Raw genomic sequence first — 72,089 nt, 5'->3', positions numbered from 1 at the left:
GCTCCCCGGGAGACTCCATGATGTTCCTGAGCAAGAAGCTAGCTGCTACCCACCATTTGGTGGGGCTTGTTTCGGGGATCTTTCCTCTCACATTCTTGGGCTGCTGCAATTTCAGAAGACGCAGCAGTGCTCCCAAGACCTGGGGAAGAATGCAGACAAGTCAGCAGCACAGCACTAAGAAGGGAGGCTGTGAGGAGTCTGAGACACACCAACCTGCCCTTCCTTCCCATCTATGGCTGAATCAGAGTGGGCCTGGGGGGTGTGACACATGCAGTCCCCCATGGAGTGGGTACATGTGCCTGTACTTCCTAGGAGAAGATATGGAAGCTTCGAGGGATTAGATAACTTGCTCATGAAACCAATATATCAAATGACTAGGATCACAACGGGGCTGGCAAGATCTCAGCTGGGCCTGGTTTGCCCACATCCCTAAGTCCAGTCCACATCACTCTCAATAACTCTAAACTTTGCCTTCACTCTTTATACTATATTTTTGTGATACCTTCTCGTACTTCCCCACCATTTACTCTTTGTAGTGAAGCATTTTGCACATTTTGACACACATACAACCCTGCCACCCTTACCACCATGGTCAATGTGTAGAGTCATTCTATCACCCTCTAATGTCTCCCCCTACCCTTTGAAGTAAGCCTCTATCCTCATTGCCCATTTCTTGCAACCTCTCATGAGTCTGATTTCCTTATAGTTTTGCCTTTGCATGAATGTCATATAAACAGGATGAGACCATTTGCCACCTTTGAGTCTGGCTTCTCATTATGCATTTGAGAGTCACCCAAGCTGTTGGAGGGTCAATAGTTCAATCTTTTCAACTATTGGGTAGTAGTCCTTTGTATGGCTGCACCACACATTCATCCATTCCTTAGCTGAGGGACATTTGGGTTGTTTCCAGTTTCGGGTGGTTACAAAGAAAGCTGCTGTAAACGTTTGCATAGAAGTATTTGTGTGAACATAGGTTTCCATTTCATTTGTGTAAATACCTAAGAATCAGATTACTGGCGCTTAGTGTAAGTGTTTAATTTTTCAAGAAATTGCCAAACTATTCTAGAAACTAACTTTACTGTGTTTTATTCTCACACTTAATTGCTGTGCACTCTTTTGCAGAACAAAGTAAATCAAAATAAAATTTTCACCACCCTAATAGGTGTTTAGTGGTGTGTCATCGTGGTTTTAGTGCATTTCCCTAGTAACAAATGATGTTGCATGTCTTTTTTTGTGACCTGTATTTTCGTTGGTGAAGTATCAGTTTGCATTTTTCCCTTTTTGTTTTACTGGGTTGTTTGCTTTATCATTAAATTTGAGACGTCTTTTTATATTACGTACATACAGGCATACAGGTGTTTTGGGTTTTTATTTTTTTGATCAGGTAGGTGTACGGCAAATATTTTCAACCAATATGTGGCTAGTCTTTTCATTCCTTTAATTTCTTTTGAAAAGTAGTTCTTAATTTTTGTGGAATCCAATTTGTCATTTTTTTTCCTACTACAGCTTATGCTTTTGATGTCATACCTAAGAAATCTTTCACCAACTCCAGTTCAAAAGATTTTCTGATTTTTTTTTCCTAGAGCTTGTGATTTTAGGTTTTACATATAAGTATATGACCCATTTTAAGTTAATTTTGGTATATATGGAGTACAAGTCATAGATCAAGATATTCTTTCTATCTATGCATGGCTAGTTGTTCCAGAACTCTTTGCCATTGACCTGTTTTACACCTTTATCGAAAATCTATGGACCATAATCATACAGATCTATTTCTGGACTATATATTGTGTTCCACTGATGTAAATCTATCATTTCTCCAATACCACACTGTGTTGACTACTGTTGCTTCATAGAATATCAGGAAATAAGATATTTCCTTTCAATAAGTGTTATCTTTTCAGCATTTTAAAAAAAACCACTTTTTTTGCTATTTGAGTGCTCTTGTATCTTGCCTTTTCACTTACATTTTAGAATCATCTTGATGATTTCCTAAACAATCAACCTACTGGTTGATGTTTATTAGAATTTTGTTGACCCTGGAGATGATTTTGGGGAAAACTGACCTCTTAAAATTATTTCTTATTTTATTACTAGTCTTTGCATGGAGGGATGGAACATAAGTAATATGATGAAAGAAAGACATGTTCTTAAAAAGGTGCAGCTAAACAGTAAGGAAGTTGTGAATACTTCTGTTTCCTAAGTTTATATGTAATGTAAATATCAACAAAACAATATAATTTTGTGTCACTGATTAGGAGAAAGAAACAGTATGAGTCGAACTGAAGAGAATAGCTCCTCTCTGATATTTAAGTCTTGCTAAAGTCCCCTCTAACTGCTGGTTTTCCTTCCTGTCAACTATGAATGAAGTATCATTTGTAAGTTTTTAGGCAATCCCAAAGGTTTTTAAAAAACTTCCTAAAAGAAACTTTAAAGTAAAACATTCTTTACCTTTAAAAACAAAATGTGAGGGTCTTATAGAAAAGATGTCTAAGTGCATTATTATTATTACAATTTAAAAATGTAGATAGACAAATTGAAAAAGGATTGTTTAATATAAATTCCTGACATTGAATATTTAATAGCTGGGTCTCAATGTTTTTCAGAAGCAATTCTAACAAATTACTGGAATTTTCTGAATGTCTTTGCAGTTTTTAATTGAAAATGGAAAACAACATAAATCTTTCTTCTACAGAAGTTGTGGCTTTGCTCAACATTGCTAACTTAGAATTTTGCCACTTTTACCTCTGGGCGTCAAGCCGCCTTTTCCGTGGTTCATGCCCCAAATTCAACTTCCAGAACGCTGATATTTGCCAACTCAATGTTTTAACCTTCCCCAGCCTATTGCTGCCTTCTTGGCAGAATGTCAACCCTGTCCAGGCAGGACGTCAGGCCAGTCCAGATTAAACTAGCTTGATCGAAGAAAGAAGCCAGTGCAAAACAGCAAGATCCTCGTTAATTTTAATTAACAGTTCCAAACAGAGTTGCACAACAAGGTCATTTTTCCCTAAATGAATTATTTGAGATAATATAAGAAGTAGACTTTTCCAAGCAGTATTTTTAAACCCCAGGACTTGGCAAAAACTGTCCCGGGGAGTATCTGTTTTTCTAAGTCATTCCCCTCTCCTAAGGTAGAGGTAAATATTCCTTGAAAACATGGAGGCCAAAGACCGCCTGTCCACCACACTTTCCACTTTCCTAAGATTCCAGTTACAGAATTCAAAACTTTTCAGAGACTGCTAAGCAATGATATTTCCTCAATGATTAGAAAAATGTGAACAGATCAGGAAATCATTGCTTTCTTTATTAATGCGAATATCTTTTGTCTTCCAGGGACCTCTGAGCTGAGTCCTCACTGGATGCCCACGGATGCTCTACTTGGTTGACTCCTGTGTATGAACAATTGGGCACATTTTTCATAAATTAAGACGTTTACTTTTTTTTTCATTTATTTTTTTCTTTTGTTTACTTGGTTGTGATAATTCTTCCCCAAAATACACACTACTGTTTCCATGAAAAGTCTTAGACTGAGAATGGTATATTTTAAGAAGTTGAGATCCACATTAGTTGAAATTCTACCTAAATATTCAAGTATACATTATCAGCGAAAATGTGAAAAATTCAAGTCGGACACATATATCCAAATATCATATTAGATTGACAGTTTTTCAAACTTCTCTGTAAACTGTCAGAACAAATTTATAAACCCTAATCATGTATCTGAATAAATATAAATATGCATGAATATCGTTGGCTTCCTTACAGCCTGATGATACCCTAGTGAAGAGATAAAAACTCTTAGCTTTAAAGTTTATCTAAGAAACTCAGTTAGATGCGGAGTTACTGTAACAATTCTTGTGAAAAATCAAAACACTGCCAAGAGCTGCTGAAGTCGCTGACCTAGCAGCCTGAGACTGAAAGAGGCTCGCACTAAAAGCTGCAGGGGTTGAACGAAACATATGGTATTGGATTACTATTAATCTGGAGAAACAGACCATCAGCAAATTGAGAAAAGAATCTCTCACCGCTATGATTCGTTGAGCCCTGGAGTTTCTATCCTCACTCTTCCTGATTTGTCTTCTGGTGTTTGCTCTATTGTCATGTTAAGATCTTGATTTTCATAATGAATCTTGATTTTCATAATGATTTTCATAATTTCATAAGATCTTGATTTCCATGCTAATACTTACACACAGACTCCATAACAAAGTAGCAAATTTCAAGCTGATTTGTATACGACAGCATGAGACTGTACATACACACACACACACACACACACACATATTTGTAGATGTCAATATAACTATAGAGCTATATTTATATGTAAAATTATATGTATAGCTGAATATATTATACACTATATAATACATTATATTTTAATATATAATATATAAATATATTTTAATATATAAATATATTTATAGATGATCAGGCAGGCAGTTCCCTTGTCTTTCAATGCATGTTTAAGTCATTTGCTCAAGGGGAAGGATAATGCCCAAGTGTGCTATAAGGAGGTGGTGCCCAGACTAGACACAGTTGGTGACTGTGACTGTTTCACTGTGCAAATTGCTTTGCTTTGCTGACACCTGAGCAGAACAAGTTGATTGTTACACCTCTGGCCTTCTGACTTCACTGGATGCAATTTTTTGTGGATGAGCTTTAGAGACACATGAATATATAAAGATGTGAGGAGAAAAGAACAGTGGTTGACCTGATTTTAGCATAAGGTGATTTAGAGAGAAGAAAGGCTACATTTTATCAACAACAAAATAACCTGATGGTTGATTAAAAAAACAACAATAAAATATATATTTATATATGTTGTTGTATGTATATATATGTATATATATGTATATGTATATATATGTATATATATACACACACACACATATATATATATAAAACATAAATTTCTAACCCACTCAAAGATCAATTCAATCAAAATGAGTTCAACAAGTAGCTTTTCAGAAATACTTTCATTTAGGGCCTCCCTGGTGGTCTAGGGGTTAAGTCTCAGTGCTACCACTGCTCAGGCCCTCCATGACAGCCCGAGTTCAATCCCCAGCCAGGGAACTGACCCACATGGCGCAGCAGACCTCCCCTGTCTCACCTGCTATTCCCCTTAACAGTGTATTTCAGTAGATCTGCCTGTTCTGTTCCCCACTCTGTCTCTGGTGAATTCCCTCACCCCCTGTACCTCTGACCTACACCCCAGTTTTCTATGCAAAAGTAAAGATCTGTATTAAAAAAAAAAGATATAGTTTCATTTACATGGTTGCAACTTGGTAATATATGTCCATTGTCTAAGCTATTATAATATCCAATATTTACATGTAATGACCCTTAGTGTATTATGCTGAAGCACAGAGATTTGGTGCTTGCATCCCCTATCAGATAGTGGGGGTAGGGAAAATCTGTCCCCTTTATATTTGCAGTGATTGGCTCAGTGCTCAGGCTATTTTGGAAAACATGACAGGAGTGGCTGGTGGGTAAGGTGAAAGCAGAATGAGCAGTGAGCTGTTGGAAGTGATTGAGACAGGATGTGTCACTGCTAGCTTGCTTCTCACAGGCTGCAAACTTTGTGAGATCTGGGTAATTAATGGCAAGGCCTGTGCTTCCAGTAAGGGTTCCATGCACACACTTATATAAAGTTCATGGCCTTAGTTATCTGTGGTCCTAATTCTCAATTTCGCTAATTTATGAATCTCAGAACCTATGGTGCAAATATCTTGTGACTGTAATTTCCCTTCTATTTATTTCTTCTGCCTTAAATGATGGTCTTTAAAAGTATGAAACTTCATACAAAAAAACTATCAGTTTTTTATTTGATTACTAACCACTACTATGCAAGCTTAGCTCTTGTTCTCTGTTGGAAGACAAACAGAAAAACTATCAAACTTATGAAAAATAATTGAGAGCGAGAATACACATGTAGGAGTCATTACAGAAAAAGCAAACAAAAAATGTGGAAGTATCATATGGATATGGAAAACTTATTTGTTTAATTAATACATTAAGTAAAATAGAATCAGTAAAAGCAAAATGATTAAAATAGATTTAATATAGTAAAAGATAAATGAAATATATTTGCTCATAATTGAGAGAGTAAGAGAAGAAAAATACAAGACAAAGTTGACGCTTCCAAGAGATTAATCTGTATAAAATGGGAATTCTATAAATAGAAAAATATAAAGGATGCATTAAGAGCAATGGTCAAAAGAAAGAAAACTCCATCACAGCAAAATGGATGATAACAGCCTCAAAAGTCAGGAGGTACACTGAAATACATTATAGGGCAATTTTATGAAAACAGAGCCACACCTAGATATATCCATATGCAATCCTTAAACGTCAAGATCACAGTCACATAAACATCAGGACAACAATAACAAATGTCGACACAGGTTCCCCAAGCTCTATGCAGAGGGCAGTGACAGACTTTTAATTTCTTTGCTACTGCATGTTAAAATATATAGGAATGGAAATTAAAGGTCAAAACCATGGAGAGACTCAAGTGACACTGCTTGGTTTAAAAACTTGGTTTTCTTTCTTTTTTAATTCTTTTTTAATTTTATATATTTTTACATCATTTTTCATTTTTGTACAATGTATGCATTTTCATCTTGATTATAGTCCCCATACAATTCCCACCCTCCTTTGTTTTGATCCTACTCCTTCCTCCCCCTGCTGTAGTATGTCTCTGGTTTATAGTTGGTTGTTGATTTTGATTTTTACTTTATTATAATTAGTCTTTTTCCTGGTCTCTTATTTAGGTTTTCTAAATTCCTGCTATGAGTGAGACCATTCAGTATTTTTCTTTTTCTTTCTGGCTTATTTCACTGAGCATGATCCCTTGCAGCTCCATCCATGTTGCTGCAAATTGCATGCGTTTATCTTTTTGATGGCTGAGTAATATTCCATTGTGTATATGTACCACATCTTCTTGATCCAGTCATCTATTTTTGGGCATTTGGGTTGTTTCCATAGATTAGCTACTGTAAATAATGCTGCTATAAACCCCATGCACAAAAACCAACTCAAAATGGATTAAAGAACTAGACATAAGACCTGAAACCATAAAGTATATAGAAGGAAATACAGGCAAAACACTACATGACATGCACCTCAAAGACATGTTTACAGACACATCACCCAAAGCAGTGATAGTGAAGGCAAAGATAAACAGCTGGGACTACATCAAATTAAAGAGCTTCTGTGCAGCGAAAGAGACAGTAACCAAAACAAAGAGAAACCCCACTGACTGGGAGAAAAACTTTGCACACAACACTAATGATAAAGGACTGATCACAAAAAACTTGGTTTTCTGAATGTTACTTATTTGAGCTCAGGCAAAGTCCTTATCCTCATGCTACTTCATTTAAATTAAAGATGCAATGCAGATAATAAATGCACTTTCTTTGGTTAATTGAATTAATGTATTTAAAGGATTTCAAAGAGACATAGTAAGCAAAACATATACTTTTCTCCTGCTTCCCCTTCTCCTCTTCCTTCTCTTCTCCTTTTTCCACTCTAGTCCCTCTCCCTCCTTCTTCTTTCTTCATTGTTACTATTTTTACTACAGAGACTTGAAAGAATTTTATACCCAGTCAAGTTATCAATATGTGGATGCAACTGAAAGGCGTTCTTTGATACATGGACTTCAAAGATGCTATCTAGGCAGCGTGAATAAATCATTTGAAAATCCAAGTTATGACAATTCAAATTATGTCGAAGACCAAAATTCTTGACAAGGGAAGTAGTGACGACAAAGGGCCACTTGTCTGAATTCTTTGTAAATCATTAATCTATTATGTTTAAAGAACCACATGAGTTACAAATCTTGGTTTCCTTTCAGAATAATGGCTTTTATTGCACGAGATATTGAAGGAGTGAAAATGTATAAAGAGTTAGTACATGAAACTAAGATTTAGAATTGGGAAGTATTTGAAAGCAGAGGCAGAAAGTATTTTATTCTCCATCATGATTATGTTACTCTTAATTCTTATGGTTACCTTAATGTGTGTAGTAGTTTTGAAAACTTTAAGGCATTACTTAAGGTAGAAGTATAGACTTTATTCTTTCCAAAGTAAAGATAATAAACAACAATGAAAACAAAAACTCCACTCTCCCCGCCACCCCGCATCTCTAATCAGGCAAAATAATAAGGAAACACAGAGCATGCAAGTCTTTTAAAAAGGACAAAGCAAGAATGCATATTGTGAGAAGCATGACCAAATATGAGTTGGGCTATTGCATTTGTGTTTTAGCTCAACTTTCCAATGAAAAAGTAAATCCAGTGATATGCTATTTATAATTTCCTTACCTAAAACATATCTACTAGGAAATATTGACAAATAAGTGCAAAGCAAATCCAAAGAAAATGATATTCTTATATATAAAGTTTAAAGCAAAAAACATTAAATACTATAAAGAGGATCATTTTAATCAAATATTTAAAAATTAGTAACAAAGACAGATTAGTCAAAAATCCTCATGCATGGAATAATATAGTATCACTAACAGAGTAGTTGAAGGCTTTTGGAAATTCAAAGTCATTTTAGCACAATTTAATCATTGTGAGTGATTTTAACTGCTGTTATTGACCAATTAAACAAGTAACTTATTAATAATTATTAGTTATAGAACATACGTACTTAATTTCAACCTCATTATAAATAACAACACACAAAAAGTAAAATGAGAAACTTTCTAGCTTTCAAGTGAGCAAATGAAAATATAATAACCTATGTTAACAAGCATTTGTTGAGATGAGCTCTCTTGGGTTGGTGGATGTGTAAATGGATATAATTTATGAGAAAAGCAGCTTGGCTATATCTTTCAAGGGTCTTAAAAAATACATATTTTTTCACAGCATTTTCCACTTTTGGAGACATACTGGTTGAAGATTTATATTTGCACGCTTTAATTGCAGGATACTTTAACTAGAAAAACAATATAAATAAAATACCCTTTCATAGAGGAATAGTTAAATTCTTTTTGCCATAGATTAAACCATTATACTTGAGATTGTGTACAGTAATATTTTTGAAGGATATTTATTGACAAGAAAAGGAAAAGTAATGGCATTTATTACGATTATATAAGAAAAAACTATTACACTTAGTTCAGTAAATAATGTGGTTGCATTTTTGGTAAAAAATAGAAATGTAGAGAGAAACATCTAAAATTAAATGTGGCTAATATTAATAGCATTTATGTTTCGGTGATATTACAGGTAATTTTTCTTGTTCCTTTTAGTATGTTTTCTAATTTTCATTATTTATAATGAAATAATATTACTTAGAAAAGATCAAGGAGGGAATTTCCAAACAAATATGGAAAATAGAATTCTTTGCAAAATACATTTTCAGAAATGTTTTAGCTTTTTGGTTATCAAAGAAAAAATGTCTACAAAATACATATTTCTCAATTGTTTTCCTTCCCCAAGACTCATAAAACACAAAAGACTTATGACTAAAACATTGGAACACCACAAGTTTCTCCAGCATATTAATAGATATTAATTTTTATATAGAACTCTACATTAGGAAACATTCACAATCACTATTTTATTTTATTTTCACAACAATTTTTGAACAAGGGGATGCCATTATCCCCAGTCTACAGATACAGGAAGACAAAGCTACTTTCCCGAGGACACACAGAAAATCTAAAAATGCCTGTAGCCCTCCACCTGGACCATTTATCCACATCTGAATGAGCAATCTATTAATCTACTCAGAGCTTCCACCCCTGAGTTTTCGTGAGTGAGGATTCTGGCATGAAATGCTATTGCTATTGTATAGACACACTTAAGAAAGATGGAGAAACATTTTATTTCTAGGAGTAAATATATATATAAAACTAAATTCATGATACAAAACTGTGGTTACTAAGAAAGACTGGTATTCATTTTATTTTCATTGGGCTATCAATTTGGCGGGGCACATAATATTTATGTGGTAAATTGACTCCTTTGTTTTTAATTTTTGTTTTTTTTACAGCAGTTTTAGATCCACAGCAAAGTGGAGAAGAAACTACCACACCCATTATCTTGACATCTCTCCACAAGCCGAGAGTTACATTGGGTGGTTTGTGCTTTAGTTACTGAGTTTAACATGAAATATATTAGAGACTTTGCTCTCACGCAGACAGGCATTAGCGGAAGTGCCACTGGGTATTGAGGACGAGTATATTCAGCATTTTGTCTGGGCCAGAAGTCAATCAGAATGCAATCATTCATTAAGACTCCTGCAAGCAATAGCCGCTGTGCTTTGCCAACATTCATCGAGTTAAGGGCCAGGAAATGTGAGTGCCAGGGCAGATCTCACAGAGACAGCACAAAAGTCAGCCCGTCTCAGCCCCCGCGGCCCTGGCCCTCTTCCTTGGGACCACACTCTCAGGAGAAAACCTGAGGCCTTTCGGAGCTTCATCAGCAGGTTCATTCCCAGCAGGAATACCCAACAAGAAACAAGGCAGGACCCTGATTTTTCTGTTTTGAATCTTCACAAGTCCACGTGGAATACAGGGCCCATGTCCGCTGGCTCCAGAAATCACAGCAGCAAGAATAAAGAGGAGCAGCTATTACTCCCTGTCAGGTTTTTTTAGGAAGACAATTAAAATCTTAGCTCCACCTCTTGCTGGCTGTGCATCCTGCAAGCCTTTACTTTTTCTGAAGTTCAGTATCCTCTGGAAGCTTCTTGCCCATAGGGTTGCTTAAAGGAATAGATAAAATAGTGCCAAGAACCTGGAAAATCTGCACATTAAATATGAGCTAGCACGATGAGGACAAAATACCACTGAGATTATTATTTAACACTTGGCTGTGGATCGTTTCATTTTCTTCTTCTTTTTTTATTGAGGTAACTTGTTGACAGTCACAGTATATGAATGAGAGGTATAGGACCACAGGAGGAAATCAGGAGTGAAACTGGGAGTAACTGGTCATGTTCAAGAACATGTAATCATCCCAAGAACTCCTCAGAGGATCTCTGCAACTCCCTTGTGTCTCATTATAAAATAAGAACGTGTATGCCTCTCACCCGAGCCTCAAAAGATGTCTGAAGCCTTGTTGTCAGCATGGAGACATCCAGAATAATTACTGCAAACAAACATTTTTTCCCATGCAAGGTGCTTTAACAGTGGAGGAAAGGACTAGAAACATTTTTGACTTTTCCTAGACTCACTCGGTGGTTCCCATTGCGTGCAGGTGAGCAAGCACCCGTGTGTATTATGAGAGGATGAATTCAAACCTCAGTGGTTATTTAATTTTCCCCTGAATTAAATGCAAATATGATGTCATTTCCGAGAAATGAAATTGACATAGGTATAATGGTCCTGTGAATCGATTATCAAGACAGTAGCATCCTTTGCATCTATTTTCACCATGGTGCACCCTGTTTAGCAAATGGCCTGACATCCCCCTGGGAACAGCCATGCAGCAATGAGCATCAGTTGGGCTCACAGACTGTTTCTACCACTGATGATGAGGAAAGCCCACAGCACAATTCACAGTTGGAGTTTCCTCTTTCACTCAGAGGCCTGTGGCATGCAAGCCTGTAATTCTGCTATGCATGACGCCATGGACGAGGAATTGGATCCCAGCTTCAAGGGTTACTGTACGGCACATGGCCACCACGTTGCTGGGCAACAGAGTTTGTTTTCCCACTGCTGGGATTCCCACTTCTACTTCCATGGACGCATGTCACGTAGTTGATCAGTGTGGTGCGTTCTAATTCTGTTTCAGGAGGGTGACCGCTGGCAGTCCAGGATGGGTAAGTTGGGGGATTTTGGTTATATAACATCTATCTCTTTGTATTAAGATTGAGGAATACTAGAAACTTCTATTATAAACACGAGGTTTACTGAGCTGTTGTCACACTCTTATTGCCACCACCTGTTCAAAAACCTCCAGCCGCTGGCCTCTGCTCACTCTTCCGTGGGTGTACTAGATTTTAATCTCTGAGGAGTCGGTGTAAAAGTAGCTGAGAGAGGATAAAGGAATGACGTGGGAGCCAGCAAGGATGGTGTTTACTGGAAACCTATTTCAAACTAGTGGGACACAGGAAGTTGCTTATTGACTCAATGTGAGTGTGACAAAGTTCTGTAGGACATTGGTCATCTCAGCCCAAAATATTTAAATCCAGAACTACGTTTTTGCACTGCCTTTGGGGGAACTGGAGCTATTTCCATGTGATGGGATTAGTGGAGGTTGTGGTTGGAAAAAAAATTAGAGTGTTATACTTACTTAGGAAAAGCAGTGTCATAAATAGAAAAATTTACAATGGTCTTTTCCTGCTGCTTTGAAAATACTAAAGATGTTTTGTTTTTCTAGACTTGGGCAGCAATGAGACCGGAGACTTCTTTTTACTCAACTTCCAGTGTCTTAAAGACTTGTTAGGAGTACATTGTAGTATGCACAGAGTAATAAAATTTTGGTTGGCTTATAAAATGGATTATAAAATGAAGAGTATATCCAATTTAAAAAATTACTGAGGACAGCTTGAGTCCAGTTAAAGGAATCAATGTACAGCAGAACTTGCCCTTGTCCTGTGAAACACAGTCTCAGTGGTGAGCTGAAAAATGTTTAAAACCCAGCGCTGGGGTAGCTGGCGTTTCCTTCTTTGCAGTGTTTCCTGATTCCCTCACTGGTTTAAGTCACTAACTTCATGCCACCGAACTCAGAATTGGGAAGAGATGTGCCTGGTTGGCTCTCTGTACCAGCTGCCTCTTATGCACCACAGCTATTAGATGTCAATAGAGATTGGGGGAAGAAAATATTCATAGCAAAAATAAATGGGGAACACTGGGCTTAATTAAACACAGTTGGGGATTCTTGCATTTAAAACACTAATTTATGTTTTAAAATTTTAAGAGTTTTTAAAATATTTATTTGACTATTAAACATTTTAATTGGACCACCAGTTAACATCTAGTGGGATATGAAGTTCAGGAAAACACAATTTAGAAGCACAAGTTTCTGTTTTTGTGATTTTATTTTTTTTAAATGAAATCTTTTGTCTTTCTGATTTTTTTTAAAGATTTATTTATTTATGCATACAAGAGCTGGGGTATAGGCCAGAGATGTGGTGGGTGAGAGGATTCACCAGAGACAGAGCAGGGAACAGAACAGGCAGACTGACAGAAATACACTGCTGAGGGGAGCAGCGGGCGAGTCGGGAGAGGACTGCCTCACCCTGTGGGTTGCTCCCTGGAGGGCCAGGATTGAACTCATTCTGCAGAGGCTGCAGATTTCTTCATAGTGTGATGCTTAACCCCTTGCAGCACCAGGGAGGACCAGTTTTTGTGATTTTAATCTTTTAAACGTGCTAATCCTTTTAACTTATAAAAGTGATATTCAATTCAGACTAATGTCAGCAATAGAAAGGAATCTAAAGGTGATAAATTCTCCCTTTTAACTCCACTTTCCTGAGTTAATCAACACTAAGGATTTGATGTATGTCATTTCATACTCATCATAGAAACATAAAATTTCCAGGTGCTTACACAGTCAATTCTCCATTGCCCTTTTAAAAAACGTCACTTTGCAACTTAAAAAGGAGGTTTCAACCTTCTTATTATAAAACATGGAGTCAGCAAACTACATAGAACAAATGCAGGGTCCATTGCAGTTGCTCTCAAATGTTAGAAGGCCTCTGAGAACTTGGAAGTGCTGTCAGAACTGGGGCTGCCAGGCCCAAATGGAGAGTTTCTGATTCGACAGGCCTGGGCTGGGGCTGAAAATTTGCATTTCCAGCATGTTCCTATGTGATCCTGTGTTCCTGGAACCAAACTAGGAGAACCAGCAAATAGAACTTTTCTGCCACCAGAGAAGACCCTCCTTGCTGCGCATCCTAACAGGAAAAGCAGCTTCCCCATCCCGACTCTCAGTCGTCTTCACATCCTGGTGGAGCTCCGAGCTTGTTTCTTATGGACAACATAATCTTTACTGAACAAAGTGCCATTATCTGGATGTGCTATTGGTACGGGCCACAACACAACATATTTACAGTCAGTAAAATATTAATTTATATTACTTTTATTAAACATTTTTTTGAGTGCGAAGTACAAGACAGTTGCCATATAGCCCCTGCCTTGTCCCCTGTCCCTCCCCACAACCTCACTATCTATATCACACCCAGAGTGGCGTTTGTTACAATGGATGAGGCTACACTGACACACCCCACCCAAAACCCATGTTTGACCTTAGGGTTCCTTCCTGGTGTACATTCTGTGGGTTTGGACAAATTTATAACAGTATGTATCCACCATTGGAGTATCACACAAAATAATTTCACTGCCCTGGCCTCCCTGGTGGCACAAGGGGTTAAGCACCGCACTATGAAGCAATCCACAGCTTCTGCAGCACTAGTTCCATCCCCGGCCAGCCAGAGAGAGACCCACATGGCACAGCAGACCTCTCCTGTCTCGCCCACTGCTCCCCTCAACAGTGTATTTCCGTCAGTCTGCCTGTTCTGCTCCCTACTTTGTCTCTGGTGAATCCTCTCACCCCCCGCATCTCTGCCCTGTACCCCAGCTCTTGTATGCATAAATGAATAAATCTTAAATTAAAAAAAATAATTTCACTGCCCTAAAAATCTCTGTGGTTTGCCTAGTGATTCCTCCCTCTCCCTTAATCCCTGACAACCATCAAACATCATGTGATTTTTTTTAATTAAAAAAGTTTTTATTATTGAGTTAACATTGGTTTACAATATTGTATATGATTTATAGGAACAGGTTCGCTCCTCCTGGATGTCTCACCATGCCATACCTACTGCCAAAGCACCCACTGCCCACTGTTCTTTACCATAGCCCCACACCCTCACAAGCTTTGGGTGTTGTCTGTGTGCTAGAATTTGACCATTCTAATAGGTGTGTAGCAGAATCTCATGCTTTAATTTACAATTCCCCAATGATGCAGGATACTGAATGTTTTTAATACACTTATTTGTTTTCTGTATATATTCTTCTGTATATATTCTTTGTATATATTCTTTTCTGTATATATTCTTCTGTATATATTCTATATATATTCTGTACCCCAGCTCTTGTATGCATAAATGAATAAATCTTAAATTAAAAAAAATAATTTCACTGCCCTAAAAATCTCTGTGGTTTGCCTAGTGATTCCTCCCTCTCCCTTAATCCCTGACAACCATCAAACATCATGTGATTTTTTTTTAATTAAAAAAGTTTTTATTATTGAGTTAACATTGGTTTACAATATTGTATATGATTTATAGGAACAGGTTCGCTCCTCCTGGATGTCTCACCATGCCATACCTACTGCCAAAGCACCCACTGCCCACTGTTCTTTACCATAGCCCCACACCCTCACAAGCTTTGGGTGTTGTCTGTGTGCTAGAATTTGACCATTCTAATAGGTGTGTAGCAGAATCTCATGCTTTAATTTACAATTCCCCAATGATGCAGGATACTGAATGTTTTTAATACACTTATTTGTTTTCTGTATATATTCTTCGGTGAGGTCTCTGTTTCAGGTATTTTACCCATTAACTTTGAGTTTTAAAATTTTGCCACACAGTTCTTGGATATTAGGTTAGATTTTTGTTTTTCCTTCAGTCTTTGTTTCTTGGTTTTCAGTTTTGAATGTTTGTATTGTCATATCAACAAGTTCAGAGATGCTTCCCTTGCCATCTTCAGTATACCAACAAGCCTATTAAACACATTCTTCACTACGCAGTACTGTGTTTTTGATCTCTATCATTTAATGGGAGTCTTTTGTAGAATGGCCATCTCTCTGCTCACACTGTTTGTCATTGTCTGTTGTCTAGTATCCTCTCTTAAAGCCCTTAGCATATTATACATAATTTCTCAATATTAACGATCTGGAAATTCCAACATTCCTACCATATCTGATTCTGGCTATGAAGCTTGTTCTGTCTCTTTGAAGTAAGCTTCGTGCTTTTAATTTGCTTGCAACTTTTGTTGAAAGATGGACATGATGTACTGAGTACAAGGAACTAAGATAAATAGACCTTCAGTAATGCAGTATTGTCTGAGGGGAGAGAAATGTTCTGTAAGTTTATGATGAGGGGGCAGTGTTTTGGTGAGCTCATGTCCCTGGAGTAGGAGATTTGCTAGTGTTTCTCAGTTCCTTCTCTCTCCTGCCCCCTTAGATGGGACAGGATGGCAAATGGGAATTGGAGTGAGGTATTTTCCTTCCCCAAGGTTGGATATGCTTGGATGAAAACTGTGGCAGAGCATGCTGGGGTAAAGCAGGTTCTCCTGAGGGCAGGCCTTATCAGGAAGAACAGATGCTGGGGAATATTTCAAGATAGCTACATTTCCCACTCCCCTGCCAAAGCATAGGAAGGGTATTCTCTGCTCACTGTGAGGACTTTGCAGAGCTTCTAGAGGTGAAGTTCAGCAAACGAGAGGGCCCCTCTATAACTGGTTTTCGGTCCTTTTGGCTACTTCAGGTTACTTTTCTAGATTTCTTTAAAAGGAACAATATTCCCTGAATTCTTGTATGTAGATAACAGCTCTTTAATTTTAAAGATCTGTTTCATTACGTAGAAAACACTTGGTTTAAATTTTCATTCCTTGGGTACATTAAATATATCACTTAATTCTTTCCTGACATAAAGCCTTAGCAAAGAGTGACAGTAATATACTTTTATACTTCTTATAAGTCATATGTTCTTTGCTTTTGAACACCAAAGGATTTTTATCTTCCTTTATAGTGTAATAGCCTAATAATTCCACTAGAATGTCTTGGTGTTGTTCTGAGAATGTGGTCTCAAGGACACATTGCAATCTTTCAAAATATAAGTGGAAAAAAGTTTATATTATTATTTTAGGTAAATTTTCATAAACTTTTAGCATTGTTATACTGACTTCCCTTGTTAGGTCTACAATTAGCCTGCCATTGGATCTTGTTTGCCTATTTTTAAGTATATTACTGAAATTCTTTTGTTTGTTTTTCATTTCCTCTAATTTAACAAATTCTCCCTTTTTTCACCAGTTTTTAAGACAATTTCTTTTTTTTTTTTTTTTTTTTTTAGGGTTCCCTAATCTATCCTAATGGTGGGAGGGCAGGAAAGTCTGATACTTTTTCCTTTTTTTTTTTTTTTTTTGACAATTTCTTTTCCTGTGTTTATTCAATCTTCTTTTTCTTCTAGGTTCATTTTGATGTCTAGCATGATTTTCCATCTTATATTTCCTTTTTTAATTTTCTCAACTCAATTTGGATTTTTATAACATTGCATTACTTTATTTATTATTTTTCATATTTTATACATTTTCTTAGTGACTTTAACTTGTTTTGAAATAGTACTTAAATTTCTTTCTGTTTTTTTTGAAATTGTCTTTCTGCCATGTTTTTATTTTCTATAGACATTTCTTTCTGGCTCTTACATCTTTTTATTTTCTGTAGCAATTTTGTATGGGATTTGATTTCAATAATTTTACTACTTATTTTAATATGATTTTACTTTCTCTGAATTTTTAGGCACAGCTCAATTCATAAAGCTTTCTGCTTTCATAAAATTTTCTTTTCTGTTTGTTTTTGTGTAATGTCAAGAATACGGTGTGCTGTTTCTGAGATTCTGTGACTTCATTCACTTTGCCTCTTTCCTTTCCCCCTCTTATCTGTTTCTGATCAGTTTTCATTTTGTTCCCACCAGTTTGTCCTCAGTGTAGATCTTATCCTACAAAGGAGGCCTGAACATTCAGTTTCAGAAATTCAGAGGGCTTGATGGTACAGAATTCTTCACGCCTTACTGTGCCCCTTACATTTGTACTCTATGACAGGGAGCACAACTCTTCCAAGACACAGCTGTGATTCTCAAATTGCTCCAAAGTTCAAGGTGACTATTTTGTGTCATCCTGTTTCAGGAACGGTCAGGTATACTCTTGCTATGCTTTCTCTTATACAAAGGTTAAGAAACCGACCTTGGGGTTCTTGGTGGTTTGCTTTTGTTTGTTTTTCTGCCTAAAATGATGCTACCTAGTTCATAATCTTTACTATATTTATTTTTTGCTTCTAATTGCTTTAACTGTTTTTTTATGTGAGAAAGATCCCAAAACTGTACTATTGCCATTATCTTACCAAATGCATTTGTTTCTTTCTTAAAAGATACGGCCATTTTCCAGGTCAATAATATAATTGTAATGTAATGCATCCCTTTTAATAGTTGAACTGCTTTAGCTTTAAAACAATTTATTCCGCCATTTTTTTATCACAAGCTTGGTCATGTATATTGCAAATATTTTCTCCCGGTCTATCTTTGAATTTGGAGAGAAAGCTTTAATTATTTATGTAGATAAATCTGTTGATAATTTTCTCTATGGCTCTCAACTCCATAATATTCTTCATTTTGAAAATTCATGTGTAATTTATTTTTATGTGATATCAAATAGTTTACAATTTTATTTTTCTGGTTGGACAGTCATTTAATAAAGTATATGTTTTTCCAGCATATTATAAACCATATTATATGTAAAATTCATATGTATTTGCATAGATTTTTAGACTCTATATTCCCTTTGATTGTTCTGTGCCAATATATTCTATTAAGATTTTAGTAACTTGATAGCAATGCATTGTATTTAATGTTGCATGCATCCCTTTGCTATTTAAATTTTCAGTTACTGTCAGTTTTTCATAATTGCCTTTGTGCATGAAATTTAAAATAACATATTTAATGTTATAAAAATCCCTTATTCTAATTTATTTGGAAATGCTTTAAATTTGTATATTAATTTGGGGAAGATTGGCATTTGTATGATATGTTGCATCCAGGAATTTGTTCCATTTCAAAGCTATGCAGATCACAATTTTGTTATTGTGTGTTTGTGTGTGTGTGTGTACACACACACACAGACACAAAAACAGACTTTGTCATTTTTCTTTTATGCTCATGAAATATTGTGAATAGCTGTTCATATACTGAGTCACACACACAATTTTACCTCCCAAGAAGTAGAAGTTTTATAGGGTATGTTCTCTGAGTATGATGAGATAAAGAGAGACAGCAACAATAAAAAGTTACCCAAGATTGTTTTCATATACTGATGGTGGAGACAACTTGATTGAACAGTTTTACAAACTGCTTAAGAGATTAAGAGCTCATTACTGAATGCATATACCCAACTATTTCACAACTGAGCTGTATAAACACTGTGTATAGATGTGCACCAAAACGCAAGAGTGTATGGGCTAGTACTCTTATCACCAAACTGGAAACAGCCCAAATATACTTCAATAATAGACTATATGAGGGGTGGAAGCAGGAGGGGAAAAGCACAATGAACTATGACTAAGGCTACCAGAAGGGGTGGAGCTCAGGGGAGAGGGACGTCCAATGGAGGATCACTGGAGTTTTGGTGGTGAGTGTGGTGAAATAACATACATTTGTAGAGGTGTAAACCTATACCCACAAGACCTATATTGTGCAGTAAATCAACATTACCTTAATAAATATAACTTTAAAAAATGGTGACTTCAATGAATGGAAAACTATATAGCAATGAGAAAGTCAAACCACCCCATGGAAAAACATAGATGACTCTCATAATACTAAAAGAAGCCAGATAAGGAGAGTACATACTACATGGTATCATTCATATAAAATCCAAGTTTGGTAGAAGTTATTTTTGGAAGTTGGGATAGTAGTTCCCTTAGAGGAAAGAGTGAGTGGCAGAGGGGAAAGAACTATGCTGTGTGGATGTTTTCCTCTCTGTTGATCACTCTGAAAAGTTAAGCTATAGATTTATGATTTATGTACTCTTTTCTATGTGTTATACTCTAATATTCAGAATGTGTCTGGGATATATTGTTAATTGTACTTATTTTCCTAAACAAACAAGCAAAAAACCACTCCCATATTCAAACAGCCAAATAAACACATATATCAATTTCAGTACACAAATAAATGTTTTTCTTCAGATGGAACAGATGGTTTTTGTTGTTCATCAATTACTTTTGTACCTCATTTTTTATCAAAAGAAGTTTTGACAAATGGCTCTGGAAGAATTATAATTTTTGAGAAAAGATGAATATTAATGTAGAGGAAGGTAGTTTCTGGTTCTGCCTACTTCTTTACTATTCGAGAGAGGAGAGAGGAAGGAGGGAGAGGGAGAGAGAGAGAGAGAGAGAGAGAGAGAGAGAGAGAGAGAGAGAGAGAGAGAGAGAGAGATTAAGTTTCGGTCACATTGGTTTACAACACTGTATATGATTCAGAGGTACAAGTTCAGAGGTACACCTCTTCACCAACAAAACATGCATAAATGCAAAAAACATGGCTCAAAATTCACCATGGAAAGGACAGTTACTTGCAGGATGAGGGCTGAAACAGAAAGGTAGCACCTTGTTTGTTCAGCCTTGACTGAGAAGTGTTTGTTGAGTGATTCAAATTTTTCACCACCTCTGCACATGTCATAATGACTGCAAAATGCCACAGGTATTGATTGTGGTTACAAAGAAATTTTAGTAAATAAATGTACTTGCAAATATGGAACCCACAAACACTGCACCACACCCACCACCAAAGCCCCCGTAACCCTGCAGCACAGTCATAAAGCTACGGGATGCCCTAGTGCCTTACAAGCAGTGTACGTGAGCAGAATTTCCACCCCTCTTGCATTAAGATTTTAAACCTAAAGAGGTTTCTTTGATCCACGTCATACCTATTTTCCTAATTGAGTGCCTGCTCATTCCATGATTCTTCTTCTCTTGTGGACTCTTCTCACATCCTGGACTCTTACTGTTTTTTTTTTTATATAGCTGTCGTTGTTTGTTTTTGTACTATGATCATACCCTCCTATTCATGCTCCTCTGTCTCCCCCCACCCTGACTCAGTGGCTACCTCTTTTGGCAGCCTCCATCATGGTGTCATCTCTCTTGGCCTCTTCCAGTGCGTCTACATTGTTGTCAACGCCCCCAAAGGGTTTTGGATCAAGAATACAGATCTTTTTAAAAATTCCATTTAAAAATTCAGACACACAGGAAAAAATACAAAACTAGTAGAAAGAATTCCTAATTTCTGCATATCCTTTTCCCGGGATTCCCGACATTATTACCACTTTGCTTTATCCTCCTTCCTCACTCTCTCTGGTTCTATATTTTCATCATTTCTGGTAGCTTTGTTGTACAAAGTCACTGCAAACACTGAATTAGTAAATACTGAGCACCAGAGAGAAATGAGGGGTTAGGTTTTCCCATGAGCCTCTGCTCAGAAGATTTCCCTAAACTGATCAATACAGATCCTTGCTTGATATGAGTTTCTGTTTAAAGACACTTAAAAAAGATTAATGCTGATTCATCAGCATTGAACTCAGCCAACAGCACTGTAACTCACACCTGAATGGAGCTGCTCTCACACACATCTTTTCTCCTTAAAGCACATCACACCCTTCTTGCACATAAGAACACCAGGCAGCATTTCAACAATATGCTTGGGGGTCATTATAAGCAACAAAATCACCAACAAAACATGCATAAATGCAAAAAACATGGCTCAAAATTCACCATGGAAAGGACAGTTACTTGCAGGATGAGGGCTGAAACAGAAAGTTAGCACCTTGTTTGTTCAGCCTCGATTGAGAAGTGTTTGTTGAGTGATTCAAATTTTTCACAACCTCTGCACATGTCATAATGACTGCAAAATGCCACAAGTATTAATTGTGGTTACAAAGAAATTTTAGTATATAAATGCACTAGCAAATATGGAACCACAAATAATGAGAATCAACTATATGTAGGCATATATGCATATATGTGAATGAGATGGAGGATCAAGTGTGTGTGTGTGTATATACACATTTGGTCTTCCATATCTGCCAGCTCATTTGCAGATTCAACCAAACTTGGATTGAAAATACATACTACATGTTAGTCCCATGAGGATTGCATCTATAATCAACATGTACAATTTTTTCTTATCATTAATTCCTAAAAAATACAGTATCACACTATTTACATATTACTTACTGAATTAGGTATTGTAAGTAAATTAGTGATATTTAAAATACACAGAAGGATGACTGTAGGTTATATGCAAAGACTGCACAATTTTTAATAAAGGACCTGAGCATCTGAGAGTCTTGCAACCAATCCTTCACCTTACAGATTCCAAGGGAGACACACACATACACACGCACAAATACACATACACAGATATATGCTCACATATATGTTTCTGAGCCACACTAATGTAAGCTGCACATGTAATACTTCTTTAGTCATAAATATTTTAGTGTGTGTTTAATAGCAAACAAGGTCATTATTTTATATGACCGTATTACAATGATCACAAGCAAGAAATTAACCTTGATATATACTATTCTTGCAGCTACAGATTTTATTTACATTTTACCAATTATTTCAGAAAAGTTCCTTCTATTTCAGGAGGAAATTCAGAGTCACAGAGTGCTTTACATTGAATATCTTTTTAATTTCTTTTATAGTATCTCCTTAGTCTTTATTTGCCTCTTATTGATGTTGCCTTTTTTGGTAGGATCAAGGTTTGGTAGTAACAAGGAGAAAATTGTAAAAGATATAAATGGAGGGAGGTGAGAGAATATTATTTATTGAACACAAAGGAACTGCAGCAATGGAAAGCAAGAAGTAACATTTTGTGGTCTACTCTACTAGTTCCTTTTCATTCTTTCTGAACAAATTCTGTCTTTATGCAAATGAATTTGCCAGGGTCAGAAAAGTTAACCATTGGTGGAAGGTCACATAGCTAGCAATGGTGGGATTAGAATTCAAACCAGGTTAATAAGGTACTAATGCAATGCTTTAAAAATCATACATCCCAGTATTATTAAAATGACACCCAATGAAACATCAAGTAACCTCACGAACTACATAATTTTTATAGGTCTCTATTTTCTTAGCTCCTATCTTGAAAAAAATAAAAACCCACAAAACAATACAAGAGAAACGGAATAGGCTTTAAGAAAACAATTGTAAATCCAAAGAGAAACATTAAAATCTTTCAGGAGGTGGCCTAAAGGCAATCTTATTATCATTTCGCCCATCAGCATCTCCCAGGAGTATGCATTTAATTTTATTGCTAAACTTGACTTTTAAGATTTGTAAAAGGCAGTATTTACCAAGTTGTTAGCAGAGTCTCCCCGAAGGTGGGAGATGTATGGATTTGATTAGTCTGTGTTCTCAGGCCTGTTGGAAAGGGATATATCCTGGGAGTTAAGTTTGAATTTAGGGACTGTAATTCCAATCTGGGAAAAGTCTGTTTGCTTAGCTCGAATACTTGCTTTTGTCCCAGTGGTCTAGTGAATACATTGCACGGTCAAATTGCTTTGTGGAAGCTGAAATCAACAGTAGGTGAGACCACCGTGCTGTAGATAAGATGTTTGGTGGCATTTTAACAGCTATATATGAGCCAAGCGTGAATTGTTTCCCTGATTCTTGTGCAATCACTTGGAATTATAGACTGAGAAACAGAACTGGAGGGAACTTAAGAAATCACATTGTCAAAGCTAATTTCCAGAATTGTTTTTCTCATAAAGCAGATTTGAAAAAAAGGCTGGCATTCAGTGAGTTCTTCTGATGTGCTCGATGTTGTTCTAGAAGTATTTCATGACTTAAGGTGTGCAGTTCTTCTAGTTTACAGATGGTTAAACTGAGGTTCAGTAACTTGCCCTAGGTCACACAATTTCTAAGTAATAGACTGAAGTGTGAAGAACTATCCAGAACGTCTCAGCTCCATTCATTACATTGTAATGAATATGGGTTTCCCTCCTATATTTCAACCCTCGCTAGGAGTCTTGCTGTTATATAGTAGCTTTTAGCAACTACTACTGGTCTAAGAAAAAATGTGATTTATGTGAAATCTATTCTTGCAATCTTCCTAGTCATCATCTTAACCAACCCTGTTACAAACCTGGCTCATATGTCTTAGTGCAACATCTGAAGATATATTTCCATTATCTACCACTCTGAGTTATCAGATCCAAAGACAACACTGAGATAGTCAGATAAATTAGCATTTGAAAATGCAAAAATGGGAAATAACCAGATGAGTATCTTAATATTGTCTAATTTACTGAGGAGAGGTTTTTCAGGCCAGCCTATAGGAAGCTGTATGGGATTAAGTCTACAAGTGATGCAGAGGGGTGCATCTGTGAAAATAGCTTGTTTTTGTTCATTTCTTCCATGTTATCTGTTTCATCACCCCTGACAGGATAACGAAATAGGTGCAGGAAATGAAAATGGTACATCAGGAGGTGTAATGTAAGCCTGAGTTCAAACAGGTTATTGTTATGAAATTAGGAATGGAGAAGCTTCAGAGTGCTTTGCTGAAAGATTTTCATTATATTTTAACACAGAGATTTGTAAAAATGTAGCAAAGGAATATCAGAGTCTGAATAAAGCAGTCATGATGGTTTCCATTGGATGTGAAATCACTTAGCAATCTCTAAACTCATAGTATCTTACTCATTTCATTGTGCAGAAGAGCTTCAAAATGTCCAAACTTTATGAAATGGAAAGATGGAAATGATATTTTTTTCCCATCACAATGTCTGAAGATTATTGTATGTCAGTGGTAAATTCACATCTGAACTCCACATGCTTAACATCTTCAGAAGGTGAAAAAAATGAAAGATTTGAGCAAAGTTCTAGATACAAATATAATCTACCCAAGCATAGACATAGAAACAGTGCATTAAGTGTGAAATCTTTACCAGAGACACTCTAAGGAGGGTGGGGGGAGGGATTGGGGTCAAAATAAGGGGGTTGCAATTGTATGGGGAATATAAAAATAAAATATATCGGATACATAAATAAATAAATAAAGCATGAAATCTTTGTTATCAAGCACATTTTATATTAAAAAAAAAAATCAACCAGTAAAAAAAACCCCAAATGCATTCATCACTTTACTAAAGCAACAGAATATCTTCATTATGATTTTGGGGCATGTAGTTTTCTAGAGTAGAATACAGAAGAGAATCAATGAGGAAAAAAACACATGATCATTTCAGTAAATAACAGAAAATTCAACTGATGAAATTAACTCATATTCATAAGAACCCTCAGGAGAAAAAGTGTTAAGGAGCACACTTAACTTGACAAAGAACATACATGAAAAATACACAAGGATATTTGATTCACAAATATCAAAATTGTGATAAATATTAAGTGCTTCCCGCTGTCCTGAATTCGGTAAGGAGGTAAGATGTCCACTACCTTGCCTAATGTTCTGTTCTAGTCAACATTATTCTGGAGATCAATTATTTCCAGGCCAAAAAAGAAAGACAGAGAAATTGAAATGTAAATATCAAAAAGAAAAAAAGTAATATTACTTTCTTTTCAATTGATATGACCACATATATGATGCAAAATAATCTATAAATGGTCCAATTTAATGTGCAAATTTTGCAAGCTACTTGGAAACAAAGGCAGTATAAAATTATTTGAATTTCTAATGTAGTTCTGTTAACAAATGATATAATAGCACCAAAATCATAAAAAATGTTTAGGAATAAGCTCATGATATCAATTATGTCTACATTGCAAACTACAAAATATTATTAAGAGAAATCAAGGAAGATCTAAATAAATGGAATGATGTATCTTTTCCATGCAGTGGCACTGACACAATGTCTTCAAGATAGCATTTGTTCCCAGATTGGTCTACAGAGTCATCATTTTCCTCATCAAAGATGCAGAGAGAGAGAGAGAGAGAGAGAGAGAGAGAGAGAGAGAGAGAGAGAGAGAGAAATTCCCACATTATCTAGAATAATCAAGGCAATTTTTAATATCTTAAATTAACTTTTATTCTTTACTTCTAGTTATCTTTCCTCTATTTATTTAGACAGACATTTATAAACTACCAATGACAACAAAGGATGAATAGAAATTTAGGGACTGAATGAGAAAATTGCTGACTTAAACGAAGCAAACTCATCTTCTAGTGAGGGCAATTTTGAAGAAAGAAATCTAAGTTTTACAACTTCCACATAGCAGAAACCAAACTTAATAAAAAGCCTCAGTAATTAGGACAGTGTGGTATTTACACAAAGAGAGAAATTGGTCCAACTGAAAAGAATGGAGAATACTGGCCATTACATGGTTACCTGATTTACTCTAAGGGTGCCACTGAATTTCAGGAGGAAATGGATAGTCTTTGCAATAAATGATAGAATAACTGGTTATCTTGGGGGAAATATACTTTGATCTTTTAAGGTGGATAAAAAAATTAAATGTGAGTGGCAATAAAGTAAAGCTTCTAGAAGAAAGCAACAGAATATCTTCATTATTTTGGAGCATGTAGTTTTCTTAAATAGGATACAAGGGAACTAATTATTAAAATTCAAGGTTGATAAATTGAGATTCAATAAAAATTTAGGAATGTCTGTTTTTCAAAAGATACCATTTGGGTATAAGGGAGTGAGAGGGAAGCCACATGACAGAAAAAGATATTTATAATACGTACATTCAACAAAAATTTGAATCCAGAATATAGAAAGAGCCTCACAAATCATTAATTAAAAGACATTCTTATTATAAAATGGACAAACGATTTAAATGAACCCTTAATAAAAACCCACACGGACATAAAAAATAGACTCGACATCATTACTCATCAAGGAAATGCAAACTAAAATCAAATGAGATCTAATTTCACACATGCCAGAATGGTCAAATTAAAAAGACTGCCAGTCAAACCATATATGCGGTAGGATTTGGGACAAATGGAATTCACATGTATTCTTCATAGGAGTGTAAGTTAGTTCAGCCTCTTTGGAAAGCAATTTTGCAAAATCTCATAAACACCCTAGGATCGAGTAGTTCTTGCCACTGATAAAAAGTCCACAGGAGGGCCTCCTTGGTGGCTCAAGGGGTTAAGCACTGCACTGTGAAGCAATCTGCAGCCTCTGCAGCAGGAGTTTAATCCCCGGCCAGCCAGGGAGCAACCCACATGGCACAGTAGACCTCTCCTGTCTTGCCCACTGCTCCACTCAGCAGTGTATTTCGTCAGTCTGCCTGTTCTGTTCCCCATTCTGTCTTTGGTGGATCCTCTAACTTGTACCCCAGCACTTTTATGCATAAATAAATAAATCTTAAAAAAAAAGCCAAGAGAAGTGATTGTGTGTATCAACCAACGGTACAATAGATACATAAAACAATAAGTTTAGCAACTTTATTCATAATAGCTTCAAAGTTAACATATCCAACTTTAAAATAAATTGTAGAACATTCATGTATAGAAAGCAAAAAAAACAATTGAAGTGCTTCCACTGTCTGTAATTGAATTTCATACACCTAACATTGAGTGAAAAAGTAGACAATAATAAGCCTTTTATATGAACTATTTATATGAAAGTCAAGCACAACCAAAGTTGATCTGAGCTATTGGAAATCAGACCAGCCTTTCCTTTTGCTGGGGGGTGGGGGTGATGGGGTGTAGAGTGTTGTTTGGAAAGAAGCATAAGGCAGTTTCTGGATGAGAGTATTTGCATCTTGATCTTGGAGGTATAAGAGTTAAACGTTTTGATTGTGGAGGTATATGTTATGCAAAAATTCATCCAGCTTACACACAAGATTTATGTACTTCATGTATATTGTACATCAATTTCTGTTTAAAAAGAAGTAAACAGGAAGTTCTCAAGAAAAACGAATCGAATAGCCACCAAAGAAAAAATCCTCAGCTTTACAAATAAGGAAATGTATGCTAAAGTAACAATAAAACATCACTTTATACACAGCAAACTGTCAAAAAATCAAAAAGCAGGTGACACATTGCTGTTAGAAAAATGAATTATCACACTATCTTGAAATGCAACCTGTCAAAATCTCTTAGAATTAAAAAAACTTGTACTTTTGACCAAAGATCACATCTGAGAATCTATTGTACAAATAAAAGCTGTGATAATTATATATATGTATTATGTATATATATAAATATATATATATATATATATATATATAGGTTGTTCAGTGTTGTTTGAAGAGGATGGAAATAGAAACAAAGTTACTATTACTGATTTCAAAAATTTTGATAAATATATACTAAGCCATAATAAAATCATGACAATAAACAATTAAATAGGGTGAATTAAAGCTATGTAAGTTGACTTGGAGAGATCTGAGATAAGGCTATCCTTTTATATATTTGTTTAAAATCAGAAATATTCTATAAATGTATATTTGTATAGAATTTTGAGTCTATGCATAATTGATATGTATCTGTATTATAAGAATATGAGAAAAATAAAGAATAATATACTGGATTTTTAAATATGGAAAATATGGTAGGAAATGTAATAATGAAAGTAAAATAGAAAAACCCAGGAGTGTACGAAATAATTTACTTCGTAAATGATCTATGTAAAATATAAGGCACTGTCAAATTATGTATATATAGGTGCAAAAAGATATTTAAACCTGGAATTTTTAATAGAAATTAAGCATAATTATTTCACTAGATATATAATAAGTATTCTTATATATTTAGTAAGTCCATTGCTGTCATTATTAGGTTATATAGCTGCATGTCTTTTTTCTTTAATTTTATTGATAGAAAATTTTTGGTACCTGTGTTATTTTCTCATTCCTATATTTAAATGATTCCTATTTCTTCTAAATAATATCTTATAATTTACTCATTTTCTGTATATTGCATTATTTATATTTTTGAAATAAGGTAGATGTTCATATTCTCACCATAACCATTTTCATTTGTATAATAGTCTTCTTTTTGTTTTTAAGGAATCATTTCATTAGTTTAAATTCCTGGGAATGTGGTTATTGGGTCAAAGGTTGTTATTTGTGGAACTTTTTGCCAGATTTTTATCCCCAATAGACACAATGCATACAACTACCAGAAATGTACACCCCTGAATTTTCAAATATTATCTCTTTTAATTTTTTGCTTTTTTCCATAGATGTGAAAGTCATACTTTGTTGCTTTAAAGATAGGAATTTTCAATATGGAGGTAATGTTATTCCGTTTTTACTAATGACTTCAAACTTTATTTCCCCTTGGGATTTGGTGTTCCTCTTAAGAAATGGATCTTTGAACTACATTTTAGATATTTGCTATTTTGAGAGCATTATAGGAGTTTTATGAGAAATAAGAGGATTTGATTTATCGGTGCAACTGGTCTCTTCTCTAGACACAAACATTTAGAGGTAGAGCGAGGACACTGGGCATCTGAGGGCAAAAGAGAAATCTGCAGGGCAGTAGGTAATGTCTGATTCATTGTGTTTGAAGATGATTATTGTGCATAAACCTTATCCTGTATAGTTCTTATCCTGCAGGTCTCAGTTTGGATACTATCCCCCAAGAAGGCTGCTTGATTAATTTCCACACTTACCCATCAAGGTCAGTATTTACATAGCACCTAGGAATGTCCCTGCCACTATCTTTTAACATTCTGCTCTGTGATATTTTGGTTATCTGCTTGTCTCCCCATCAAACCTGAGAGCTAAGAAGACTAACCCCATCACTCAAGATAGCACACAGTAGGCAGTTAGTAAAGAATGAAGGGAGTGATTTATCTGAAGCAGAAAGTAGCTGTCTTATTTAGTAATATTGCTAATTAAGGTCACTATAATCATGATGAAAATTGTCAGAAGAATGGCCATGCTAGTTTCTTCGTTATCTAGGAAAATTACAAATTTGGAAGGAATCTCAAGTTGAATGTCCATGTGGACACATAATTACATATGTCTTCAATGAAATGGTTTCTACAACTTGCAACGGTAGCTAATTCTAATGTGCAAGCTATAAAAAAAAATTGAGTGCTTTGTAAAAAGCTCTGTTACAATTGACCATGTGAATCTATGGGAAAATTTATATAGAAGTACTTCATCATTTCATAAAGTGATAGATGTCACTAAATACTTTGATTTCCATATTTTAAAGAATATCAGCCTTATACTTACTCAGTTACATAGCTTATATTCTGGACTCTGACAAAAAATTATAACTACAATATTATCACAAAGAGCTAGCTTTTAGAATACACTTGTCCTATCATTGTATCAGGGATACTAACTATTCACACACAGGAACTGTTACAAGAACAATAATATAGTTGCCTCCTGAACAGTAGGGATTTGAACTGCATGAGTCCACTTAGGTGCAAATTTTCTTTTAAACAAATGGGTTAAACTTATAGTATCGATACAGTATAGTAAATATAAATGTAAATTCATTTTTGGTCCCACTTTCATTTCTCTAGCTTACTTTATTGCAAGAATACAGTATATAATACATATAACATTCAAAATATGTGTTAATCAATTGTTGATGGCTTCTAGTTAACAGCAGGCTATTATTATTAGCTAAATTTGGGGAAGTGAAAAACAAAAACCCCCTTTTAACAGTGGACCACTCTTTGCTGACCCTGCCTGATTTTGCCCCCCTATTGAGAGACAGAAAAACCTTAGCAGCTGTTTGGAAATTGGAAGCAGAAGATGACTAGCGGTTCCAGGAGAAGAAATATTAACTTGACATCCTGAAATACAATGTAAACCCATGCTATGTAGTTAAGATATTCTGAATACAGCAGCAGCCAAAAGACCCACTTGGCAGTGAGTAGATCCACGTAGTTCTTTTAGAGGAAAGACATCAGTAACCCATTGAGCAAAGAGACAGAGTCATAAGGAATGATTTGTTCTAAAATGGTCTCTAGAGCTACAAAAATAGGACGACTGTCCTCTTGTGCACAAGCCCATGGGGGGAGACTCTGCGTCTCTCTCTGAGATTTTTAACCTTAATCGCATATGTGGCAAACAACTCCATTAGGGCTGTTATCTGTGAATGTGAACTACAACAATGCATTATATATGTGCACGAACATATTTGCTGAATTTTAAAGTATGCTGCGAACTGAAAGTTGGAGTGAGGCTGTTGTTTATAACGTATATCATGAAATGAAGAACAGATGATCTAAGAATGAACATTTGTTGGAATGATCTCTCTGGGCTTAAATATTTATTTTACTTCCTCCATTCCCCTCCCTTTTTGACAAAGTACTATGTTTTCCAAAATCTACAATATGAAACCATGGAAAGTTTATGACAAAATCACCTCAAATTGCCACCATAAATTACCTCCTACACAGTCTTTTTGTCTGCACTGTGCAATTAATCAAGGAAACAAGTTATTCTTTCTAATTAAAGAGTTAGTTCCATGAATTTTATTTTAGGTGTGAGAAGGGGTATGGGTTTCTGGGGAAAAAATTATGTGGTTGCCCTAAACTGTGCATTATATTTCATTTCTGTCTTAAGGATTTAATGCATAATACCAAAGAAGGAATATCCCTTGTCCTATTCTTCGGGGTAAATGGGAACCCATATTTATTAAAGTTCAAGTTTTTGAAGATAGTCTTGAAGGAACCTGTCTCAGTTCACAGGGCCTATCATCATGATAATTCACAGATTTGTTGTGTTACACCCTTGAAAGAGTTGTTGAGGACAAGATGGTAAGCTCATTACAGGTTGGGATCTCCTATATGTTCCCATAACATTTTGTATTTCCCTAGAATAGCACTACAGGTACCTTGTCATGTTCACATGTAGTAGGTAGTAACAATAGGTATACAGCGACTATTTGCTCAGTTAAGAATATTGAGTTGAGCCACCATAATTTCCCTCAGGAAACGCACAAGATGGATACTTTCACTAATGGCTTACCATGAGGCTGAATAGCTTGTGGGAACTGGAGGGAAGCAGGTGAGCACTGAGCCTAACAATTCCTGTCCCAACATGCAGAAGTAAGTTTTCTTATGTAATGTGATTTGAAGTATAGTCTTCATGAGTAAGAACAGTAATTCTCTGTCTAGGAAGATAGTAGGTATGGTGCAAGGAACCAAATCCTGAAGACCTGCAAAACCCTTTTATACTCAGGGTCTAACAGTTCTTTTTTAATTTAGTGTGTTCTTGGGGAGGGCTGTCTTTCTTTAGATCGCATAGAACCACTAACCTCTCCGTTAACCAACAAAACTCTTCCTTAGTAGCTATGCAAAGAGTGAGCCCTTGGGACAAGATAATTTCTGCAGTGTCCAGGTTCTAGTAAAGAAACCCAAGGGTGTCAAGATCAGGTGAGGTGCTCTGGAAGCCTCCAACACAGGATGTGACTTATTTACAAACCAGAATAAATATACCTGGGAGTCGTTGTAATTTGTGTATGTTTATGGGAAGGAGCTCAACCACTATTCTGGGATGTGAAGATTAAAGACATAGCACATTAGATTTTAATGGCAATGCAAACAAATCTTGTAATCACAGTTGGGATTCTTTGTCATTAATTAAGCCATGCCAAATTTTCCTTTGTTTTTCAAATAATCCATATTCTGGTCATTTAAAATAGAAGTGAACATAAAGCTATATAGCTTAAGATGTTAAAAACTGACAGGTTGATTTACCTGTCTCTAAGCAGGTCCTCAGTAAAGGAGCTGTTTACCTGGCTCTTAAAAAATCTTCAAAGGGGAAGATCCCCTAACTTCTTTGGGAACTAGTCCTTTTGTCTTCCTTGAAGTAATTTAGTTTACTTCTGTAATAGCCCCTCTTGCAAGAATTTAAAATCTTGCTTTCATTTTGTGGTCTTAACTGAAAATGACAGCATTGCTCAATGTGGTATGATAAATGAAGCAAACTTTCAATTATCTGTGCTAATGGGTTGGGAAGTGAGGAAAAGCATGAACATAAATAAATGAAACCTAACATATTCCTGAAGCCTCATTTTACCTATTAGTTTTAACTTTTTCTCCAACACACCTTTCAAAGGGTTTACTAAAAAGCAACACACTAATTTGAATTTCATGCCATTTCTTTTTTACATGCTTATTCTCTGGTAGAGGTGATAATGATCACTAAGAACCCCAAAGAAAAGAAATATAGTGGATAATAGAGAAGTGAGGGATATGGATAAATTGGAGGCTACATTCACACATTTATAAAAGCTTTAGATTTCTGGCTTACCAATTGCTCTATAATTTCATTTAGCATTGAAGTCATGAAATCATTGTGCATGCTTGTCATTTTGGATGTGCAAAATGCATACACTCCCTTAGACAGTATTCTGCATCGAACAATGGCAACACAGCCAGTCTGAGTTCAAGATCCTGGAACTACATGACAATTAGGTGCTACAAGGGAAACCAAGCTGGTTATTTTGCAAAAATGGAACAATGAAATAATAATCGCTGCTTAGTAATTAAAAATGCAGCCAATTAAAGGCATGCAAATTTACATAAATGGAAGAACCTTAAATTTTGCATTTCCTGACTGATAGGATTAAACTTCCAAAGAAAGTGTGAATTAATGCAAATGTTAACATGGCATCTCCTAAATCCTTTTCTACTTTTACCACCGAGAACAGAATATAGAAAAGTAAAAATACATAATGAGAGGCCAGTTGCTGCTTGTTTTGTCATTTACCCAAGGAATACCAAGCCTGCTTAGAAGCCATGGGAAACTTAGCAAGATTTCAGGTAGTGACCATCTATAAAGACGTCTACGTGTGTGTCTCCATCTATGTATCTCTATTTCTAAAACATAGAGACCTGAGTTCATGTGACAGCAGCGTACTTCAGACTCTCCAATAGGCATTGTCTGACTGACTCTCTCTTTCAGAGACTCTCATGCTAAGCATCCTCATCCCTTTGTGGAGACCTTCCTCTACCTACAGGAGCCTACGAGGATGGCTGCCTGGCTCCTCCACCCTAGCAGAGGGTGTCTTTCTTTCCTCCTTTGTTCCCGTTTGCCCCTTTACTACTGGGATCTAGATGCTCCGGTGCGAATCTACCTTCTTCAGCATCTCTTCTCTCCCCTCTGGACTATCACATTCTTTGCCCCGGCTGGGCTGGGGAAGCACAGGTCTTTCCAATGCTGCCTTTGTAATCCTTGACCCTCTAAATTCAGTATATTGCAAAAAAATTCATCCCAGTTGGACCTTGCCAGGCTCTGACTGTGCTAACTATAAAATGCTTAGGATGTTTGGATTCTAGATTGATTTTTTTGGAGCTGGTTTAAGGAACACTACTCTAGAAGGCCCCTACTTTTTTCTGTTATGCATGTTTGACGCTGCTTGGTTCATGTTTCTCATCTTTACCTGCTCATTTATTGAATATGCCACTGACATTAAATATCTACAATTTCCAGAAGAGCTTTGCATTGTGAAAGCAGGAGTAGTCTATCAAAAAGAAGTGCATATCTGCTTAGCCAAATGATATAAAAAATACAGGACTTGTGTGGCCTCCCCTAGGAGCACAGGCAGTTGAGCGCTGCACTATGAAGCTCTCTGCAGCCTTTGTAGTGTGTGTTCAATCCCAGCTGGCCAGCGAGAATCCCACATGGCGCAGCAGACTTCTGTCCTGCCCGCTGCTCCCCTCAGCAGTGTATTTCGTCAGTCTGCCCCGCTCTGTCTCTGGTGAATCCTCTCACCCTCCCGCACATCTGGCCTGAACCTTGGTTCTTGTATGCATGATAAATAAATCTTAAAAACATAATTATAAAAAAAACAGGACTTGAAAAATGAGTTTCCATAAGAATATAAGTTACAATGACCTTGCAAAACACTGCTTTGCACACCATTGTTTGTGAAGTCTCTATTCAGTTTCAAAAAACGTAAATGCTTTCTGTGACCCACCGACTTCTGATAGCACATGTTTTCAAATTTTTTTATTTCTCACAGGTGAAAATCACTGACAAAGTTCGATGTTTTATGGTTCAGCATGTTGAGATGACTCACAGCTGAGCACAGCCATGATTGGCAGGCAATGGGTTCATGGTTTACCTCTCTTGGAACACTGAGGGTCATGTCTCCAGGCTGTGAGCCTAGTGAAATGGAGTGTCCCTCTGCCCCTCACCCCCAGAGATTCTGAGTGTACAAACAATCAAAGCAGGGCCTTCTGCTTGCAGTCTCCTCTTGGGATGAGAATCTGCAGGTAGAGGTGACTCAGTCTAGATGGTGAACTGAGCTCCAAGCAGCTTTGGAGGCTTGTATTCTCAGCTCCTTCATGCTATTCAAGTCCATCTTCCCTTTCTCACTGACACAATCATGCACTTTTGTGGGGGATAGGGTATTTTAAAACCTCATAATGTATTTCAGAGGAAATCTTTGTCAGTGTCCAGCAACTTTTTGAGTAAATGAGATAAAAAGGGTTAGTTAATTGTATGGTGATGGTTGGAAACTAGACTTTTGGTGGAGAGTTGACTGTCATAGATTCAGATGCTAATTTACAAGATTGTACCCCTGAAACTTGTATAAGGTTTTAAGCCAATGTTAGTGCAACACAAATTCTATAGTTAAAATTTTTTGGAATAAGTTATTTTCAGTGCCCCAGATGCATGCAGTCCCTCTCAGTGCTCTCCCCAAGGATTCTGAGGGCTTCAGAAACGCCTTCTGGTTTTTCCTACATGAAGTATTAGCAGAGTCTATTTGGCTCCATCAAATTTTTGTTTTTAGGGTCTTCCCATCTGTAGATATGGGTCCCCATCTGCCAAGGAAGGAGCCTTGGGCAGAGGGAGAAGATGCATTGTAAGGCTTCCAGACATCCCCTGGGAGCTTGGATGGGGGTGTTCTATCCCATCAGAGTAGTCCCTCTGTCTGCTGAAATGGCCAGGGCTTTCTATCCTCGCTATAGCCAGCATTGGGTAAAGACCACTCCTGGAGGGAGTCTTGGCAGCTGAGGTAAACCTCAAAGCAGCTGATGTTTTCCTAGTTACTGGAACAATTTCTTTCTGAAGGGGATTTAGGCATCACACCTCCAAGACCACTGTAAAGCCTCTGGTTAATCTGGGTCTCCAGGCATACTGCCAGTGCTTTCAAAAGACAGATAGATGAATAGGAACAATAGGCTGGGGGTGGAGGAAGAGATTTCCCTGAGCCTTGTTCTTCTAGCAGCACCCTTGGCTTCCACCCACTAGATGCCAGCAGCAGTTCCCCTTCCTCAAGTTATGACAACCAAAACATCTGTAGACATTGCCAGTGTCTCTTAGGGGACACAACTGTCCCTGGTTGAGAACCACTGTGATACATGGAATAAACACAAAAGTAGAATTCTACTTTCATAATATAAATTAGCTGATAGAATTTAGCAGAAAGAAGAAAAACATTTTTGACAATATGAAGAAACATTCATCATAATTATTGTGCCCAAGAATGATCTCTATAGTTAGTATTTAGGTAAAAAGAATTATGTGCTTTAGGGTGGAGAGCCCTAGGCATTAATTACCTTTGCACATAAATGGAATGCTGCATTTCCTTTATCCCAGAGGTTCTGTATATTTGCTAGAGTATTTTTATCTTCTTTCTCTTTTTTCCTTAAAAATACAGAGCTGCAGATATCACTTTTCCCTGGCTTCTCTGATCTGGCTTTTATATGTCACCTGGGTAAATTATATTTTGGGTGAAGATATTGGATAGAGGTGGTTTCTCACTGAATAGTTTGTCTAGTTGTAACTGAAGTTCAAATGGAAACAAAAGCTCAAGAGATTGAAGTAAGACATTATTCCTTGCTTTTTTCCCTCATCTCCAGATGCGCATGACTTCAACTTAAGTCTGGGCATCATTTTAACAATTGATCTACAGCTGATGTTTATGTCTTCTGCATTCTTCCAAGGTTACTCTGGGAGAGCTGTTGATGCCTTCTTGTCAAGGGAGAAGAATGAAATATGAGAAAACAGGAACTTAGCTGTATCTAAATGCAGGACATAAAGTTTTCATGATTTTTTTTTTTTAACTAGAGAACTGATCATTAACACAATGGAACATTTTAGGTATGTTTCAAATAACTTCATGAACTAGATGCTGATTTATTCGCCCAAAGGGAAGGGACAAGATTATCTGTGACTGGAAAATTCCTATTTGAAATTGTTTTGTGCAACATAGGAGCCACACTATTTCCATTTAGGAGCAGGAGAAAGATTAAAGAAAAGAAAAACAAGTGAAATAGCAAAGAATTTCTATTTGATAGAGAATAGTTTACATTGTTAGAAAACATACAAACAAATGGTGATGCTTGAAACAGTATGCATTTACAAATATTTAAAATGAATTTTCAATGTGTTCCCTTTTTACAGTGGCTGGCAGGTATTTCTTTCAGGTAGTGATTTGTGATTCTTTCCTAGAATTATCAAATCCTATTAATTCGACAGGTATTAAGAAGTGTGTTCAGTGCCATGGATGTAAGACTAATACAAAACACCTGCTCAAATTCTCAAGCTTAACACACGACTGGAAGAGTGGTTGTTCAAGGGATTTGAAGTTCATAACAAATCTCTTTGAAGAATTCTCCGAGAATGCACAATAAGATTGCTCTGATAGAAATAGCAAAATATTTTTTCACTGCCTCAGTGTGACCCTGTTCGTTACAGCTGCCACAGACGTCACATATGTTCTTACTCATGGGGCAAACAGGCAAATGTTCCCAGAGACACACTGGGATGACCCAGAAAAGGGGGTTCCAGTCTACACCTCCCCCCAGTTCAGGACCACATCCCCATGCTTGATGATGCTTTCCTAAATGGGCTCTTTGAGGGGAGGTGAGGGACCACAACCCTCTGGAAAGTTATTGCAAACACACTACTAAATAAACAAAAGTATTGTTGCTGTCATGAGAGTTTGAATGTTTCCTCATACCGAAAAAGCTTTGGGACCTGCACAGATTTATATAAAATTAGAACATTAGTATTTTTGAACAATAAATGTACGTTGTGCTTACATGGATGACTTGCTGAGGATGGGATCTGAGCAAGAGGAACAGGTTCAATAACCCAACCAGTAGTGACTTCTAACCACAATGGCCTGATTCAACATTGCCGCCCCTTGCTCAGGACAGGCCCAGAGAGTTTCTTCAGCTCTTTCCCTACAGGCTTCTCACAGACCCGAGACATTGAAAGCCCATTTGGCCTGGTGCAAATCTTTCAAACAAATGTTTCCCAGCAAGATGGAGTGGGTAGAAATATTTACAAGGGGTCTGGATTGCTAATCCTGTCTGATTCCATTCTACTTTTTCTTTGGAATAAGTTTACTTAAAATAACCAGAATGTGGGCCTTCCTGGTGGTGCAAGGAGTTAAGATGCAGCCTAAGAAGCTGTCTGCACCCACTGCAGCATGAGTTCAATCCATGGCCAGGGAGCTACCCACATGGCGCAGCAGACCTCTCCTGTCTCTCCTGCTGCTCCCCTCAGCAGTGTACTTCAGTCAATCTGCCTGTTCTGTTCCTCACTCTGGCTCTGGTGAATCCTCTCAATCCCCACACCTTTGGCCTATATCCCAGCTCTTGTATGCATTAATAAACAAATCTTAAAAAAAATTCTTTAAAAAAAAACAGAATGTGCTGATTTTGAGTTCTGAATTTCTTCAATCCTTCAAACTTTTGCATTGTATTGTTCCTAAGGCCATCAGATTTAACATTTTCCTGACTTAAACATTTAGAAAAGTGTACATATTGTAAGTGTTGAACTGAGTGGGTTTTTACAAACTGGACACATCCATAGAAGCAGCACTGGATCATGAAATAGAAATTTATCAACCAGAGGTCCACCAAGCCTCCTTCTGCTTGCTCACTGCTCATGTATGGGTAAATGCTCTTCTGATTTCCCACAACATACTGGTTTTGTTATGGCCAAGTGGCTTGCTTCATCGGAATTTTGACTCCTGATACCTGTGCTGATTTCACCCTGGCTGTTGCCTCATGCCCTGTAGATGGGCAGGGCACTGCCTAAGGAAGGTCTAACTCAAACCTAACTACAGGTATGCTCTGGGCAGCCAAGATACAGACAGAAGGATGACTTTTGGGAGGAAATGAATATCATGGGAGAAGGAATCAAAAAAAGTGAGATGGGCAGAAACCAGTGGAAAACCTCCTGGTCATCATACTGCTGCTTAGGAAAAGCTCCGGTAACAGGGTTCTCCTTTCTTTTTACAAATTTCTTCTTGAGACTACTAGAGGGCTTTTACTGGTGACTTTGTCATTTGTGCTTATAGAGGAAGATCAAGAGTTGCTTTCAGTACAAAATAACTTGGTCAGTATTAAAGACACAAATATTGAGATTTATAAAATATTGTGCTTACTTATATTCTTTTTTAGTAAATTTCAAGGGTCTTTTTTCAGGGCTGGATGGGACCCATATTTTCAATTCACCCAAAGACCATTAGTCACCAACATGACTTATGAAATCAGTCCAAGCATAGGATTGTATTAGTAATGAGAGAGTGAACGGATGGTTTCTGGTGTGAAATCCTATTGAGCAATAAGCACTTCTGCCAAGAAAGTACTGATAAGTTTACAGGAACTACCATCAGTTCACACTTGCTAAGGGCTGAGGTTATTCTTTCTTTCTTTTTTTGTTTCTTAAGGATTATCAGCCTAGAATGCCCCTTAGTCAATCTGGAAGTAATAAGTAGCAGTGTGGTTTGTCCAACTTAAGCAAAGGCTGAGAGCAGCACCTTCTTCATAGACCATCCAAAGCATCTTCATAGAAAAGCATGACTCAATGAGTCTTCTCAACAACTTCCCATTTCTTTTATTTGAGCCAGACCCTGATCTTCCCAATGCCACAGAGTAAGTTGTAACAGGTGACTTGTTTAGGCAACTAGAGGGACTTATTTTTTCATTTTCTATTCTACTCTTACATGATTTCCTGTGTTCTTCTGGGCAGAGGTAGGGCTTGAATTGGAGTCAGGGGAGCCGGAGAGCTATGCAAGGCTGGAGATTCACTGCTCTGCTGCTCCACACATGCAGGAAAATGTCTGTACCTGCCAGCTGGAAGTGGGCTTGGAAATTCTTTGACGCCTTTCTGGGTAGTCCCTAAGCTGGGAGTAAAAGACCCCTAAAGCTATAGGCCTAGAATTTTTCCTTCAGGTCCAACTGAGCCCTGGGAATATCACTGGGACCCATATAAAAAGAAAGCTCTGAAGTTCATCCATATTTACAGCTTGCTTTATGTTACACCTTGAACCACAGTTCTCTTTGCCTTCAAATTTTGATCTATGTGTAGTTTCTCTCCCCCTCCCTTATTTTGGATCCTACTCAAATTCCTCTAACTCTTATGCCAGGTAGTTTTCTTTTGACTTCAGATCTGACTCTGTTTACCTAGTATTCAGTTTAATTCCCACTTGGTGAAGGTGGGTCTACCAAGGCAAAACTCTGGTTTAGCAAATTCTGGTTTCTATGTCCTATTACTCCCAAGAGGAAGAGCTCAAGCTGTGGTTAGCTCCAGGCTCTCCCTCCTCCACTGCTTCTCTGCTCTTCTTCACCTCTTTCTCTTTTTTTTTTTCCATCTGTGCTAGCTTATTAATTTATAATGAGAACTACAAATGTCAAGTCTATTGCAATGCTTTTTTGTTAGATTGGTTTATTTTTTTCTCTGTAGCTAGAAGAATATTTGCTTAGTGAAAATGGAAGCAGTCAATTATCATTTGATTGCTTAAGGCATGCATCTCTGAAACGGGAAAGTTCTTTGCTTGTGCTTAGGAATCCTTCTGCCTTTTGACTTCGAAAGTTCTTCCACTTCATAAAGTCTCCTTGTTTCTCACCTTTCTTTGACTGTTACTTTATGATGTAGTTCTGCAATTCTGTCCTCTTTCCTCCTTTTCTTATGTCTTGTTTCCTCCCCTGGACAACCCTGCTGTATGTTGCATGCCTCGTGCTGCAATTCCAACTCCCTCCTACCTCCCCTGTTTCCATTTTCCTACAGTGGAGAAGCTATTCATTCGTCACAGCAACCAGGTAACCAATAGTGAATACAGACAGGTACCCTGCAGGACATCTACGGAAATAGGAAAGTGCAATTACCATGACTTCTTAAGATCCCCAGTTCTAGCAATGTGGTGGGGGACAAGGCGTAGCAAAGATTTTTGGACAAACTCATTTAATTGTCATCTGTAAATTGCTACTTTGAACTTCTAATATATTCTTAGTTATACTGAGTGTTATACATAACATTTACCTTAAAAATATCTGTAGTACCAAGGGTGGGTTGGAGTGAAGGAGGTCCTATCTGTTGTTAATTATTCGCTTTAGGACTCAATCTCAACAGCATTTTTCAAGTTCTATTTTTTTTTTTTTTCTGAGTAAACAAGTAAAGGGGAAATAAATGGGAGGGACCTGATGAAGACAGAAAGGACTGAAGTAGGGTCGTGCTATCCTTCTGTTACTTTTCGTTGTTCAAATCCAACATGTTCAGTATCTAAAATGAAGGTGCCATAAATGAAACAAGAATGAAAATTTGGCAATGTAGCGTATGTGTAAAGAAACCTTTGTTTTCAATTTTAATAATGTGAATTAATTCCTTTTATCTTTTTACAACATGTTGCCAAGTAGAACCCCAACCACAGCTGTTTCAATGAACACAAAGATGTACATAGTCATTCTTTCCACCCAAGAAGAATGTTGGCTTACTACGCCCCCTGCAACCTGGATATACTGATGAATTCTGATTTTTGTCACTAAAAGTATATGTGTTTATCACTATTTGCAGGTGACATCATAATATATATATATATATATATATATATATATATATATATATATAGAAAATCCTAAAGATTCCATTACAAAAACTATTAGAAACAATAAATCAGTACAGTAAATTGGTAGGTTACAACCTCAATCTACACAATTCAGTTTATTCCTTTATATAGTGAACTAGAAGGAAAAAAAAATCAATAAAATAATCCCTTTTAGTATTGGATCCAAAAGAATTAAATACCCAAGAGTAAACTTAACAAAGGAGGTGAAGGACTTGTACAATGAAAACTATACAACACAGTTAAAAGAAATAGATGAGATCCTCCCTGGTGGCTCAAGAGGTTATGCGCCACACTACAAAATAATGGCAGCCTCTGCAGCACGTGTTCAATCCATGGCTGGCCAGAGAGCAGCCCACATGGTGAAGCAGACCTCTCCTGTCTCACCCACTGCCCCCCTCAGCAGTGTACTTCATCAGTCTGCCTTTTCTGTTCCCTGCTCTGTCTCTGGTGAATCCTCTCACCCCCCCAGCATCTCTGGCCTGTACCCCAGCTCTTGTATGATAAATAAATCTTTAAAGAAATAAAAGAAATAGATGACACAATGAAATGATAGTTCTTGTTCATAGACTGGAAGAATTACATTTTTAAAATGACCAGTTTATCTAAAACAACATGCAAACTCAATGTAATCTCTATCAAAATTTCAATGGCATTCTATAAAGGCAGAGAACAAAAATGACTGACCTTCATATAGAACCACTAAAACCTCCATAGAGGGTTTTTGTGGATTCAAAATCAATAGCAAAGGAAACAAAAAAGCAAAAATAAACAAATGGGACTGAATTAAACTTAAAAGCTTCTACATAGCAAAATAACTATCATTAAAATAAAAAGACACCCTACTGAATGGGAGAAAATATTTTCACATCATATATTTGATAAGGGGCTAATAGCCAAAATTTACAGAGAACTTGTATATCTCAACAAAAAGGAAAAAAAACGTACAGATTTAAATAAAAACTTCTCCAAAGAAGATGGCTAACAGGCATTTGGAAAAAAAATCTCATTCCCACTTATCTCAGGGAAATGCAAATCAAAACCATGAGCTACCATCTCACACTTGTGAAAATGACACACGTAAAAAAATCCAGAAACAATAAATGTTGGTAAGTGGAGTAAAAGGAACCCTCATACACTGTTGGTGCGAATGTAAACTGGTCAAGCCCCTGTGGATAACAATATGGAGGTTTTTAAGATGTTAAAAATAAATCTACCATATGATCCAGCAATTCTACCCTTAGGTTTGTACCTGAGAATACAAAGACACTTATTTGAAGGATGTATGTGCTCCTATTTCAGAGCAGCACTATTTACAATAGCCAAGTTATGGGAGTAATCTAAGTGCCCAAGGACAGATGAGTGGATTAAGAAGATGGAATAAATTATATATGTGCAGTGGAATACTCAGCTATAGATAAATGATGAACTTTTCCCATTTGTGATATGTGGATGGAAGTGCAGACAATTTGGAAAAATGAAATAAGTTAGGAAAAAGACAAATGCTAGATGATTTCAGTCACATGTTGAACAAAGAGCAATGGAAAAAAGGGTCAGATGCAACCAAACCAAAAACAAACCCTTGAAATCTGACTGTAAAGTTAAGGCTACCAAGACAATGGAGAAAGGAAGGTCTATTTGACAAATCGTGCTGGGAAAACTGGAGAGTAACTCTTATAGAAACATGATATTTTAAAAAAAGATTTATTTTATTTATGCATACAAGAACTGGGGTACAAGCAAGAGGTGTAGGGGGGTGAGAGGATTCACTAGAGAGAGTGGGGAGCAGAACAGGCAGATCCACTGAAATACACTGCTGAGGGGAGCAGTCGGCAAAATAGGGGAGGTCTGCTGCGCCATGTGGATTGTGCCCTGGCCAGGCTGGGGACCAAATTTGTCCTGCAGTTGCTGCCAGTTGCTTGATAGTGCTGTCTTTAACCCCTGCATCACCAGGGAAGCCCTAAAAGCATGATTTTTTTTTTTTGAAGTGGGGATGAAAGGAGGAACGGATAGAGTGAAAACAATTGAAATGATTTGAATTCTAGTAGGATGTTTGTGAGTTTTGCTATAAGGTCCACTGAAAATTCTTCCTGGATTCACCAAGTGTATGAAATAATCTTGAATAAGTGGGATATGAATTAATACCAGTGGTCTAACTTATTTCATTGCAAATAAAAGTATGGACATCTGTTCTTATTCATTTGGAATAATAAATCATTCCAGAAATAAAAAAAAAAAAAAAAAAGTTAAGGCTACCAAAGAGGGTGAGGTTGGAGAGGGCCTAATGGACTACAAAGGAGGACCATGGATGTCTTGTGGCGGGTGTGTTGGGTTACATATAGCTAAACAGGTCTGATCTTATACCTCTGAACCAAATACAGTGTTCTAAGCCAATGTTACCTGAATAAAAAGCAGAAAGTTTATGACTTAGTAGCATAATTAGCAACATGAAGCTTGGTAGAAATGCAGCATCTCAAGGCCCCATTCTGGAGTGGCATCTGCATTAAACAAAGTCACCAGGTGATCAGAGAAACACTGCCTTAAGCTATCTTTTGACCCCAGTCAAGAAAGTAAACCTCAGTTGGTTCTTCATGAAAGTAGCTCAAATTTTTAATTAGCAGTCAGAATTAATAAGCTTTTATTAAATATCATTCCTATTTACAGGTGAAATGTCACTGTTCTACATTACTTAAATTTTGTTAGCTAATAACTTAGTTCCATAGCCTGAGTTTTATATTTTTGGGAAAAACAAGAAAGCAGGAGTCATATTCAAATCCTCTTCCCTTCTAGACGCGGGTTTTGACATCTTGGTGTTTTCTTTTCTCAGGAGTATCATAGTCTTTCTTCTAATTGGTTGTTGGATAATATCCTCTGTAGAAACCTATGTATCATGTTTTTATTTCCTGAATTAGGCACTCTAATAGACTTAGAGAAGTCTCTTGATTTGTGTTCCATCGATACTAGTTGGGACCTATCTGACAAGGTAAATACTGTGAGACACACTCAAGGACTAGTTTCAACTTTTGGTTCAAATAAGAGTGAATTTGTAGAGTAGTAAGGAAAATAACTGTTTATCATGCTACATACCTCACATGTCTTACGTCCACTTTGTATTTTATCTTTGTGATTCAAACAATAGCTTTAAGTGGTTCAAATATGCATAAGCCAAAAACTGTTAGGAAAATCAAAACAGTATGGCATATTTGCCTGACATCCCTTAAAAGGAAATTTATTGATCAGTCTGGGAATCCATAGTTTCTCTTTAAAGATAAATAATATTGTAGTTACAAGGTTGACAGCCTTAATATTTGTTTATAAATACTCCCTGAGGTAAAGAGTCCAGGATTGCACCTTTATAAAAAGAAACATTTTGGGTGACATTTGTTTGCAGATGAAATATTATAAAACTAGAACATAAACTCTCAGAAGCTGGCATTTTTGTCTGTTTTGTTCGCCATTGTCCCTTCTAGCCCAAGGAGAGTGTCCATAGTGTAAGAAAAATACTTGTTGATGGAATGAGTAAAGGGATGAATTTAAAAATATAAAGTCTCTTCAGAATTAAGTGGTTAGGATTCATTATGCATTGGTAGCATTTTTATAAAAGTATCTTTGTGTAATAAGATTCTCCCTAGAAGTAAAATATTATCTAAACAACTAAGTAATATAGACCAAGGAAGCTGTAATTCATGAAAGCAGCTCATCTATTTCATATTTCATAGTTTTAATATATGGTGGTATTATAGTTAAGGTGCTTTTCTCTTTTTAAATCAAATCAGCATTACTTACAATATCATGTAGTTTTCAGGTGTATAGCGTCTCACCTCAACTAATGCATGTGACACACCACATCTACCACCAAAGGTCTAGCTACCATCCACTGACCCACTCCACCTGTTCCACCCACACCCTCCTCCTTCCTCTCTGGTAACCATCATTTTATTACATTTGACAAGATTTATCACACAGCTAGGATAAAAACTCTTAGTAAAATTAGAATACAAGGAATGTACTTCAACATAACAAAGGCCATATATAACAAACCAACAGCTAACATACTCAATGGTGAAAAACTAAGTTTTTCCTCCAATATTTGAAGCAAGACAAGAATGTCCACTCTCACTAGTATTATTCAACGTGGTTTTGGAACACCTAACCAGAGCAATTAGGCAAGAAAAAAAAATGAAAGGAACCCACATTGAAAAAGAACAAGTAAAACTATGACTATTTGCAGATGACATGGTTATACACCTGGCAATCCCTAAAAACTATGGTATAAAAATGATCTGAAGTGCTTTTCTCTGATGTGCCTCCTCTTCCCATCCCTTGATCTAACCCCATCACATCGACCTCTGATAATAGAGCTATTCAAAGATTTCCTTACCCCCCCACCACCACCTGCCACCTTCCTGGCCATGACATGGGAGTCTATTTTTCATTTTACAATGACTCTATGCCCTTCTGTCTGCTTAGCATGGCTCTCTAAACTAATCTGACAGGCTAACAACCCCCAGTTTTTCTTCCTTTTCCCTATGGAAGAGCACAGAGCATGTGGATGGTAAGATGTAAAATATGTGGATAGGATCAGGGTGTGATCAGGGTAACTTTAATTCTCTCCATTTTCACCTCTATGTCCTGAAAAAGACCCCAGAAGAAAGCTGGATATTCCACAGTCCTGCTGAGCTCTTAAACTTTTTAAAAGGTCTCATTATTTTAAAAATGTATTTAATAATTTTAAAAGGAAAAGCCAACGCTGTTGTTTTCTATTCAATTTTATGTATAAATTACAGCTTTCTGCATCTATGAAGAGCAGCTCTACATTTTTTGGTGTGTGAATTGACCTAGGAATCTTAATTCCTACTGAGAAATACATTATATTAAAAAGAGTCATGATTTGCAAATGAACTTCATAAGTCAAGAACTGTAATATATAGAAAAGTAGTTTAATAATCTAAAATCATGAAAGTTATTGAGAGAATTGGAACAAAAGGTTATAATAAGTTACTCATTTAACTGTTAGTAAAAGCAGTTTGTAGCCCTTACCATAAAAAGTATATCCACAAGCAAAATGTATATGTAGAACTAACAGAATTCAGTGGCAGATGGGTTTGGGCCCTCTAGTTCAGAACTCCAATTCTGTCACAAGTGTTATTTTTTTTGGCTGGTTATTTTACCTGTTGACATCCCTGTTTTCTCATCCGTAATGTGTTATATCAAAATAACCTATTTCATAGAACTGCTGTAAGGATGAAATAAACTATTGCATGTAAAACATATTGTAAAACAAAGTGATTACCATGTATTAAATAGCAATTTTAATTGTCTCAGTGATAGCAATACTTTATAGGTTTTAGCCACTTAAAAATTCAACTGCGTTTTAATGAATCTAAAATCAACTTTGCATGAGGCATGTTGAGGGAATCTTACGTCACATGCTCTGTGCACAAACGGTATGAGAATGCATTATTTAGCCAGGGAGGGAGCCTAGCCTACCCTGCATCTGCATCTCATTGCAGTTTGTTCTCTTCCATTTGATGCCAGGTGCCCTGGTCCAGAACTTGAAGATAGCTGCCTACGTAGGTGAGAGCAGTCCTCGTAAATCTGAAGGAACACGGATACATTCCTTACAAGAACAAATTTTCACAGGTTATATTTGTTACTCCTGGAAGAGTAGGCTGCTAACAGCATACTTATTTTGCAATGAAAATTTAAGTTAAATTGTCCATAACTTATGGTTATACACTGGATCAAGTAGTATAACACAAGCATGTTCAGTCATGGACCTTCCCAGACCAATTAAATGAATTTATGTTGTGCTTATCTGGGACAGGGGCACTGGAGTTTATTTAAAGCCCTCCTATGGTATGCTAATATTATCCAAAATTGTGAACTATGGGTTGTGCATATCTAATGGACCTCCTAATCTGGTCTATATTTCAATTTAGTGTAATTCATTTCAACCAAATTTTTTTAGGTATTTACTAGGTCCCTGGCATTATATTTGGTGCTAGAGAGAAAATAAATAAGACTAGTATATTATGATTCCATAGGAAAGAGCAAGGCATAAAATATATACAATTTATTCTGGTGAGTATTGTATTATGAATAGTTTGCTATTGAGAAACTTGGTGATTAATTCTGTTGGGGTGTGTCCAAGGAGAAAAGACCCTTCACAGAACAAATGAAAATATGCATCTAAATTCCAGAGTCATCAGATTGAATTGATTCTTGGAGGATGAAGAGGATTTTAATGAAGAGCCTGAAACATAAGTGTGACATGTCCAGTTAGGATGTAAAGTTTATGTGACTAGAAAATTGGTTGAATTGAGTAAAAGGCTAGAGATGAAACAAAAGAGAAATCTAAGAAGCATGATGTAAAGAATTTTGAATAGGAGACAAACTGAACATCCATGATAATCTAAGCACAGGGCAATATTCTAAAGACACAGACATGAATAAAAGTCAGGACCTATTTTCAAGACTTTTGCTGTGTGGATGAATCAATATAAAGTGATGTGGGAAGCTTTGCAGTCAGAGAGAATAACAAGGGCAGAAGCAGCAAGGTTTACATGCCTGTGATTTTAAGCCACAATGATAGCCCAGCACTACTAGGCATGTGATAGGGAAGCTAGGCAAGTTGTGATGACATAGAAAGAGGGTTGTATATCATACTAGGTTAGATTGTATGCTGTGATTAACAAAGGGCTATGAAGACTTTTAAGTGAGGATTAACATGGGCCCTATCTGATTTATAACTTACAAGATTGGTGGTGTTATGTGAATTGTGACTCAAAAGGAAGGTGGGAAAATAGATTGTAGACCAAAATACCAGAAATTTTCTGATCTACAGTAGTTAGTTTTTGCCATTGTGGGTACTGTATTTCTTGTGACTTGGGAAGATAGGGAAGGATCATATTCTTCTTTTGCTTGCTTCTTGGTGAGGAAGGCGGACACCTTGAGTTGAAGTTACATGGGTTACCTGGGAAAGCAGTGAAGTGGAGAGTTGAAAACACCCATCTAGAACACAGGTGCATTCCACAGTGAAAATGACTCCTTGGGGTTAGCAGCTACTGTAGAAAGTGGATGAAATCAAGTAAATCCCAGAGAAGAATGAACTCTTGTTGAAAATCAATATTTGGAGATGAATTTTTTAAAAAGGAGTAGGAAAGTAGAGAAAATAAGGAAATCAGGAAGGGCAAATATTGCAGAGAATATTGAATTCTAGAGATTTTAATTCTCTAGAATTTGGAAAGATGATCATTTAAAAAGGAATGGATTGGTCAACAGTCTCAAATACTGCAAAGAATTCAAGGGGGAGAAAAAACTGAGTAGAAACATTTCTAGATTGAGTTCCATGAAGGGACCATTTAGATGCTTGACTCATATCAGGTGCTCAATAACTATTTGTGGAATAGTCATTCACCTTGAATGACATATATATTGTTTCTATTCTCTAATTTAATGTTGTTAGTGTTTAGGTTACTTATTATTCAAAATGAAACCCGTGGGCCTCCCCGGTGGCGCAGCGGTTGAGCGCTGGGTTGCGAAGCTGCCCCCGGCCTCTGCGACGCCGGTTCAATCCCTGACTGCTCCCCGGCCACCGGAGGAGGGTCCCACATGGCGCGCAGACCTCTCCTGCCGCCCGCTGCTCCCCTCAGCAGTGTACTTTGGTCCTTCTGCCTGCTCTGCTCCCCGCCCTGGCTCTGGTGAATTCTCTCACCCTCCTGCGCTTCTGACTGTACCCAGTGCATGTATAAACAAACAAACAAACAATAAATAAATAAATAAATAAACATGCCTCTATTAAAAAAAAAAAAAAAAAAAAATGAAACCCGTATAATATATGGATAGTTCTCAGGTTTTTCAAAGAATGAAGATAAAATTAATCTAAAAAAGAACGTGATTATATTTTCTAGCTAAAAATGAGCATTATTGTGCACACACACATTTTTTCCTTCATCATTTTCAAATAAATGATATACTATGCATTAAACAATAGAAGATGAAATAGCACATACTTAATTTCCTATGTCATCAGAAGTATGTTCCTTTTGACCTTTACAAGTTAAATTCAAAAGTTAATTCAATTTTCCCACTGAAGGCTATTAAGGTTCTGAGGCAAGGATTTAGACTGAATTCAAAAAGATTTTAATGAGTTGGAAGTGGGACAAAAACATTTACTACTCGTTTTAAAAAATGCTCCTGATTTATCATGACTTTCTCCCTAAAGTTTTCATATTTTGTCCTCTACCCAAAGTAAATCTTATTAGCTGATCAACTTCTATATTAATTTGAAAGTAGCCAAATCTCTTTCAAAGGGACTTAAGAAATCATTTGTAGATCATTACAAAAGTACATCACTTGAGAGAAATTTGACCCAATTTTTTTCACTAAAGACTTTTAAAACTGCTACATGATTTCTAAATCTCCAAATTTGCATTCTACTAATGTTCAATTTGTTATTCACATTTTAAAGGATGATGTCTAGTCTTACATTCGCTTTGAATGAGAAGTTAATGAAGGTAATTAGTAGGCGATGTGGACTTTTCATTGATTAGTATAAACTAGTTCAGAGAAATATGTTTTTGCACATTCGATGTGCACATAAACTAATTATAGGTAAGTAGGAAATGTGGGTGTTTTTGTGCCATTAGTTGACTGAGCTACTTTCTTTTTTTTTTTTTTTTAATATTAAATTTTATTTTTATATTCCCCCATACAATTGCAAACGCCCCATTCTGACCCCAATCCTTCCCCTCCCGCCCCCCACCCCCCTTGACTGAGCTACTTTCTGCCTGTTTCCCCAGAAGTGAGAGAGGAGTGCCTGCGGTCAAGTGATTTCTTAAGGAGGCACTTCTGGGAGAAGCTGGCAAGGAAGGGGCCAGTCCCAGTGAAGGTGGGATTCTTGACCTCAACTTGAGCACTAAGGGGTGTAGAGTTGTGTTATGCATGCAGCTATGTTATGGAACGTCTGCTACACTACACTGATTATAGATTATGCTGTTACACTGCTGAGAGTCTTGTCCTAGGCAGGAAAGCTGGACTGTCTAATCCAGCCACAGTCCATTTGCTGAGTGCCGTGTCGAGGTGAAAAGGGAGAAAAGCTAGGGGATGGGTATATTCCCAGAACTTCCTTCTATGGTCTATGGACAAGGCGAGGCTTCCTGAGGGCAGGCCTCTGAGGGGGGTCTGGGAAGGTGGTTCTGGGAATCAGAAAGGGTGGCCATGGAGGGTGGGGAGTGCCACAGAAAGGACAGGGCTCTGAAGGGCTCTGAGGAGACCAGCTGCTATGTACTTTCTGTAGTGAAAACCCAATCTTCTTGAAAATAGTACAATTTTCAAATTTCTCTATTTTCCCATTCATTTTCTGACCCAAAAGTCCACACAGACAAGGTTTTAGTATTTATAGTACATTTGCTGCTTAGTTGCAAAATTAAAAATGTCCTCCTTTCTCTATAGACAAATTAGGTAGAAGTGCATTTACAGACACTAGCAGGCTAGAAGGAAATGTTCATTGTTGCTCTCTTTTTTATTGAGAAAGCTCCCTTCCAATCCTGGCACAAACTCTTCTATGTGAGGGAAATAGTCGAAGCAGGTGTGTGATTCAGCAGAATAATGTCTATCTCACGTATGACGTGTGGCCATTTTTCTCATTCAAAAGTTTTCCCAGATCCACGTAAAGTTTGTTTTGCTTTTGTTATGGGTGACTACTTTTCTTATCTTTGCCTTGCTGAAATATTTGTTGGTGCAAAGATAAAGAAGCTATATAAATGCATATAGTGATGCTTTATCTCAGTCATACTTTATAGAAATCTGTAAATCATTAGTTTTTTCTTTATAAGAGGATGAGAAAGAAGTTAGTTGGAGCGAAATCTCCCTCACGGTGGGAGGAACTGTTGCGTAGATGAAGTAGTTTAAGTAATTTGTTAGCTTTGCTTTTGTGGCAAGAGTGATATTCTGAGTTCCAGTGTCCTTTGAAAAAAATTTAATTTTGTACACGAAAATATCATGATAGAGATCTAAAGAGCTAGCTTTTGTTGCTCCAACTGAGGGCACTTGTGCTTTCAGACATTTTACCCCTGCATTGCCCAGCCATGGTCAACAGGTAAACCGCATAGGAAAATGGCAGCCACTTCCATTGCAGAAAGGTAGGGTTATTTTTCCTGCCACTCATTATACAAACCACACCTAAAATCAGCCATGATTTACCTTTCAGGACTATTGGACAATGGCCTTGTCTATGTCACATTGTAAGGAGTAGGGAAGGTAATACTGATTCACACATCTGGAAACATGAGCTTGTCTTAGTATCCAAGACAATTTTTCTAGTTTGTTTTGAGAAGGTGGTTTAATGACTTAGTTGTGACTTAGTTGTTTGTTTTGTTTACAGCTATTTTTCCTCACCTTCAAAGTGCCAGCAAAATGACTAAGAGACACCAAAACCTAATTCCTTCTTATTATACAAAATTGTAGGTGCAAAGTAAGATATTTTAGGACAAGGAAGAATGGAGATGCTTGTAAAGAAGGAAAGAGAGAAAATATGCCCAGATGTCTGAGATGAGTGGTTCAATGACCTGGGCAATTCACTGTACATCAAAACTTGTCATTTAAGATGAAAGAAAAGCATATTTTGGGATCTCTCTTCACTAACCATCAATGTCATATCACTGTGACTTTCAAGAATGGGCCACAATCAGAAGGTACTTGGCCAGCTTATCCCCACCAAGTCTGTCCTTTCAAAATTCCAGTCAGAAATCACAATTTTCAGAGGAAGACTTTACATGTGACACTTGTATCAGGCAAACATGAAAGACCACTAAAGAACCCGTGGAGTAACAAATAGACTTAGATGCCCACCCTACCCTGACCTTGGACCACCGCATTTATCAACAGTTTATTTTCATGTCAACAGAAACTATGTTAGGTATGACAACAGCTACCCTGGGCTCAAAGTATGGTAGGAGAACCCTGAGGCCAAGGTGAGTTGACCAGCTCTTTTCTCCCTTTCCGTTTCACTCTTCATTCCTTTTGATCTAAGCCTCTTGTTTTTTGTTTGTAGGACATATTTTGGGCACTACAATACCTACTTCTGTAGCCAACTGCAGGTTGACAGCACACAAACCAAGCATCCATTCTCAACACTATAAAGCAAGATGGCTGGCCTTAGTCTTCTTGTTGCCTCTTGAGAATCTTAGGAAGAGAAAGCATGTACAGAATATTCTAGACATTAAGGGAAGATACACTGCATACCACAGGTTATCTACCTACGTCAAGGGATGTTAAGAACTAAGTGAGATAATAAGTGAAATATTTTAAGTTCCATGAAGCCCTATCAGCATATGCTTTTGAGCTGTTATGATTTATGTTTTCTGTTGCTATGGCAGCATTTTACTTAATATGTTTATTTACTTCTTCATTAATTCTTTAGTAGATTCCTCAGTAGGGAAAAAAGGGATTGAGTTTAAAAAATATCCTGAGCAAATATACAGTCATCCAATAAATATTGTACCCTAGTCTACAAAACATCTTCAAGTAAAGGTGTCTATTGTGATTAATTTTTTTCCTTCCAGTAGAGAAAGCCTTAGAAGTGAAAGTAGGGAGCAGAGAAAGACCAATGTCAGAGGTGATTCAAGTGATTCCGGGTCTCCTAACATTGAACGTGCTGATCATGCCTCAGTCACGAGATACTGAAACTTCTCCTTGGGGTATCTGATCCAGAAGGGATCTGAGTATCTTTACTTGCTACAGAATGATAAGTTAGCCTTTTTTTTTTTTTTTTAAATCTATTTTCACGGGAATCTATTTTAAGAAATGTGGCCCTTCACAGTCCATTTACATTCCAAAACACCATGAAAAATGTCAATTTATTGAATGTCTAAAGTTTATTATAACTAGCATACATATTTTTAGACAGGCTAACAGAAAACAACACAGACTAATGTAATCCACAAAAATATTTTTGGGGGGAAGTCTGGCAGCTCACTTAGGAGAGACTTGAACCAGCAGACTTTGCATAAGGCAAGAGCTTCTGTTCCCTCTGAGGAGCAGCATCTGGGCCTCTCAGGTTAGGGCCATCTCCTTCACCTGTCCTGTGCTCTGCTTTAAGATCCACTGCCTTGGGAGGGGGTATAATTGGATCAAGCATCTTGGTGGTGATAATTGTGAAAGGCTCCTAGGATTAGCAAATGCACCAGAAACATGGACCAGGGATGTCCATTCTCACAAGGAAAGGAGGCTGGAAGACAAAAGCCAAGGCATTTGCTACCTCAAACGCTGCACTATACACCATAGGGAAGTTGATTTCTTAAAATATGTGGCAGATATATTTTACAGCATATTGGACTCCTGACAACATTTACTGTTGTTATATGCATTGCTTAGAATTTATACAGAAAGGATGCCATGTGATGAAGTGGTCTGTATATCTGGGTTTGCCTTTGTGTTACCATTAATTAGCTGCATGACATGGGCAGGGACCTCAATCTCTCAGCCTCTCAGTTTTCAGAGTTGAAAGATGAGGGAATTTATAGATCTAGCATTTTTTTTTCATTTTCTTTTTGTTGTAGTTTTGAGTTATAAAATTGAATTATATACCTATCATAATTTTCTAAGCAATGTGCTTTTCTTGTTTTATATCATCTCATACTTCATCCCTAATTCTTTTTACCCCATAGACAATCTTTATTCTTTTCACCCCATAGACAATCTAATACTCTTATTACAGATTCTTATATATGTAAAATATATAGTTTTTTTTTTGGCGTGGGCATAGACATACATATATTCATTAAATATGAAATTTAGTATACATTCTAAACATGTATACATGTATTTTAATTGTAACGGGTGTTATCCTACTTGTCTTTTTAAAAAATAGTTCTTGTCATTCAACATTATGTTTGTAAGGGTTTTATACATTGGCCCAAGAATATCTAATGTATTGTTTCTAACTTTCTCACTGCTTTGTATCTTTTCATTAAAGACACCACCTAACACTGTATTTATCTTCTCCTCTAGGGTCAATATGTAAAGTAACTCCAAGTCCCTCTAACATAGAGAAATTGTTCACTTACATGTTTTGTTTTGTTTTTTTCTATAGGACTTTCAAGAGTTTCTCTGGGGTATTCCTATTATAGTGAGATTAAGATAACAACTCAAAATTTTACCAAATATAGTCAGACTGTTTTCCAGAAAGATCTTACCACTTCCACTGTTCTACATAAAAGCTCTTATTTTTCCGTAGTCTCTTCAAAACTTGGTATTATCCAATTTTCTATGTACATAACATAGATGTACATAAAAATATAGGTACATATATTTAGCCACACATATATACATACACATATATACACACACATAGGCTTTTTTATATATAGTCCCTGATATTTTCTGCCATTTGCTTTATAATTTTAACTTTATATTCAGTCTAATGATATGGAGTAAATTTTTGTTTGCTTTTTACTTTGTCTTTCTCCATGTAAACTAATTTTTTCAAACAACATGAAATAAATCATATTTCATCTCTTCTCCTTATTTTTGGTGTCAACTTTGTAATATAACAAGTCTCAGATAAGCCTGGGCCTGTTTTGAGCTCTCCGTTCTGTTCCACTGATCTGTTTTTGCACCTGTGCCACACTGATTCAAATCACTGAAGTTTGTGGCATGCCATACTACCTGAGAGGTTAAGTCCCTGTTCTTCTTCCTTTTTCGAAATTCACTATTTGAAAAAATGTACCCTATCATACAAAAAAATAAATTCTAAGTGAATACAGACTCAGAAATAAAAAATAAACTTTGCTGAAAATATATCGGAGTAAGTGTAAAACAGATAACAAAGATCTACCTAGCAACACTGGAAATCGGGAGGCTATAACATATGTGATGGTAACAACTGGCAAAACATTCCATAAAAATCCAAGTAAGCATTAATGGAACAAGGAAAATACATTTGTAACCCAAAAATGTATTAATGCCTATTAAAAAATGGACAATTCAATTAAAAAACAGACATTAGATATAGATAAGTCTGAAAATAAGCAAAATTAAATACCCAATAAATGTGAAAAGCTGAACAAATCCAAAAGAAAGCACAAAAAAATCTGTATTAAAGAAACAATGCACTACAACTTGCTGCTGATGGGCAAGAATATAGGGATAGGATAGCAGGCTATCGGTTGGTGTGAGACTATTACAATGTACGCCATTTAGGGAAGGAACTATGACAGCATCTATGAAAATTAAATGTACATATTTTCTTCTAGTCCATATTTCTAGTTCTAGAAATCTCTCTTACAGAAATCAAAGTACAAATCTCTATACTCCATGATAGACAGGCTCTTTAGTTCAGCAATTTTTTATTAAAAATGTTTCCTTATTTCTATTTTGTTGTTCTTTTTGTGATATAGAAGAACTTTTTTCACTTTTATAAGTTGATCTTTACTTTGCAATTGTGCTGAATTATTTATCAGTTTGTGTGATTTTTTATTCGTTTGTTTTTTTTAATTAAAACTTTATTATGGTAAAATATATATAAAATTTACCATCTCAAACATTTTTTGGTGCACAGTTCAGTGTATTAAGCACATTCATATTGTTGTACTAACATCTGTCTCCAGAACTCGGTTCATGTTGCAAAACTGAAACTGTAGCAATTAAACAATAACTCTGCTCTCCTCCCTTTTTTTCCAGTACCCTGGCAACCACCATTGTATTTTGTGTCTATGAATTTGACTCCTTAGGAACCTCATATAAGTAGAATCTCACCGTGTTTGTCTTTTTTGCAACTGGTTCAAGTCACATAGCATTATATCCTCAAGGATCCTCCATTTGAAGCTTGCATCAGAATTTCCTTCCTTTTCAAGACTGAATAATATTCTATTGTATGTCTAGATCCCATTTTGTTTATCTATTCATCTGCTGATTAACATTTGGGTTGCTTCCACCTCTTGGCTATTGTGATTAATTATTACTATGAAAATGGATATACAGATTTGAGACTTTGCTTTCAATTCTTTTGCTTACTACCCAGAAATGGCATTGCTAGATCATGTTAGTTCTATTTTTAATTTTTTGAGAACTGTCACACTGTTGTCCAAAGCACTGTACCATGTAATGTTCTCACCAACAGCACACAAGGGTAGCATACTCTTGCCACTACTTGCTTTCGATTTTGATAGTAGCCATACTAGCAGTTAAGAGGTGGTGTCTCATATGGTTTTGATTTGCATTTTGATAACATTTAATGATAATGAGCATTTTTCATGGGTTCTTACATTATGTGTATCTTCTTTGGAGAAATGTCCATTCAATTCCTTTGCCCATTTTTGAATTGGGTTGTTTGCTTTTTTTGTTGTTGAGTTTTAGGAGTTTTCTATATATCCCTGGATATGCATCCCTTATCAGTTACATGGTTTGCAAATATTTTCTCCCATCTTGTGGGTTGCTTTTTTACTGTTGATAGTATCTTTTGATGCAAAAAAAGTTCTCAATTTTCATGAAGTTCAATTTGTTTTCTTTTGTTGCCTAGGCCTTTTCCTCACATCTGTTGCCAAATTCAGTGTCATGAAGTTTGGACCTATGTTTTTCTATATGAGTTTTACAGTTTTAGTTCTTTTTGTTTTAAATTTGGGGTTACATTTTTGCTCTTGCATTGGAATGTGTGAACATGTTCCAATCACCCTCCATCTAGCCCTTAGTAGAATGTGCCTCCATTTAGGTCTTGGATCCATTTTTTAATTAATTTTTGCATATGGTATCAGGTAAGCTTCCAACTTTATTATTTTCCATGAGACTATCTAGTTTTCCCAGAATATTTTTTTTAAAATCAAGATTTTATTTTCATATAATCAAATTGCTTGCAAATAATAAGTTTTATATTTTTTTCCCTTCTAATTATTATAACCTTTTTTCTTGTTCTTATTGCATTGACCAGGTTAACCCTGGCAAATGCGAACATCTTTGTACTAAAATGTGAATATCTGTAAAGCTACTTTGTTAAAATAAAATTTACTCAAGGTTTTTTGTATGTTGTCATTTTCAAATTAAGTGTTTTCCATGTTTAGTTTTTGGGATAAAATATAGTTGATAGGGCCTCCCTGGTGGTGCAAGGGGTCAAGACGCAACCTATGAAGCTGTCTGCACCCTCTGCAGCACGAGTTCTATCCCCTGGCTGACCAGGGAGCAACCCATATGGCGCAGCAGACCTCTCCTGACACTCCTGCTGCTCCCCTCAGCAGTGTATTTCAGTCAATCAGCCTGTTCTATTCCCCGCTCTGTCTCTGGTGAATCCTCTCACCACCCCCCACCCATCTCTGGCCTGTACCCCAGTTCTTGTATGCATAAATAAATAAATCTTAAAAATACATACATAGTTGGGCCTCCCCTGGTGGTGCAGCGGTTGAGCGCTGGGTTGTGAAGCTGCCCGCAGACTCTGCAGCGCCAGTTTGATCCCCAGCCGCTGGGCGAGGGTCCCACATGTTGCGCAGACCTCTCCTGCCGTGTCCACTACTCCCCTCAGCAGTGTACTTCATCATTCTGTCTGTTCTGTTCCCCGCTCTGGCTCTGGTGAATTCTCTCACCCTCCCACGCTTTTGACTGTACCCAGTGCTTGTATAAATAAATATTTTAAAATATATATATATATATATATATAGTTGATAAACTTTATCAAATGCTTCTTTGGCATCTAATGAGATACCAGTTTATTTCTTTTAGTCAAATTGTGAAGAAGTGACATCATAGTAACACTGAGGCTTCAAATTCATGATCACAGAATATTATGTTTCTAGGTCTGCTTTGACTTTAACAATATTTTTTAGCTTTTCATGTATAGATTCCATACATATTTTTGTTATTTATACCTAAGTATTTATATTTGTTGGGTGCTATCAAAATGGTATTTTTTTGGAATTTACATTTCTTTCCTTTTATATTGTATTTTTTAATTTGAAGTAATGTTGCTTTATAACACCATACATGATTTAGAAGTATAGGTTCATACCTCAGTTGTATGCTACCACTCACACTCAGAACAAAGCACCCATAATCCTTCTCCATAGTACAGGGGGGACCTTGACCTTTTGCTTCCTCTCCCTCCCCTCCCCCCCTCTGGTAGTACATCAGATACTCAAAATCTTTGCTTTAACATTCTGTGGATTGAAACCCTAATTTTCACCCTGTGTATCACTTGATGGGGGAGCAATGATGTACTTCATATCTTTGGAATTACAACCACATAATTTTTAGTGGAGAAATGGCCTTAGAGTTCATGTGGCATAGTCATCCCTATCTAGTAGATAAAGAACCATTCTCTTAGGGCTTTCCAAGCATACCTATCATATCCACATTGTGGAAAAGAAATATAAGTCATTATAAAGCTTAGCTAATCTACACGGCAAAGTTAATGTCACTCCATCTTTAAATGAGCCTCTAGAAAATTTCAGGAAAAAGTATCACTTCAGTGTTATACGGTGCCCCTGACTTAATCCAATTGCAACTTTTTCAGGGAAATAAACACAGAACCAGTTGTATGACATTGCTGTGATCTAGATCATGTAGTGTGTTACAATAGAAGCAGAGCCACAGTTAGATCCAGGCTTCTGACTCTTGTTCCAGAATTTGTTGCCTGGAACCATAATGGCTCCTATTTAGATTCTATTTCATGCAGGAGGATATGAGAAAATAACTATATTTGAGTGTGTGACAATTCCATATTATAATGTTATGTTAGAAGGAAAAAGTAATTTTCATTATAAGTCATTCTTTTCAGTTGTTCAAAGCCTTCTGAAATAATATCATTTAGATTTATATTATCCAGGCTTGACAAATGCATCGTTGAAGCGCAGAGGTAATTCTATTTTGAAAAACTTGGGAAGACTCTTTCAGATAGATCAGATTAGTAGAAGGTTAAAGAAGAAAAGAATTAGTGGAAAACTCATAGACTTCTTAGCTTTCATTTAGCTCTCTACTTACTGAATTGGCACCCTAACTTCCTTTTAATTAAACTCATTTTATTGGAACAAAATCATAAAACCATTGAATAATTTAAAAATTTTATGCCACTTAATTTTTAATTAATCAATTGAAAGTACCAATAAGCATCATTGCCCCTATTTTTCTCATTTCAGCTAGCACCATTTTTTTTCTTTTAAACCATCACAAATATAGGGGAGTTTCGGTTCACAATGGTGACATAAGATCCTAAGCTTATCCTCTCCAATGGACACGCTGACTCTATAGTGACATGGAACAATTTACTCTGAAGAAAATCTAAAAACTAGCTGAATGACACAAACACATGGGGTCAACAAGAAAAAAGCCACACTGAAGCAGATAGGAGAGAGTGAGATACAACCTTATCTAAAACACTATGTATACCCAGCACAGTGATTCATAATTAGGAAGGACCTCAAAATCCAGAGCTTCTCTCTGAAGAGCAGTGGGGTTTGACCCCACATCATGTACCTCATCCTTTAAGATCTGCACCTAGATGCTTCAGAGCATTTAGCTCTGAGAACTAATTGGTGTTACATCCATCAGCCCCACAAAGGCTGTAGTGAACTGAGAAATAACTGAAAGGGTTCATGCACTCAGATTTAGCCATCCCAATGCAGAGACAGCTAACCACACCCAGATTTTATGTGAAAAAGACTCATTGTTTAAATTGATGGCCTCCGGGGAAGAAAATTTAACATGCATTTCCAGAGGCCTTCTTGAATAATCTCTGGTGATAAAAACAAGTACATGTCATCTTTATGCTGCTCCTCTGCCTTGCTCCACCTGTTCAGTTCCTCACAGAAAGGAGCTCATGTCCTTGTTTGATGCCTTGATATTTGTGATTTCCACCAAGGGTGTGCTTTGTCTTCTAGGGCTGGTGGCAGGCATAAAGTGTCCTTTACGTCATTGCATAGATATGTACTCTTGTACATATTTAACTGGAAATGACAAATGGACATATATACATTACTATGTTCATCTTGTAATCATAAATTACAGTTATTGGGGGGCCTCACTAGATTACCCAAGATGTGAAAACTGAAAAGTTTTATAGGGTAAAACTGTCATAGCTACTTTAACTGCATATCGTTATTAGTCTTTTTTTTTAACATGATCCAAACACATTGCATGGATCTCAACATCCAGAGTTGCTATATAACCACCATGTCTAAGGAGTTTCCATTTCAAGTTTCAATGGGGAGAGGGTAGGAGTGAGAATTCATACTTTTATTTTTGTAAAGGAAGAACAAGAATCACAAATTGTCAAATTTTGTTCTGTTTGATCAATGCATGTGTAAGGCATATTTGGAGGATCTTGTCTGATATCTTTGAAAGCAGGGCTTACTTGGGTGACTTTCTACTCTTAGCAGATTTTTCCTTGGACATCCTTCTAGAGTAACTGTTTCAGTTGTCTAGATTTGAATCCCTAGGCAGAGGAATCCTGAAAATTGATTGTGTTCCTGTGTACCTTTCACTGGAACTCACGGACCATGTTGTTCCAAAAAGGCTTAGGAAATGGAGAAGATAAAAAATCACAAAAGGTCCTGTCCCCTGGTTACTTTCAAAGGCACAGAGCCACAGGGGAAGGAGGGCAGGTGGAGAGCTACAGCAGAAACTCAGTGCCTGCCAAGTCAGGATTTCTGTTGAAGGTGCACTGGAGATTAGGGACCCAAACATGGAGTTCTAGTCTTCAGCCTGCCTGATTAACCAGTGGTTCATCTGAAAACCATAATAATCAAACAATGGTTTGAAAAATCTCCATGGAAGTGCTAATTTTGTCTTTATGTGAATCCATCTGGTATTTGTAAATCTTCTGCAACAGCAGAGGATTTGGCTGGAGCACATTTCTATAGCAGCAAGATTCACCATGGTGTAATGGAAAAAATCCTACAATAAGCCTTAGAAGCATTAAAACCTGAATTTCTCCATCTGAGCTGTTTGACCTTGGACCTTGATGGAATTGGATCCTAAGTCAGAAAAAAATGCAAGTGATTTTTTAAAAAAACAGTGGAATACTCACTCCATTTTTCCTTCAAATGAAGTTGTAAACAGAAACTTTATACACGATTTATAACTGAGTTGGGATACTCACTAGCTTCCTCTTCACTCCTACGTCAGTCCCTGAATCATCTCTGCAGAGCCCTACGACTCAGCAGACAGTTTGAAAATGATTAGATAATTTGGTGGTTCCTGAGCTCTGCTCCTAGTGATTCTGATTTGGAAGTATTGGGGCACAAGCTAAGAATCTGAATGTTCAATTTGATTCTCATGCATGTCGTGTTGATTTGGTGATTCCTGAGAGTCTCAATCCAAGTTACTATAGGTTTGTGAAATTCCAGTTTGTTCATCTGTAAATATGTAGATTAAAATATCACCCTACTTCAAAGGATCATTTGCTGAGGATCAGATGAAATGATGCATACACAATGATGACTTTTAAATTGACATCTGTTGAAAAATGATTTAAATACCTGACAGATTATAGACTACTACACTATTCCAAAATTAGCTTCTTGTGAAAATGCAGTTGGGATAGTATAAAAAGAGATTTAAGCTCCCAAACTTCTACACTGAGATCATATAGAAAGAAAAATTATTTGTGTGTTTTTGTTAACAAAAAAGTGATAAATCGTTCTTAAAAGAATAGTTCTATTTTTGACGTGTTCTTTCAGGAATTTTCTACATAACAGGTAGGTAATAAAGGGATGATCTCTATAAAATTTATGTTCATCCTACAGCAGATCTTCAATGTGACAAAATTTGTTAATTTTCATAGACTATAAAAACAGACATATATATTTGAAGTTGTTCAGTTCTAGGATATATTATGTTTAGTTTGATACTTAGAACACTTGTTAGTTCCAAATGTCTTTGGAACTTGATTCCCTCATTTATGAAATGAGTAGTCAGATGACTTTCTATCTCTCCTCCTAAGCATAAGCATTTGCAGTTTGAAAACAGCAATCTAGAAGGGATAACGCCCAAATATCCACGCAGTCGAAAGAGCGGGAGACTATTGTCTGACCCAGAGTCATATTAAACTTGATTTTTGCAGCACCCGATATTTTCTGATGATTCTGCAGAATTTCCTCATTTAACATGGTTACTTTTAATTAGTCTACAATGGAAAGACATGCTGAGTGTCCAGGCCAGCTCCTCCCAGACACACTGAAGTGTATAATTCTGCTGATTAGCCAGATTTGGAAGCCTTGGCACAAGAGAACCATTTGTTGAAAACTTAGCTTTCTTGATGTGACTCAATTAATTATAAACAATCTATCCCTCTCAAACATAGCTGTGGACAATGGCTTTTTCAATATATGTTTTGCATCCAATATGTGTGTGTCATTTGTCAATGGCACAACCACAGTGTTTAATAGTCCTAATAACACTGGGTATGCATATGTGGGTATTTAAGATAATACAATTTATCTTGCTACAATAGATATACATATATACATATACCACTAGCTGTACAGAAATATGAACTTTCATCACATCATCATGCTAAGTTTAAACAGAAATACATAGTAAGTGGGGTCATATTCTATCCCAAAGTAGAATCAAATGAAAATCTTTCTGAAAGTAGTTAATATGCCTAGAGTGGTGGAGCTGATGATGCTTTATGCCTGTGTATTTCTGTACAACTCTCTGGCAACGTGGTGGGTGCTGAGCACTCAGTTATTCTATTTCAACTCTAAATTTCTTTGTAGATGAAGAATGAAAGACAGTAAAGCAGTAAAGCAGAAGTGTGGAGAATTTAAAAAAAAAGCTACTGGTGAAAGAATTTATTATAAATCAATAGCTATCTTTAAGCCCCGGCAGTTGGAAAAGGACTGATGTAGGGCTTTTTAGCAGTTACTTCAAAAACATGGTCAAAGACTATCTTCCACATCCATCTCCCCTTACGACTTAGACATCTTCCTTGCACCTGTGATTTTCAAAGTCTCTTACCTCTGGCTTAGAAAATGTTTTTGTTGGTTGTGAGACAGCTGATAACCTTCACTTTTACCTCATTGTGTTCATCTTCTGAGCTCATTGTTTTAATTGCAACCCATGTCCAAGCTCAGTTATTCTGAATCTAGTACAAATATGTACCGTAGGCACCAGGAACTGGGATAGGTTTAATCAGCAGTAAATCATGACAAAATGTCCCTTTCATGTATGTCCATTAACACAGGAATCAAAAAGGTAAATCTTCAACCTGAAATTAAGAGATACTACTTTCACGGCTGACAACCCGAGGGATAATGTCACCCACCAGAAACCTACTCAAGTAGGTTTCTCAAGTAGTGTGATAAAGGGCGTACCCTGCATGATCTTTCACTGTGAGTTAGAAAGTTAGTTTTTCATTTTTATCCTCTCCTTGTCTTTTTTAGAACCAATATCTTCCATTAGTCTCTCTGGCTGCCAATTCCCTAGAAAATACGATTGCCTCAGCTGTCATGCAACCAAGTCACTTTCCTAGGACTGGGGCTTGGTGCAGAGCAGCTAGACAGAAAGGCGTGGGGATAGGGGAGAAATGAGTATTTCTAGTCAACAATTAGCTGTGCTCTTTGAATTTTGCCTTAATGTCTATTCTTGATCTTTTTTTCCTATTATACTTCCATGGTTAAAGATTAATAAACAGATTCACCATCCCAGCAGCCTTGTTTTATTATTATAATAATAGCAATACTTTTGCCGATTGTTTGCTGGACTTGGGCAGTAATTCCCACATCCTTGCCTCTCCTTGCCTTGCTCTGTACAGCAGGACAGCTGGTTTCCAGCTAATAAATGGCAAACACAGAAGACTGGAGGATGGCTGCAAGGGAGGAACATGGTTTTCTCTTTTTTTTTCTTCAGGTGTCATTTACGTGGGTGTCAGCACCTCTTCTGGGGTGCCAGCTCTCAGGGGCTATGTGCTTCCAGCATTGCCAGCGTCCCAGCCCCTGGCTGTCTGTCATGTCTTCTTTAGTCTCCTTACCTAAGGGGTAGGACCTACTTCCTGCTCTTATAAATGACCAAGTTAGCTTCACTGTACTTTTCTCACCTCCCACCTCAGCTATGTAACCTGTCTTGCTTGGAATTAAATTCTCACTGGTTTAAATACTGGCATTATTTAAACTGTTTCTGTTTGCCTTTTTGAACCAAGATTGACATAGACTTGATAGACTGCCATCAGTTTAAGGTAGCATTTAGACAAAGTGTGATGTGAAATTTTACTTGTCTCTTATATATATAAAAAAAATCTTTTCTAGAAGAGTTCTAGGTTTACAGAAAAATGGAGTAGGAAGTACAGAGTTTTAATATAGCCCTCCCCTCCAATTCTGTTCTATTAACACTTTGCATGAATGTTGATTATTAAGTAAAGTCCATTGTATCCATTTGGATTCACTCTTTGTGTTTTACATTCCATGTGTTTTGATAAATACATAATGACATTTATCTACCATTATGGTAACATATAGAAAAGTTTTACTGTTTTTAATAATCCCTTGTGCTCCATCTTTTTACCTGCCCCTTCCTGCCCGCCTTCTGGCAGCTCCTAAACTTTGCTGTCTTTATAGTTTTGCCTTTTCAGAATGTCATCCAGTTTGAACAGCACAACTCTTTCAGATTTCTTCTTTCACTGAGTAATAGGTATTTAAGCTTACTTCATACATTCTTGTGGCTTGATAGCACATTTCTTTTAATGGCTGAGTGATATTTCATTGTATGAATGTGCCAGTTTGTTTATCCACTCACCTGTTGAAGGACCTCTTGGTTGCTTTCAAGTTTGAACATTCATAAATAAAGCTGCTATAAATTTATGTGTGGACGTAAACTTTCAAGTCCCTTGGGTAAATACCAAGGAGTGCAATTGCTGGATTATAAAGTCAGAGTGTGTTTAGTTTTGTAAGAGACTATGAGACTATCTTAAGAAGTAGGTATGCCATTCTATTTTCCCACCAGCGATGAATGAGTGTTCCTTTTGCTACACACCCTTGCCAACAATTCTTGTCAATGTTTTGGATTTTAGTTTTTCTAATAGCATTTACCCCTGTATTCATGATAATCCAATCTTTTTTCTGGTGGTGAAAAGATTAGATCAGTGGCTAGTTCATAACTATTTGTAAACATTACTTTTTCTTAAGAGCTACCTGGTTTTGGAAAACTTGTTATCCATTTGCTTCTTTTGGTTCCACTGCTTTTTTTTAAAAAAGTCACCTTTATTCTTGTGTTTATTATTTTGTAGTAAAACCAGATATCAAGGATGTGTGTGTGTGTGGTGTGTGTGCACACTGCATATACAATGTATTTCTAAACAAATACACAAGGTGGGTAAATAAACGATACTTCCTATATTTTTCACAAGCACTGTCCATACCCACACTTTCTTTGTTGGATATGTAGATTAGTAAGCTAAAATATTTCTTTACTATGGTGGCCTGAAAACTACAGAGAAGTAAGTTTGTGCTTTTTTATGGTTATTTTAGAAAATGTTTGAGGACTTAACCTATTTTTGCTATGTCTTTCTTTCGTGTCCATTCTCAATGCCGCAGCTCAAACCTTCATGTCTCAATGGTTTACTCTAATAATGTGCTGACTGTTATTCCTGCCTGCACAATTTCATTCACTGACTCCATGATCACAGGTCATGAAAAGCCTGTTAGGTGTCAACATTGCGCTAGCTGACAGGGATGCACAGACCAGTAGTCACTGCCATCAGCATTATTATGTGGTAATAACACTTTACCTTATAACAGGAAAGACAATAAGGTAATAATGTGATCAGAAAAGAATTTGGTAGGTTAAACAATAGAGATATCACACATTAGTCACAGGCATATTCATGAGTATCCCAGGTAATCAGTTTTGGATGAGAGATTAACTATTATCAATGATTCCAGGAAAAAAAAAAAAACAAACAAATCCTCACCCATTACACAGGCAAAGTCTTCAAGATTATTGGCAGTTTAGCTTCATAAAGCAAAATACAGATCATGGGTGTTCAAAATCCTTCAGGAAATTTGAATTTACTATTAAACTAAAACCAAATGCCTTAGCTTGGAAATTAAGGCCATTCATGCCTTGGCTTTTATCATCCTCTTCAACCTTGTCCTCTTTAATTCCTACGTACACTGTCCATACTAGTTGGACTAGGCTATTCATTGTTCCCTGATGCAATTCCATATCTTTGCTGATGTTATTCTCTCTAAAAAACTTGCTCCTGATCTTAACTATTTCCATCTTGTGATCTCTAAACACATGCAACCTGATTTCCCCAGTCCTTCCAGCACCACATTCTTATCTCTTCATAATTTAGGAGAATGTGATTTACATAATTACATAATTTGCATTCTTGTTAAGTCTTCTTTTATGGAAATTTGAGGGTTTTCCTGCACAATGGTCTAGCACAGGGCTGTGCCCACAGCACAGTGGCAATAAATACTTGTTGAATGAGTGAAAGGTTGAGTTTTCCCTCTCACAATGCCAGCGAGGTCTTGATATTTGCAGATATAGTAGGTATAATTCATAAGGAAACATAAATCTCACTGTCTTTCCAACCCGAGGGCCCAGTTAATTGAACAATAAAAAATACAGTCTTTGTTCTATAGAAACAAGCCTTTGTTTAGAATATTACTTGTCCTCACAGGTTTCTATCAAGGTAGCATGTACCATTCTAGAAAAATACTGCATTCTGACCTATCATTTAGCTGGTGTTTTCCTCTCTGGCTTTTACGGTTCTAACTTGTATCAAGAGATTGTTTGGACTCTAGAGAAGCAGGTCAGAAGTCTTCCTGTCAAGTTGTCAAGGGGAAGGCAAAGAAGGCTCTATCTTGGAGGCCCACTGTGGGAAGGAAGTGGTGAACTTGTGGAGTCATCACATGGAAAAAGGCAAAAACAGACTCCCACAGCGCATGACCACATTGTTCCTTGTGGTCTCTAAAAACCAAGCTGGGTTGATAGACGTATTGTTATTGAATATTATGTGCCTTGTTGGACTGCTAGCCATGTCTACATATATTGTTCTACGTGTATTATTATTTTGACATCAATAGGCTACTGAGATTGCCAACAAGGAGATGGGTCTATGGAAGTAGCACTGGGGAGATGGGCTTAATGTGGGTTGAGTACACAGAAGGATCCCTTGCAAAAAAGCTTATATTTGAGGAGCAAAGGAATGGTAGACATCGAAGTGGGAGAGAAAAGTAATAAAAACAGTACTTTGAGTTCTATGGCGGTGCTTTCCCCACCCCAGGAAGATTGAAATGTGAGGTGTAACTTAGCAAGGGGACCTGGGATGGGGTCCCAGCTCTCCTTTAATCACTAACTTCGTTTTCTGGAGCATGTTATCGCTCTTGCGGTGTCTGGGTTTTCTATGCTCTGTCCTTATAGTTTGGAGATTTTCTCAGTTCAGAAGGGAGAGAACACAGGATTAGAGGTGGCTGTTGACCTTTAAGAGGGAATATGGTCAAGACAAAGGACTCAGGACTCAAGGACTAGAACTTGGGGAAATCTTCAAGATGCAAGAGAGAAAGAAGTCAGCAAGAATTCAGAGGGATTTGTAACAAGTTCAAGAGATAAATACCTATCAGGCTCTAGCAGCAAGAAAAAGTGAATTTTAAGGATTGTTCTTTTGTATCAAGGGCAGTAGAGAGACTGATTAACATCTAGGAAGCCAATAGAATAACTGGTTAAAACAGATCACTCCCTCCTTTTGGTACAGCTACCAATTTTTTGAGGATCAGTTATGTAATCAGTACCAGGACTTCCTTTCCATGTCTTTACAGCAGGTTTATGAAGTAGATATGATCGTATCATCATTTATTATAGGTAGTGAAACTAAAATTCAGGCAGGTTAAATAGCTTGGTTAGGTTTACGTGGCTAATAGAGCTGGATTAAAACCCATGGTGAGGGCCTCCTCAGTGGTGCAGTGGGTTGAGCGCAGCACTATGAAGTGTTGTGTAACTTCTGCAGTGCGGGTTCGATTCCCAGCCAGCCTGGGAGATTCCCACATGGCTCAGCAGACCTCTCCTGTCTTGCCCACTGCACCCCTCAGCAGTGCTTTCGGTCCGTCTGCCTGTTCTGCTCCCCGCTCTGTCTCTGGTGAATTCTCTCACTCACATGTGCCTCTGGCCTGTGCCCCAGTTCTTGTATAAATAATTTTTTTAAAAAATTAAAAAATAAAACCCATGAGTGAGATGGAAGTATTTTGCTGACTCTGAATATGTGTGATCTGCTCCTCCCTTTATCTGAAAAAGAAACTACTAACGCGCTAAAGATAGATTGGAGAAAACCTGCAGATCCTGGGATAAAGGTGATATGTATAAGTTCTCAATAGGCATCTCTAGGTACAGATACTCCTGTGCAAAATAGTTGGATTTGGCCCTAAGTAAGTGAATATTGCAGATATTTAAATTTGGATGGCCTTTTAATTTATAAAAAGGAGTGTGAACAATGGAAGTTTGCATGGGAATGAACCAAGGGATCAGTGAATTCACATTTCTGCTTACAGATAAGGAAATTGAGATCAGCTAACTGGCCTCAAAATCACAAAACTCAGTAGGTGATGAGTACGCCTAGACTTTTGCCCTCTCCCATTCTCTGGCAACCATAGCCAACTGTCATCTAACAACTCTGGGGACCCTCATCTCAACATCCTCCAAAAAATACTTAACTTTTCATGTTTCTGTTTTTTTACACCTAAAAATTGTCTATTATAAAATTTCTTTAAAATATCTCAGATTGATTTTTATTTCTGATTTATATTTCTTAGGTAATTTTTCTTATGGCATTTTGTTGTTTGAAAAATACCTTCTTTTGCTTTACCTTCTTAATTTTGGAAGACATGCATTCTTTCAGTTTGGTCAAAAACACTGACCTCAAGTTTCTAATCTTGGGCTATGAATTTATTTTGGGGTATTAATACCAGTGTCTACTTCTTGATTCATATAATAACTAGAAAGATGAGGAACATGGTTTAAAATGAGGTTGGTTTGCTGACTTATATGTATCAGGTACTATGCTGGTGGAATGCAATGGTGAGCAGATATGCCATCTAAGGACCAGGGACTTCGAGGGTAGTGATATTAGTTTCGTGTTCTGAACTTAAAAATTTGACCTTGGGTTAGTTACCTAACCTCTTGGTATCTCAATTTTTGAAATCTACACAATGGGATCATTATATTTAATTGAATGATTGTACAAAGGTATAAACAAAAGTCCTAGTACACAAGCATTCATTGTGTAAAGGTATAAACAAAAGTCCTAGTACACAAGAGCTCAGTAAGTGGGAGCTATTATTAGCAGCTTCATTTTACAGGCAAGGAAATTATGGTCTGGAAAGGCTAAGCCATGTGCTTAAGGTCACATAGCTGAATGCCAACTGATTTACTCTCTGGTCCTGATGAAGATGGCTGGCACTTTCTGATCAAGCTTAAAGTGGAGCCTTCACTTGTATTTTGTTAAATATTATCTTGTGCAATAGTTGCTTTCAGTAGTGGGTTTTTTTGTTGTTGTTGTTTTTGTTTTGTTTTTTAACATTACAGTCTCTTAGAATGTGGAAGCAAATGACTGAAATAGCAAAGATGACTTATCTGGTGTTAAAGCAAAACCAAAGCAAACCCAGCCCTGATATTCTTGAATAGAATTATTTGTCTCAAAACAAAAGAAACTTCAAACACACATTTGTAGAGGTATGAATCCCTGAAACATACAGTATTGCAAACCAACATTACCTCAATAATTTAATTTAAAAAGACAGAAAAAGGAACTTCATAGGCCATTTAAGCCATCATCCCTATTTAATCATTCCAATAAAGCCTTTGCACTGGCTTTCTTAAACTCTATCTGGTGTTATTTTTAAAGAATGCTCATTAAGTATCAGATATTCATTATGTCAAAGCACACTCACCGTTACAGAGCTTTCCACTTTAGAAATCATGCACCACAGAATCTACTCCAATAACGTTCTTTTTAGACAAGCCTCGGTGTATTTGTTTCCACATAGTGAAGAGCAGGCAGGTGTCTACTCAGCAGCAATATTCAAATACATTCAGAACGATTTGAACTTCAGAGCAAATTAAGTTTTAATAAGTACTCAGATTTTCTGTTATCCTATACCAATCTTCATTTTAAGCAAAATAAAATGTTACCTCTTTCGCACTGAATTTTTCTGTGCTCGCTTGCTCTCACTGGGTACCAAGCGGAGAGGTTTTGTCCTTATAAGTTCAATCCCACCTCTGTCTGCTTCATCCTCAGCAGCCAGATCTCCCCCAGGGCTTCTCCTGCCTCAGGAACACAGGGGAGATTGTTATAAATGTGGATTCTCAGTGCTCATCCAGACCAATGGAATCTGATCTTATGGGGGTGGTGTGGGTGGGTTTGAGATAATCCACAATTTAAACAAGATCTCCAGGTAACTTTTCCCCACAATAAAATCTGAGAACAACTGCAGGTGTGTCTGTTTATTGTCTATGCTGGTCCTTGTTTTAAACCAGTGATTCTAACCTAGTTGCTGGAAGAATTACCTGGGGCACTTTGAAAAATAGTAAGACCAGAGCCCCAACCCCAAGAAACCTGAAACACTTGGCTTGGGATGGAGCCTGGCCACGAGTATTTTCTCCATGTGAGTGCCTCCCGAAAGCCAAAGCTGAGGAGAACGAACATTCTGGAATCCCCACCTGATGCTTCATGGTCTTCCCTCTCTCCCTATATTCTATCACTTTTCTGATTTGCTGCTTCCTTTGCTTTCCTTGTACATACCTAATCCTGACAGATGGGATTCACAGACCATTTGGTGTGTGAAAAGGGTTACTGTAAAACACCAAAAGCAGGAAGTCACTCAGTCTTTAATGTCTCTATTGCTTGATTGTAACATCCAGGAAAACTGTGTTCCAGCCCCCATCCTCTAACTCAAATGCTGCCCTTTGCACCTGGCTCTATGTGATTCTGATAATGGAGGTGACACACCTTAAAAACAAAACATCAGAGAAAGCATGATTGATCTATTGCTGCTGATGTTTCAATTTACTGTTTTGACATGAGGGAGGTTCATGGTGAAATAGTGCTGTCTGGGGCTCTTGTAGGGCGACAGGGTCAGAAGGAGGTAGAGGACTGGTCACTGTGCACTCTCACCCTGTAGCGGCAGGATGGACACGGAGCAGGATCTCTATGATCCAAGCAGACGGGTTAAAGGAGGAGAGACCTGGAGCCCTCAGTGGCTTTTCTGGCTTTTTTTTTTTTTTTTTTTAATTTTTTTTTTTAATAGAGGCATGCTTTTTTATTTATTTATTTGTTTGTTTTGTTTATACATGCACTGGGTACAGTCAGAAGCACGGGAGGGTGGGAGAATTCACCAGAGCCAGAGCGGGGAGCAGAGCAGGCAGAAGGACTGAAGTACACTGCTGAGGGGAGCAGCGGGCGGCAGGAGAGGTCTGCGCGCCATGTGGGACCCTCCTCCGGTGGCCGGGGAGCAGCCGGGGATCGAACCGGCGCTGCAGAGGCCGCGGGCAGCTTCGCAACCCAGCGCTCAACCGCTGCGCCACCTGGGAGGCCCGGCTTTTCTGGCTTTTATTGGGATTTACCAGGTACAGGGCAGGCAGGGGTGCTGGTGCCCCCAGCAAGTCTTCACTCTGTCTGGGCTC

The 72,089-nt window shown here is 37.0% G+C and overlaps 1 long non-coding RNA gene across 1 annotated transcript; it reads left to right on the top strand.

Annotated features, from left to right (window-relative positions):
* The first annotated feature begins 11,704 nt into the window (after positions 1-11,704).
* Positions 11,705-31,674, top strand: LOC129144990 (uncharacterized). The gene is made up of 3 exons (XR_008549936.1): positions 11,705-11,774; positions 29,247-29,324; positions 31,606-31,674. It is a non-coding gene; the product is annotated as an uncharacterized LOC129144990 (long non-coding RNA).
* The last annotated feature ends 40,415 nt before the right edge of the window (positions 31,675-72,089 follow it).

This window comes from Talpa occidentalis, unplaced genomic scaffold (genome assembly GCF_014898055.3).
Source record: "Talpa occidentalis isolate TD23 unplaced genomic scaffold, MPIMG_talOcc4v2.1 talOcc4.8, whole genome shotgun sequence".
Classification (NCBI taxonomy): Eukaryota; Metazoa; Chordata; class Mammalia; order Eulipotyphla; family Talpidae; genus Talpa; species Talpa occidentalis.
This window is presented reverse-complemented; position numbering and strand designations above follow the sequence as displayed.